The sequence below is a fragment of the Pongo pygmaeus genome, chromosome 8, assembly GCF_028885625.2.
Source record: "Pongo pygmaeus isolate AG05252 chromosome 8, NHGRI_mPonPyg2-v2.0_pri, whole genome shotgun sequence".
NCBI lineage: Eukaryota > Metazoa > Chordata > Mammalia > Primates > Hominidae > Pongo > Pongo pygmaeus.
Window position 1 is genome coordinate 111,481,322 of NC_072381.2, and position 72,089 is coordinate 111,553,410.

The window sequence follows — 72,089 nt, forward strand, 5'->3', positions numbered from 1 at the left end:
ATGACTAAATCTGAATTCTAGAGAGAAGAATAAATTTACTTTAAAAAGTACCTGGATCACAAAAAATATGTGAGAAATAAACAGAATTTATGAACTTGTTTAGTATGGAAGGCCACTTTTCATATAATAAGTACAATAAAAGGACTAATTTTCCAAAATATTCCTTAGGAATTTATTATTTTCTGGGTCTTTTAAGGAGGGTAAATCTGCTTTGTGTCTGTTAAAGAATTATGAATTAGTGTATACATTATCTTCTCACGAATCATCAATCTGTTCCACAAGCAGAATCTTTGATTTGGTGTTATGGATTGAGAAGCTGATTGGAACCACATAGAACACTGAAGACTCTATTGGTGAGGCTGCCTCTGTGGTCAACAGAGAGGACAGGGGTGCTGTTTCTCTGCTGATTGGAGCACACATTTTTAAATACTTCTTTATGCCTTTATTGATCATGAATATGATATTTGGTGATAAAGATTATGATAATGGTATTGAACTGCTCTCCTTTCAAAAAGGAAAAGATTAATTCCAGATTGATTTAAAAAAATATATTCTTGCAGGAAATCTTATCTTTGACTTAAAACACACTAAAATTGACTGTATTGCTACATTTTTTCCCAGATAAGCCTTTTGACAGAACTTTCTATAGAGAAATCAACAAGTTCATTTGGAGAAACTTTCTTAACATAGTCACAATAATACTGGTAGGTGTCATGTCAATAGGTAACAATTACTGATCATTTACTCTATTCGTCTATGCATGTGCATAAACTTATTTAGTCTTTACAAATACCATCTGAAATGTGTGCCTTTTTTAGCCTTAATTTACACTTAAGTACACTGAGGTTTAAGTGGATTCAGCGATGAACCTAAATACATACAACTAATATAGAGCAGAGCCTACAATTTGGGATACTTTTTTACTTGAGAGCTTATACTTTTAAAGTCATTTGTGTACTGTGTAGTCATAACTGGACATTCAGGTTTTGGATTAAGATTGTGTGTGTTTGAATCCCAATTTAACCTTTTACTACTTCCGTGACTTTGAACAAAGTAACTAATCTTCTTGTCATGTAAGTCTTCTTATTGGTAGAGGATAATAAAAAGGAGTAACATTCCATTAATCTCATAACTTTGGAGATGATTACATGAAATATATGTAAAATAAGTAATATACAAAAATATATGTAAAATATTAAATAATGTATGTAAAATATTAAATGAAATAATATATGTAAAGTATTTCCTGGTACTTTAGGAAATATCTGATGCACAAGAGGTTTTAATCACAACACTAGTGCTAACAATACTACTACTACATAATTTGGAAACATGCCTCAATCATCAAAAAATGAGGGTAAATCAGCAGAGACAATCATAAAAAGACATTTACAGATTTGGGAGTCAGTCAATAATATGAATTATGAAGCTCTATTTGGAACTATTTTGTATGGATGTACTCACTATTCTGCTAAAATAATTTTTAAAGTACAGAAGAGTTTCCCAAATTCAATGTTGTCACCATAGGCCTTTCTAGCTCGTAAGTGATTTCAGTCGAAACCTTTCTACAAAGATTACACTTGTCAGATGCAAAACATGTAGAGTAACAATGGCTCATTCTCTGAATACATTTTTAAGTGGACAAACATTGAAATTCTATGAAAGTAAAGTCAAGTCTCCATTCAGAACTCAGCCTTAATCCAAATTAGTCAATTTGTTTGACCATGAAACCGTATAAAATTCCAACCCATTCTTTCTCTACAACCGCAGTCTGACTAATTATTACAAATTTCCACTGTCAGCAAGCATTAAATGAGTGGAGAAAAATTCAGGTTGTCTTTTGTCCTCTCATTCCCATCAAAAGTTTGAAGGTAACTGTCATCTGTCAAATTGATTTTGACTCATATGTACAGAACAGTGAACTATTCAGCGGTAACAAGAGAGGATGAATTCTCCACAGATATTTTATCAGCTCACTATCAACTTTGGAAAGCAGAGGAGGATTAGACTTGGGGGTCAATTTCACAGGCTAGATTTCCTTATCTGAAAAAAGATGATTCAAAAAGTATATTCCTAAAGGGTCACACTAGACAAAGTGCTAAACTCTCTATAGAAGTTCCTAATAGAAATAATCATGTATTTATCTAGTGTTGATATAGCATCTATTATGCTAATCAATTGCAGTGAGTGAATTTTGAAGGTAAAAAGAGAGATAAGTTCCCACACAAAATATGAAATATAATAAAATACAATTGCCCACATTGTGAAATACTCGCACAAAGAAATTTTTAGAGGGAAACCATTAAAATGTACAAAGTAGTTTTATGGACAACAAGTTGAAAGTCTGAATATTATAGGTCCCTCTTGAAGTTTCATAATGGACATTGACAAATAAAATGTTCTTGATAGGTCCAAAATTAAAATAATCTACTTAAATTTTTTTTTTAAATACAGCCATTTCAAAATTGAGTTACCATGGAATCATTTTTTTTTCTCTCCACATGACCTAGATTAACATTCTGTGAAATGTGAATTTTATAAAATGTGTTTTAGGAAACGGGGTTGGTCAACAAAGACATTAAGGCAAAAAGATAGGGAGATACACAAATAACACCTCTGCTGCATGCATTTATTGCCATAGGAAAGTGTGAAAAGGCACTCAATGTGCCATTGAAGAAGGATTGCAATTTTGATGGGAGAAAGTGACAGGGCTGAGAGAAAGGATTTTCTTTCCGGATGAAGAGAACAGTGCAAGTTAGGAAGAGTTAGGACTGACAGAAATAAGCATAGAGAATAATATGAAAACTACCAATCTTCCATTTCGTTTTGCATGCAGAATACTCGTTCATGACTACTGAATGGTTGGGCTAGAAAGGTAGGTTGGCAGGGGAGTAGATATAAAATGAAATAGACCTTGAATGCTAACCAAAAGAGTTATAGCTAAATTATAAAATAAAATATTAATAGCAAAAATAAGTATTATTATACTTATAAAAATAAAATCTGTTCAAAGAAGTTTTTCAAAATAAAACATAAGGAAGAAAATCACTTATAAATTAATCACTGAAAGATTATTTAAAACAATGTATTGTTATTTTCTCTTTCAAAAGTTATAAAATATAGGCTGGGCATGGTGACTCATGCCTGTATTCCCAGCACTTTGAGGCGGAAGAATCGCTTGAACCTGGAAGACAGGTTGCAGTGAGCAGAGATCATGCCACTGCATTCCAGCCTGGGTGACAGAGCAAGAACATTTCTCAAAAAAAAAAAAAAAGGTATAAAATATAAAAACGTAGAGATAGAGAATTATAAAATGTCGTGCAGTCTTTACTCAGATTTACATAATTTATTCATTGTTATATTCTACAAATATTTTGAGCACTTATTAAGTACTACACATTCTTAGATATGGGTGATACAACAGTGACTAAGACAAATTTCCCAACTCTCATGGAATTTATATTCTAGTTGGAGAGAGAGGTAGTAAACAAATATGTTAACAAATAAGTATATAATGTGAAGTAGTGAAGTATATAAAATGAACAGCAAATAATCCACACAGGTATGGGATTATGGTGGGAGAGAACAACAGGAGACAAGCCAATAATACAATCTAGTGTCAGATCATAATGAGAACTATTAGAAGCAATAAAATAGGATAAGGAGATTGAAGGAGATTGGGGTTGAGGGAGAAGATTGAATTATTTTTAATATGGTGGCCATGTAAGGCCTTTCTAAAGAGGCTGCATTTTTGGTCAGAGACATGAATAAAGTGAGGAAGCAAACTGTTCACTCCTCTGTTGATGAAAATTTAGCTTAATTTTAATTTTTTGCTACTATAAAAATGATAAAGTAATTTTTGTCTCTGGTATACACATTGAAGTGTTTCTTTAGGGTGTATGATGATTAACAGGATTACAGGGCTGCCCATCTTCAAGTTTGTTAGATATTGCGTTGCATATTGACCTCCAAAATGATTGTACATCCATCCAGGAGCATATAAACTTTGAGGGAGGAAAATCTTCCACTCTAACTAGAGGATGTGTTGTCCCAAGAGAGTGGAGAAAACTCCAATTATATATTTCGTCCTCTTTGTCTTCCCACAGGCCAGAAACCCGGAGCTTCAATTGCTGTGATCTTGGCTACCCCTAATGTTGGCACAGTCGTGGGTAGTATATGGCAGCATAGAGTAACCAATGCTCCAGCTTTCTGGCCAGAGGACATCAAAAGAAAGCACTAGGGAACTGGAAAATACCTGGGAGATTTTAGGGAGAGCTCAGGAATACAAACCCATAAAGTTGTTTATAAACCAAAGGGCTCTAAATGATCTAAATATACTAACTAAAAAAGTGAGATGGACAACATAGATTTTTAAAAATGGATTCAGCCAAGTGCTATCTATGATATACTCATGCCAAATGCAATGATAGAGTTAGATTAAAGTTAAAGGGTTGGAAAAACATTTTCCATACAAATGCTAATCAAAAGAAGCTAGAATAGCTATATTAGTATCAGACAAAGTAGATTTCAGAGCAAAGAAAATTACCAGAACAGAGACATTACATAACAATAAAAGGGTAAATCCACCAAGAAGCCATAACAACCCTACATGTACATGAATATAACAAAATAGCCTCAGAACATGAAGGAAAAACTGAAAAAACTGAATGGAGAAGTAGAAAAATCCACAATTATATCTGTGGATATATCAGTCATAGATAAACTAGTAGACAGAGTATTGGAAAAGATATAAAGGGACTGAATACCACCAATAATCAATGGGTTCTAATTGATATTTACATAATTATCCACCCCAAGCAGGAAAATATTCATTATTTTCAAGTGTATACCCAACACTCACCAAATAAGGATATCCTGATTCATAAAACAAATCTTAACAACATGAAAGAATTGATATCACACAAAATATGTTCCCTGATTGCTGTGGTATTCCCACACAAACTCATGCTGAAACTTGATTCTCATTGTGATGTTGTTGGGAGTTGGGGCCTAGAGGGAGGTGTTTGAGTCTCAGAGGTGATCCTTCATGAGTAGATTCATGCCCTCCTATGGGAGTGAAATTTTGCTCTCCCAGGATTGGATTAGTTCCTAGAGAGTGAACTGTTAGAAAAGCAAGATGGACTTCCTACACTCTCTCTTCCTCCCTTACCATGTGATCTCTTTTCCCATGCCAGTTTTTGACCCAACATGTGGCCCTATGCTCTCTAGCTTCCCAGCCTGTAGAATCGTGTGCTAAATAAATGCATATAGAAAATAAACTACCCAGTCTCAGGTATTCTATTATAGACACACTAAACAGACTAACACACTGACCATAACTGAATTAAACTATAAATAAATAATAGAAAGATAGGTAAATTTCCAAACTCTTGGAAATTAAACAATACATTTTCAAATAGTCCATGGGTCAAAGAGAAGATCCTAGGAGAAATTGGAAAATATTTTCAAGAGAATAAAATGAAAATACAACATATCAAAATTTGTGAGATGCTGCGGGAGCAGTGTTTAGTGGAAAATGTGTAGGATTAAATGCTTATTTTAGAAAGAATAAAAATAATACAGTCATTTTGGAAGAGAGTTTGTCAGTTTCAAGTTAAACAGACACTCTATTGCCCAGAAATTCCACCCCACCCAAAGGAAACAAAACATGTGCATATAAAGACTGAATGCAAATGTATATAGCAGCTGTATTAATAATAGTCAAACCTGGAAACATTTACATGGTTCATTCAACAATATAAATAAAACAATATAAGCATTCAACTGGTGAATGTATAATCTAATTATGCTATATCCACACAATTAACTAGTACTCAGCAACAAAGGCAGTGAACTATTAATATTTGAAACAATGTGGATGAATCTCAAGAGCATTATGCTAAATGAAAGAAGCCAGATACAAAAATGAGATCATACATATCCTTGTCTACTTCCTAAAATCAAAGGACACTATTCAATATTTAATCATGAAGAATTATGCTATCTGATGTCTTTGTGTTGAAACTCTTTACCAGATTGAGAAGGTTTTCTTCTGCTTCAAGTATGTTGAGAATATTTATTATATGTGTTTAATTATATTAAATTTTCTTTTTTCCATTGAGAAAATCATTATTACTAATCGATTTTAAATATTAAATTAAATTCACTTACCTGGGATAAACCCCACTTGGTTATATTATATCCCCAAATCCAAATCCCTTTGCTATCTCCAAATCAAAATCTCTTTAATATTCCTCATTACAGTAATGCAGTGTTTCCAAAATTCATTGCTTCACAGAACATTTTTCTGTTAAGACATTTTTCAGACTTTGTGTTCCACAGAACAACAATTTATAAATCACTGACATAAATAAGTTAATTAAAACCTGAAGTATATATCTAGCAATCATTAATTTCTTTCATCTTTACCCATGTATTCACCAATGACTTCTAACATTTTGAAATGAAAGACACAAGAATTGCAGTTACTCTTGTGCTTACAAATGATCACTTTAAAGTGTAATTTCAAAGAACAGGCTACATATTCAAGTGGGAACAACTTGTGAATAAATCTTAAGATATTATTTGCCACATATTGATATAATAGTTGTAGAAAGTGTTTTACTCTGTGGATGGTAGACTCACTGGAAAGCTCTTGCAGCTATATATTGATTCCTTAATGCAGTCATTTCCTTGAAATATATTCACTTGTCTTGATCTGGCTCTTTACAGTAAGAATTTAGTCACAGTTTTTCCCTGGTTAACTACTTTGCAGCCCTTTAAAATTTCAAGAAGTTCTGGTTATCATCTGAAATTAAATAAGGTAACCATTGACCTTAGAGGTTATATAAAAAACTTTTTTAAATTGGAGATTGCTTTTTTCTGTAGTCAGAGTTACTATTTTCCCAGGGATGCTAAGTAACATTAGTCTATGAAGATAGGTGCCTTTTCCCTACGCACCTTCACACACACACACACACACACACACACACACACACACACACACACGCCAACAGATACTTGAATTAGAATAGATACTTTTATTTGGAGAGACGGGACTCTTGAACACCTTGGCTCAAGAAATCCATTTGCCTCAACCTCCCAAAGTGCTCAGATTATAGGAGTGAACCACTGTGCCTGGCCAAAAAAATATTTTTTAAGCAATGACTTAGGTATCAAATATAAAATGAAAAGTATTTTATAAACTGGACTAGAACATTTAGTAAACTTCTTATTTATTTATTTATGTATTTATTTGAGACATTCTCGTTCTGTTACCTGGGCTGGAATACAGTGGGAAGGTCACAGCTCAGTGCAGCCTTGAACTCCTGGGCTCAAGCAATGCTCTCGCCTCAGCTCCCAAGTAGCTGGGCTTACAGGCCTGTGTCAGCATGCCTGGCTAATTTTCTTTTTCATTTTCTTTTTTTTTAAGAGATGGAGTCTCACTTTGTTGCCCAGGCTGATCTCAAACTCCTGGCTTCAAGTGATCTTCCCAGTGTACCCTCCCAAAATGCTGGGATTACAGGCATGTGGCACCATGCCCAACCTAGTAAACTTATTTTTAAGGTAGCTCAATTTAAATGTTGAAGTGCTATAGACAGGAGAGACTAGACATTCTGCATTTGTCTGGGACTATTCAAACCTAAAACTTAGACATTATCTTATGATGTGAAGGAAGGACTAGAACAAAGTTAACAATCATAGAGAGCCCTAAACCAAGAAAGAATGTTTGCTTATGACAATGTTAAGGGAGATCACCTAGACAGCTTCTCCAGCCTGGCTGCTGGGGTAGATTCCGGAGAGGAGAGAGGAGGAGAAAGATGCCTGGGTTTTATCTTTGGTGAGTGAAGAATATTGTACTTTACTTACCATACTCTTTTTACTGAAGGGAGAGAAGAAAGGTAAAATACGGGTGGGCTTTCTCCAGTTCAAAAGCAAGAAAAAGAAGACCATGGAAGTGACGAATTTTCCCTTCTATTAGGAAGAAAGGGGAAGGCTTGGGAATAGGAGAGAGTAAGATACTAGAAATTCTTCCTTTGGAGCTCAGTACTATTTTAATACTCTCCACATCACCCCCACTTTTTTTTTGACACACAACTTATTTCAAACAAAGTAAAGTAAGCACTGAACTGTAAATCTATGAATGTGGACCTCAGTTTTCTTCACATGTAAAGTGAGAAGTTTGGGCTGGTCTCTGAGATATCTTCTATCCACATGTACCTGGAATGACCCAAGCTGCAGACACTGTTCGACACACCTCATCACTACTGGAGTGGATGGCCAGGTGAATATTCTGGCTTGCTCATCCTGCTCGCAACAGCTGGGGCTGAAACAGCTTGTGGCAAATCTCAGGCTACAGAAGGCCTGGTCAAGGACTTACTCGCTGAGCACTGCTTCCTCTCTTTCTTGCTCAGCTTGGTAACAGTATCATGGGCATACAAACTGCAAGTTACCCCAGGATCAGCAAATGCATTTTGTTCTTTAGGCTTCTCCTCCAGGTACTCTGCTGCCCTTTCTTCTCAGAAGCCCCACTGGTGCTCACACCGGGGCGTTTATCAGCTCCTTTCCGTCACTTTTGTGTCCAAGGGCTGATGCCCATGCAGAGCCTGCTGGCTATTGACTAAATGTTGGTGGTGGCCACCTCACGCCTGCAAACCACCAGGTTTGAGTATCTCGGGAGAAAGCTCTGGGACGATACCCTCCTTGATGTCAGAGTGTATGGGGTCTTGTTGAAGATTTGCCAGGCAGCCAAGAGAAAGTGTTCCACACATAGAACAGGGGGAGATTTGAATCCTAGAGAAAACAAAACAAAACCTAACAAAACAGAAACGACTCTTGATGAACCTCTTGCACTGGACTGGTGCCCTGGAAATGAATGAAACTGTTTTAAAGATTACCAAGAAGATATAAAATATCAAATGCAGCATTAATATGTGAGTATTATATTTTGTTTTATTCTTAATTGTGGCATAACACATGTAGAATTTATCATCTTAGCTCTAAGTGCACAGTTGAGTAGTGTTAAGTGTATTCACATTGTTGTACAATCAATCTCCAGAACTCTTTTCATCTTGAGAAACTGAAATTCTGCGCCCATTAAACAATAATTCCTATTCTTCCCTTTCCTGGATTCCTGGCAACCTCCCTACTACTTTTGTTTTTAATAAATGTGACTACTCTATGTATCTCATATAAATAAAATAACACAGTATTTGTGTTTTTGTGACAGGTTTATTTCACATAGATAATTTCCTCAAAGTCCATCCATGATGTAGCACATGTCACAATTTCCTTCCTTTATAAGGTTAAGTAAAATTTCCTTGTATGTATATACCACATTTTGTTTATCCATTCAACTGCTTATAGACACCTGAGGTGCTTTCACCTTTTTGCTATTGTGAATAATTATGTTATGATAAAGGGTATACAAATATCTCTTTAGGATCCTGCTTTCCATTTTTGGGGGTATACATGCAGGCATGGAATTGCTAGCTCATACAGTAACTCTATTTTTAACTTTCTGAGGAGTCACCAAAATATAAGTGCTATTGTTTGAATATGTGTGTCTCCACAAAATTCATATGTTGAAATCTTAACCACCAAGATGATGATATTAGGAGGTGGAGGCTTTGGGAGGTGATTAAGTCATGTGGGTATAGCCCTCACAAATGAGATTAGTCCCCTTATAATAAAGAACCCAAAGAATTCTCTTGATTTGGTGATTGACATCATTTCCTCCATGGAAGTGAATATAAAAAGAGACACTGTGGAGGACCCTGAGATAATACATGGCTAATGATGAGACCCTTGCAGGTGGTATAGAAGCCTCTGGTTTGTCAGGGCAGATTCATATCTAGGATCAAAAGGACGACCCTAGTTGCTTAAAAGGGAATAGGGTCGCATGAGAATGCAACAGTTTATTATCATTTATAATTATTATATTATTATAATTACAGGAATAGTTTATTTCATGTTAATTTATAATTATAATTTATAACTTATAATTTTAAAATATCTTTAATTGTACACCAAAGACATTCATATTATATATAATATATATATAATACATATATATGAATATTTCTGCAAACAAATCTTTCAAATGTAAAACCAGGAAAGAAGCTGATATTCAAACTGTCAGTTCTACTTCCTTGTCCAGCAAAGATGATATCAAGCAGAGTATATTGGAAATAACCTCATAAAAACTCAGGCACTAGTATAACATAACATATACCTAATCCTAATGTCAACAAATAAACCAGCTGCCTGATAGAAGCCCACCAAACAAGTTCCTACATAGCCGACTTTCATTTCTTTACCAGGATGATGAGGAGGAAAAGAGATATCATTAGCCCTAAGATTGATACTTTAGAAGGAACAGTTCTTTCAATGATTCTAGAAATCTTATCTGGCTTAACGTATCTTCTGACATTCACAGAGAACCTGTAAGTATCTTGCATACATTTCTTCCAGACCTATGTCTTACTTCTGCCTGCCATAAAAATCCAGAGTACCTATGATTTAGATTACTATATTATTTTCCCAGTTGCCATAATATATTCAAACAGATCAAAAATGTGAGATGTGCTCTAACTAGACTCAGAATAAAATCCTTCTAGTTCTTTATTAATCCCATTTCCTTGAAAAGCAAACAAAACCCTGTCCTGAGGTATAATACAAAACACTTGCTTTGTTATTACTATGGCTATCCTATTTCTTCTATTTCTTCTCTTTCTTCAGCAGTGCTGTTGTCAGAAATGATTCCTCTGACTTTGGTGGTTGTACCCTATATCATCATTTAGAGCTCACAGATATGAGAAAGCAATTAAGATGATACTTGTTTTACTAAAGTCAATATTAGTTAACCTGTTGTTTACCTGTGCTTCAGCCCTACATTTATAGACATGGGAATTTTGATCCGTGTCTAGCCTGTCTCTGAGCTCTGCAGGCAGAAGCAGAGATGATTTCCAGAAAAATAATCCAGACAATAAAGGATTTGCTTCAACCTTTGTAAAGTATTTTCTCAAGACTAAATCCCATTAACAATTACATCTACAAATGGATACCACATTTGTTTCTAACCACAATTTCAATGACTTCTACATAATCTTAATGATAATAACATGGGCTAGGATGTTTGTGGCTCCTGCTGGAAATCATCACAGATTTTGATAATCCCATGCATATTGTTTTACAAGGTCCTGGAGAAAATATTAAGGCCATGAGAACAGCGTCTATGAAATGAATTCAGTGGAGCTAGTGCAAAGGCTAGGGTCTAGGAAAAGTTGACTTACCCCAAATTTGCTGATTATGCCATTCAGTTGACTCTGCCCTTGCTCTTGGCTTGCTCCTTGGTCACATGTTCTTGGACTGAAGGCTTCAACATGCCTTTAGGAAAGAACTGCCAACATTTCTAGTAGGATATCCAGTACTAAGATCTGAGGCAAAATGCAGGACACTGAAGAAGCTCATAGCTTCTAACAAAGCTCAATTATGTATTTGTTGATGAGAGAAAGCCTCAAGGTGAAAGACAGAATGTTGACTTAATTTATTAAATGAGAAAACCAATGGAAATAGATTCAATCATATATATTTCTACTTACCATAGAAAATATATTATGATAGAACTACAATTTTCAGATGAGACTGAGAAACCAGCTGCCTTCAGCATCTTCTGTGACTGATTTACTCTAAACTAGGAATGAGATCTGCAAACCAACAGGTTCTACTCAACCAGCCTTTACTTCCTGCTTTCTTGTGGAACCATGCAAGCTTAGGGAGACCTGTTAGGCTTGGGCTTGTGAACTACAGTTCTCCAACAGCAAATGTGTCATGCATTCCCTGGGCAGAAGGGTCCATGATCACAGACTGTGGTATCAAACTCTCCAACAGCAAACAAAGAGTGTGTAGGATGTCTGAGAAGGACACTAAGCAAGCTAACAGCTGGACTGGGAGAAAAAAATTACTTTCCATGGCATGTTCAAAAATTATGTGGTACCCTCAGAACATGCAAATAAACAATTATATGTGGATATAAGATGGCTGCAAACATCTACACACACTGAAAATAAAATCTGCATCCATCATCAACAGAACTCTAGACTGGGTTCATATTCTTAAACATAAAATGCAACTTTTGAAGAAATTCCTAAAGTTTTATTCCTCCCTCCCAAAGAAAATCTTCACAACACTGTAATCTTTTCATAGATTTTGAAACACTTCTATGAACAAAAATTATAATTTTATTTTTAGTCAAAATATTGTCCTGGATAAATACCATAGTCCTTTAAGATGTGTTATCAGTGCAATTTCCCAAATGGCTAATTTCTAACAATAAAGTCCAACTTCCCTTCCACAGCTAACTGACATGTTTTCTCATCTACTGAAAGTCAAGCGGCTCCTCTGGCTTGCAGATTACAAGACAATGTTTAGATGAGGTGTCAGGCTGTACTTTCATATGCTTCCTCTAATGTAGTCTTATCATTATCAAAGTAGTGATTTTGAATTTTGAAATTGTGGCCTGTTTTTACACAACATAATTCACATAACTCCACATAGATACTGAGATTTATGTAGTAGGATGTATTTATCTTAGCCAAGCCCATGTAGGAATAGCATAGGAAACAATATGTCATACGTGCATGCCTGAGTTGCTGGTCCTAGGTTTGGTGAAGTTGACACTGTGGGTTAAGAATTTTCAGAACATTTTCCAGGGAGTATGGCAAGTTTTGGTATTTGGGTTGATAAAATTTAAAAGATGCTTTCAAGGACTTCTGCACTGAGACAATACAATCAAAAGGCAAAAGTCTGTAGCTTCTAGCTTTTACCTGTTTCAACCCTGAACAATGTTTAGCCTGCACTCTAGTAAGCATAACCATTTGAAATTTTAGAGTAGAGTGAAAAGGTCATACCTCAGGACCTAAAATGTTGGGAAAAAAATACGTGAGTCATTTGCACACAACATTTGCTCAAATGTTGCACAGAGATTGATCATAGAATATTTGAAAACCATTCTATGAATATTTGTAGCCAATGGCTTTTGTTCAGATGAGTTCTAAATTTAGTAAGAAACATAGACTAGATTTTTTTGATATTATTGAAATATTCAGTAACCACTACTCTTTTGAATGTTAATAACATTAAAATTGTATTTGTATTTTGCCAAGGCACTCTCCATTACCTTACCCATGTTGATATAACTTTGCTTCTCGTAATATATACAAATGACCCTTAAATCTGTAGTAACTATGGTCCAAGAATGTAAATAGCTGAATATATATGAATGAACACATGAATGGATGGACAGATGGATGAATTAAAAATAAAAATAAATAAATGCAGAAACAAATGAATGAATAAAGCCAGCAGAAAGCGAGTATAGTTAGTACCTGGGGAGAGGGGTATTAAACTTATGATAGGGAAGTCAGAGAAAGGGTCTCTGACAAGATAACATGAGTAAAGTAAGCTCTGACCAAAGGAGCTGAGAATGTAAGCCTTGTGCATTCTTTGAAGAAGAATGTTTCAGATAGAGGAAAGAGAATAAAGATCTAGAGGCAGAAACACATATGACATGATTGAAGAACAAAGAGGCCAGTGTGGTGAGAGTAGAATGAATGAAGGGGGGAGATGTAGGATATGGGTTATAATTCCAGGGGAGCCAGGTTGTATGGGCCTTTAGAGGCCCCTATAAATATCTTGGCATTTATACCCAATAAATACAAATGTTTACTTAAAAAATTATAATGGGAAATGAAATTTAAGTTCAGCTTTTCTGCATCATTCATAATATATCAGGTATTATTTTTCTAGTAGTGGATGAGTGTTGAACTATACTATTTCTCATCCTTTTTGTTGTCAATAGTCTTACTTATTGAGATGTGGGGCTTGTAGCTGTGGAATAAAAGAAAATTAACTGTAATTGTTACTGATTTAGTACCAAACACTAACATCCTTCGTTAATGTATTTCTTCAATGAGGATCTCTAAGCAATTTCTATATGCTCAGTACTGTGCTAGGAAATAATTGCAAACTCCAGGAGGATTGGGACATGCTTGCTTCAAAGTGCTCCTTTTCAGGATTAGCATAGCTCAATAGCACATGCTCAATAATGTGTCCACAATAAAGAAGTTACTAATAAATGAGGAAATGAGGATACAACAGTGAAGAGTATATAGTTGGTGTCTGATATCACAGAACATACAGTCAAATGAAAGAGTGATTTTAAAATAAGCAACTGTAGTACAGTTATGCACAAAACAATGTTTTGGTGAAGAACAGACCACATATATGATGGTGGTTCCATAAGATTTATTATGGAGCTGAAAAATTTTTATCACCTGATGATATCTTAATCGTCTTGATCCTTTGTAGGTCTAGGCTAATACGTGTGTTTGTGTCTTAATTTTTAACAAAAAGTTTTAAAGTAAAACAAATAAATTTGCAATAGAAAAAAGCTTATAGAATAATGATATAATGAAAGAAAATATTTTTGTACAGCTATACAGTGTGTTTGTGTTTTGAACTGAAAGTTATTACAAGAATCAAAAAGTTAAAAAATTAAAAGCTTATAAAGTAAAAAATTACAGGTAAGGTTAATTTATTATTAAAAAATATTTGTTTATAAATGTACTGTAGCCTGATTATATAGTGTTTGCGAAGTCTCCAGTAGTGTTCAGCAATGTCCTAGGCCTTCACATTCACTCACTACTCACTCACTCACTCACTCACTCACCCAGAGCAACATTTAGTCCTGTACACTTCAGTCACAGGAAGTACCTTACATAGGTGTACCTTAGTGTTTTTTAAATCTTTTACATTCTATAATGTTTGCACAATGACAAAATCACCTAAGGAATACTTTTTCGAACATATTCCCACTGTTAAGCGACTCATGACTATGATGAAGGAAGGATAGTTTCAAAGTGATGGTGATTAATCATTGCAGAATTCAGTAAAAAAGTAACTACTGCCTAAAATATCAACACTAAGAAAAGTCATTGAAGTACTGACCAGTGTTGTTGGAGAAAATTGGAAGAAAAAGACTAAGCATACAAATTGCAGATATTTATTTCTGGTTTAGAATATGATTAGGCTGAATGGTGAAATGCACCTAACAAAATTAAGTCGACTTTATAAACGGTGCCAGGTTGTTTATTAGATTTGCTTGAAAATTTCTCAAAAAATTATCCAAGACTTTGGCAATTTACTACAAAGCCAATTCTATGAATATAATCACTAAAAAAAAAAATCTATTGCCTCAGCATCTTCACTAAGAACAAGAGTAGGCACAAAACTCAAGAGTAATTTCAAAGCATGTTGATTTCTCCCATATTCTTCTTATGGATAATTCATTAAGGCCTTGCAAATGTCAATTCACAAATCAAAGACACATTTTTGTATCTTCAGGTTCTTACGTGTAAAAAGAGAAACCATCCATGTTTATGTAAGAGATGTCATTTCAATTTATAATTACCAGTCACCTTTCAGGAAAATGAATATTCAAGAACACAGGAAGAATCACCGTACAACAAAAAGGAAAACATCATTGATTATTCTGGAAGTCATTAACTAAATTGTCTATTTACAAACCTTAGCATGACTCTAAAATTACCGAATGCTTTTCTTGTAGAAAATAAAAAAGAAATAGTATTTAACAAACAGAATCTTGATTATTAGACAGGATTTTTATAGTTTCCAAAGCAGCAGTTGGCAAAACTTTTCTATAAAGGGTCAGACTAAATATTTCAAGCTGTGCAGGCTAAACATTCTCTGTCACTGCTACTCAACTCTGCCGCTGTAGTTGAAAGCAGGCTTTGTGAACAAATGAGCATGGTTGATAAAACTATTTACAAAAGCAGGCAGCATACCAGGTGTGGGCTCAGGGGCTACAGTTTGAAGACCCCCATTCTAGAAGATTTTCAGATTAAAGAAGCTCTGGGGGTGCTTAGTATTTATCTGACCACAACCAGATAACATTCCACAGTCATGAGAGCTATAGTATCTCAGGTGATATCAAGCCTGGAGAATAAATCCTATTTATGTAAGTCAACTGAAAAACCAAATGGAAAACTTTACCTGAACTTGCCTGCAGTTGATATATTCTGGGAGAAATGAAAAATACATTTTTTAATGACAGAAATTAACCCATAAAAAGATGTTTGAGCAAGAGGGATTTGTGAATCAGGTGTGTTCAATCTTTTTCAGCAGAACTACCTGAAATTTACAAAAGCAGAAACCAGATTAAACTAGATGTCAAGATGTCTGGATTCTATTATGGGCTTTGCTACTAAGAGCTCATATGACCTCTACACTTCAATTTCCCTAACTTTAAAAAAAAAGTATGTGAACTTGATGAACTTTGAAATTATTTCAGACTAGAAAAGTTGATGGTATTATGAATGAAATGAACGTTTTGATAATATTCCCAGTGGAAAGAAATCATGGCTGAGAGAGCCAATGGTGACTAAGAGGACAGGTGCCCCACCAGGCAGACCTGCTATGAGCTTTCAACATCTGAGTTGCCAGGGACTTTTTAATGACAATGAAATCAAGATGATGGAATGCCTCATAGAATACATGCCATAAGTTCCAGGCAGAGTCTGTTCAGCATCCAGATAACCGGTAGACAAATGTACAGTGTGGAAAAGGTAGAGAGAGACTAGCTGCCAATAAGCCAAAGCATTCATTGCTTGCAAAGTAGAAGCAAATGTTGCTCACATCAGAGCATATGAAGCAAGGACTCCTATTTCAGTGTGTGTCGGTATCCATACATTTCTTTAAAGAAAAGATCAATTTATACTTGGTTGTATTTGATTATTAAAGACTAAGATGCTGCATTTGACTGTGAGTCTGGAAAACCCTCAATCCAAGAAATTCTCAGGAAAGGTAATCTCAGATTCCTAGGAGCTCAGGTTTCAAAATTCATCAGAAAGAAAGTACTGGTGGAGGACTGCTTGGAGAATATGCTACCTCTTGATGACACTGGGTTCTCTAAAATCTATCCTTCCATTGAGTCAAACTATCTGAGAAACAAACTTGTCCAATCTATCCCTCCTACCTGCTCACCATAGAATTGCTTTTACGGAATCAGAGTTTGCTGCAATGCTATAAACATACACTGATGATACTTACATACAGCATAGCCACATGTTCTGGGGTGTCTGGGACAATCCTAGTTTATGCCTATGGTCCCAACATAATGACTGATGATAAATGCTTTTCCAAGAACCATTTTTCTCTTAATGAAGGCAACTTAAACAATTCAACCATTTTTTTTAAAAAAAATCATAGGGAAAAGGAAACAAACAAACACGATTTAGTGGACCCTCTTATTTTTCCTAAATCAAGTGGGAAGAAAGAGAAGCATTCTCAACCAATGGATTTTCACCATTCTAGAGCAGGTATGGCAAATATTCACACTGAAAAAGGAAAAGTAATTAACATCTTTCTGCTTTTTGGTCACCAAGGAAAGTGGATCTTGACTTGAATCACAAGTGGCACAGTGTTTCTGTGATCAGGGTTCAGCAAGTAGATGGCAGTTGCATGACCTGATACGTGCCTGCTCTCTTGCCTCAGGTTGCCCGGGAGAAATGACCAAAGGGCCATAGGTCCCTCACTTTTTGAGGACCACGTTTCATTACAAGCAGCCAAGAATCTAGCACCCAGAAAGATTAGATAAAAACAACTCACCAATCCTTTGCAAATATATCACTTCCCTTTAAAGTACAGCTATTTGTTCCTGGATTCAATTAGCTACACAATATTCTAGTTATAGCAGTTCACTATATTTTTAATATACCCCAATTTTAACTAACTTATGGGGCACCAAAACGATCAAGTGGAGAGTACAACATTTGTTTTGGAGGAACCAGACTCTAAAATATTATCATCTACATCCTTTTATTTTCTCTAGTTTACATTTATTATAGCTTGTTATTTTAAATCATGGTTGGAACAAGGCAGTTTATAAATAAAGAATAGAAAAGTATGAATGAAATAGTGAGATGGCATGATATTTCCCAGGGTTCCTCAAATCATACTGAGACTTTCCAAGGGAAGAATGATCCTTGTTTATTTAACAATCAACAAATAGCAATGTTCACTACGTTAGGAAAGATAACACTGTATCACCCCCTGAATATTCTATGCAGATTTAGGTGGTCTTACTTATTTCCTTTCCTTCTCTAGTAGTAGAGCACAGTTGCACACAATGAGCATCTCTCCGATGTGCAGCTCTTTTAATGAACAGCTCATATATTTGCTCAAAAGATAGGCCTGGGGAAATATAAGGCAATGGAAGATTTTGTTCTGCCCACTAATTTATTTAAAAAACCTTTGGATTGAGTGGAAAGACAGTTTTAATGGTCTTTTTACATTCTACAAGAAATATAATAATCACCAGCTAACCCAAACATAACTTTTGAAGGAATCATAGCTAAAAAAGAAAATGGGAAGGTAGTGCTGTGGGTTAACTTGTGTCCTCCGTAAAGATAAACTGAAGTCCTAAACCCCAGTACCTATCAATGTAACCGTGTTTAGAAATAGGGCCTTTACAGTCATAAGTAGTTAAGATAACATCATACTACGTACAGTGAGCCCTATATCCAATGACTGACACCTTTATGGAAGGCCATGTGAAGACACAGAGACACAAAGACACAGAGGAAAGATGGCCACATAACAACTGAATTAGATATTAGGATGATAAAGCTACAGTTCAAAGACCAGCAAGAACTGCCAGTAATCACCAGAAGCTGGAAAAGACACAAAAGCATTCTTAAATAGAGTCCTTAGAGGGAGCAGGAGCCTGCTGACACCTTTATTTCAGGTTTCTAGCCTCCAGAACTGTGAGAGGATACATTTCTCTCCTTTTAAGCTATACATTTAACAGCACTTGGTTACAGCAGCCCTAGGAGACTACAGCAAGGGACAAACTCCCTTTGTTAGGATCCCCTTATCACTTCCTTTCCAACTTCTTAATCTCCAGGGTAATATGCATTTTAATGAGATTCTATATTTTAAGTTAAAAGATGACAGTATAGTTTGCTAGTGAACAGCATGAACTTTGGAGAAAGAAAGATCTGAATTTAAATCTGGCTTTACCATTTGTTAATGAAGCATCTTGGCCAAGTCACTTGATCTCTCTGATATTCAGTTTCATTGTAATTAAAGTGGGAATAATTACAATGTCTACTTAGAAATGTGATCATGTAAGTAAACAATGAGCATTGACCTTACACAGGGGATAAAAGGCACAGAAATCAAAGACATTAAAGTCATAAAAAAGAAGTTAAATTGTTTGCAGATGCCATGATATTACATATAGAAAACACTAAAGACCACCAAAAAACTGTTGGAACTAAGAAAGGAATTCAATAACATTTCAGGATACAAAATCAACATATAAAAATCAGTTGTTTTCTATACACTAACAACAAACTATCTGAAATCTATAAGATATTGAATAAAGAAATTGAAGAAGACATAAATAAATGAAAAACTATTCTGTGGATTGGATTGGAAGAATATTGTTAAAATGTTCATACTACCCAAAGAGGTCTATATGCTTAATGCAATCCTTAGTAAAATTCCAGTGACATTTTTCACAGAAATAGAAAAAACAGTCTAAATTTGGATGGAACCATTACATAGCCCAAATAACCAAAGCAATTCTTAAGAAAGAACAAAAAATCTGGAGGTATCACAGTCCCTGATTTTAAAATATATTACAAAGCTATTGTAATCAAAACATCACAGTATTGGCACAAACAGACACATGCATTCATGGACAGGAATAGAGAGCCCAGAAATGAACCCATACATATATGATTAATTATACTTTGACAAGACTGCCAAGAATACACAACGGGGAAAAGATGGTCTCTTCAAAAGAGGGTGATGGTAAAACTGGATATCCATGTGTAAAAGAATGAAATTGGACCCTTCTTATATACCATATTAAAAAATTAACTCGACATAGATTAAAGATTTAAATGTAAGACCAGAAGCCATAAAAATCCTAGAAGAAAATAGGGGAAAACTCCATGATATTGGTCTTGGCAATCACTTTTTGGATATGACACCGAAAGCATAGACAATAAAAGCAAACATAAACAAGTGGGACTACATCAAATTAAAAAGAAAAAAACTTCTGCATAGAAAAGAAAAAGAAAACAATCATCTGGGCATGATGTCAAATGCCTGTAATTCCAGCATTTTGGGAGGCTGAGGCAGGAAGATGCCTTGAGCCCAGTAGTTTGAGACCAGCCTCAGCAACATAGTAAGACCCCATCTCTGCATTTTTTTTAATTAGCTGGGCATGGTGATGCATGCCTGTAGTCAGTTACTTGTGAGGCTGAGGGAGGAGGATTGCTCGAGCCTGGGAGGTTCAGGCTGCAGTGAACTGTATTCATGCCAGTGCACTGCAGCCTGGGTGACAGAGCAAGGCCCTATCTCAACAAAAAAGAAAAAGAAATCAACAAAATGAAAAGGCAACCTACAGAGTGGGAAAAATATTTGCAAACCATATATCTGACAAGGTATATGGAAATATATAAGGAATCCAAATAACTCAATATATATGGCAATATAAAAATACAAATAAACCCGATTTAAAAATGAACAAAAAACCTGAATAGACATTTTTCTAAAGAAGACATACAAATGACCAACAGGTATATGAAAAAGGTGTTCAACATCGCAAATCATCAAGGAAATTCAAATCAAAACCATAGTGAGATATTGCCTCACTCTTGTTAGGATGGCTATTATCAAAAAGACAAGAGATAACAAGTGTTGGCCAGGGTATGGAGAAAGGAAACCCTTGTACACTATTAGGGGGAATGTAAGTTGGCACAACCATTATGGAAAATAGTATAGAGGTTCCTCAAGAAATTAAAAATAGAATGATTATATTTTCCAGCAATATATACTTCTGGGGATATATCTCGATAACTTGAAATCAGTATATTGAAGAGATATCTGCACCACATGTTGATTGCATCATTATTCAGAATAGTCAACAGCTATGCATAATCGAAGTGTCCATTAATGGATGCCACATGTATCAAGGAATATTTATCAGCCATAAAAATAAGGACATCCTGCCATTTGTTACATCAAGGATAAATCTGGAGGACATTATGCTAAGTGAAATAAACCAGACAGAGAAAGAAAAATACTATATAATCTCGCTTATGTATGGAATCTAATAAAGTAAAACTCATAGAAGCAGAGAGTAGAACAATAGTTGTCAGGGGCTGAAGGGTGGAGGAAGTGGAGAGATATTGTTCATAGGGTACAAACTTTTTAAAATTATTGTTCAGTTTTGTTAAGGTATAATTGACAAATATAAATCATATATATGTATGAACAATGTAATTTTTTGATATATGTGAAATGTTTAAATCAAGCTAATTAGCATATTCATCACTTCACCTACTTATTTATTTGTGTCGAGAACATTTAAGATCTACTTGTTTAGCATGTTTCAGGTATATGATACATTACTATTAACTGTAGTCACCATCCGATCAGACTAAAACTTTGTAAAAAGTTTTTGTTGTAAGATGAATATATTGTGAGGACTAATGGATAGCATGGTGACTATAGTTAATAATACTGTATGGTAACAGTGCATTTTAAATGTCTTCAGCCCTCTACACACACAAATGATAACTATGGCTAGTGATGGATGTGTTAATTTGATTGTGATAAGATTACACAGTCTACACATGTATCCAACCATTGCATTGTCCATCTTAAATATATACGATGTTGTCAATTCAATATTTAAAATAAGAAAAATAAAAACCATTGTGTTGATTAGGCATCCACTAGTTCTCCAGTTTAGGATTTAGGTTCATGCCAGCCAGGAGTATGATTGCAACAGATATGGGGTAGAACTGAAATGGATAGCATATGGAAGTCTTTTCTAACTATGGGGTCTGACAACCCACTTAATAGGGCAGTCGTGGCTATATGGATTCCTGCAGATCTGGCAGGAAACTCAGCAGGACATTGAGACTCTGCTAGAAGCAAGAAGCCCTGTTTTTCTTTCCACCCCCACCAATCTGTCAAGATTTAAGGTTTGGATTAGAAATTAAGACAAAGATGGTAGCAAAAAAGCACAATGTTATTTTTCATCAAAGGGCTTCGGCTAAACTGCTCTTAAAGATTCAAGCTGGAATATATCACCCAAACTCTCATTCTGTTCTATTTTTAATTTCTCAGCCATTGCAGATGTTGGGGTGTGAGTGTGTTTGTGTGTGTGTGTGAACTAATTAACTTTATTTTGCATTATGACACTGCAGCTCTTGTTTTGGCTATATTTCTCCTGTAAGTCAAGAAAGAGTAAGTAGAAAACAAAACTGCAAAATCACACGTATAGCTACCACTCTAATATTTATCTAAATCAATATTTAGATAAAGGTGTAAAAAGCAAAGCGTAAACCAGAAACTGTGGTGTTTCTGAACCTTTCATGTTGCATAATACTCAATTACTACTTCTTACGTCTTCTGGTACCTGCTAGAGTTTAGAGTTGTGGTCATGGATTTGAGAAAGCAAGGGACATATCTACACATGCAAAAATGACAATGAAGTTCAAATCCATGAGTTATTATCTTCCGCAGTTATTTAGCTGACCATGGAGAAAAAAAAAAAGAAGTCTTAGCTAGATGAATAGGGGCAAAGAGGAAGCGGAAAATAATTTTGCATTAAGGCTCTACAGTGTATGCTCCCCACATTATTTCTCTTTTAAACATGAAATTCAAAGCACATAAATCATTAGGATATAGCAAAATCCCATGCTTTACTGGAATTTAGGGAATATAAATGTTTAAATACCAAGCATTAGTATTCTTCTTTCAGGTGATTTATATTTTGAAGTAATCAAAGTAGTAAACTTGCATTCCTCCTCTCCTAGGAATAATTTTCCAAATAACCCTGTCATATTGATTTCTACTGTCTCACACAAATATATATATACACACACACACGCACACACACACAAAACACAAGTAATCACAGAAGTTGATGTCACAGAAATGTGTTATATATTTTGTTCTCTAATGACCATCTGCCATAACTTATTAAAAATTGTATATATTCAAGGTGTACAACATGATTTGATATATGTACACAGATAGTTCCCAACTTATGCTGGTTCAATTTACATTTTTTCAACTATAGAATGGTGCAAAAGTGATATGTATTTATACAGTACTCATAAAACTATTATGTTTTTCACTTTCAGTAAATCACATGAGATATTCAACACTTTATTATAAAATAGGCTTTGTGTTAGATGATTTTCCAACGACATTATTTTCAAATTGCAATGGATTTATTGGGATGTAGCCCCACCACAAGCCAAAGAACATCTGTGCATTGTGTAATGATTATCAAAATCAAATTAACACTTCAAATACCACCCATGCTGTACATTAGATTGCCGGAACTTGTTCATTTTATAACTGAAAGTTTGTACCATTTGATCAGCATGTCCCCATTTTCCCCAGTCCCCAGTTCCCGGGTGACCACAGTTCTACTCTCCATTCCTATGAGTTAGACTTTTTAGATTTCACATATAAGAGAGACCATACAATATTTTTATTTCATTTCACTTAGCATAATATCCTCCAGGTGCCATGACTCCTTAAGTAAACTGTGTGTTTCTTGGTGGCAGATGTTCTTTCCTTCTTTTATGTCCCCAATAGTTTCTAAACCAAGACTGCACAGAAGTGCTGCAGGAGTGCTACAGGGGATAGAGGCCATAGTTCCAGTTTCTGGTATTTATTTATTGTGTGTACCACAAAATGTAGATCAAGGATTTGTAAAAGAAAATATTAATATTTGACTTTTAGTGGCTAGTTTTCATCTGACCCCATATATTGAAGGAAACCGTAAATCTAGGATGGAGTAGAGTCTCACAGCATGATAGAATCTCAGCAAGGCTATGGGCTCTTCTGAAACTAAACATACAGGCAGCAGTCAAACATTTACAGTGATGATTTGGGGATGTTAGGATTCAGGACATTTTATAGTCTGATTCTGTAATCTAGGCAAAATGCTAAAAATACATTTTGATTGTTTGGAGAAACAGAATGAATAGAAAGGGCAAGCATCATGAAAACTGAAAGTTTTTAAAAGCTTTCTTCAAACGCAGGAAGGACTGTCACATGGAAGTGGACATGCTATTTCATGTGGAGCCAGAAAATACAAAACAGCAATAGAAGTAACCATGAAATGTATTATAATAACTAAATAACTTTCTTAATAAAAGTATTCTCAAAAAGAAAAGGTGGCCTTCAGATACAGGTTACATTTACTAGAATCAGTGAAATAAAATCTTGATTGAGCACTGGCCAAGGACACACAGGGATTTCAAGTGTGTGTGTGTGTGTGTGTGTGTCCTAAGTTACCTTCCAATTCTATGATTTTATGAAATGTAGCCACCCATTGCAATTAAAGGAAAATTTTAAGTGACTTAACAAAGATTAGGCACAGGCTCATGGACCATTAAGATATCATCATAAATCTCCAAAGAAAGGAGATAAGTTAGAATCAAAAAGATGCTTTGATTTTTGACCCTGTGTCACTTTAAAATTGCAGAGATCCTAAAAGAAACCAAGGAAGATCAAAATTCAGGCTATAGACTCTTTCTCGGTGACTACTTACATCTAGACAGTGAAATGTTTCCTGATAAAACACAGTGATTTATGTTTGTGTTTTAATTTTGAAAAATGAAGACAACCATGGATTTAATTCTGGAAAATCAGTATACACTTGGTCATGCCCAGGTACCCACATCTGTATACTATTCATGCTCTGCCATGTTTTACAGTGCTCAAGCCCAACTGGTTTATGGTAACGGGGCCTAGCACTTCATGGTACCCTGGAAAAAGATGAAGTGAGACCATTAAACATGGAGAAGAACACTTACTAAGAAATCAAAAATTTATTATAATACAAGTGTGTTAAAGGCTATCCCCCTCATTGTGGCCCAACATGACTGTCTTGTTTCATCTGATACTATACATACTTTTGTCTAAGAAATTTATGCTGGCCATAATGACATTGAAGGGAAGAAAAACAGAAAACTAAGCTTTTCTCCTCAAGTCTTCTTTCATAGCCAGAGATTCTAGACTGTGGATTAAGTTGCTCTACATTTTTTCTCTGTTCTAGATTATTGGCCTAAGAAACTTCTAAAGAAGTGTGGGGAATAGGGAAGCTTCTTCAAGATTCTAGGCAAAAATTTTCCCCATGTAGCTCCCAGATCCTAAGAACCAAGGTCATAACATTCTACTCTCCACCAATGCTCAGATGATAGATAAAACCAGAATGATTAAACTTCAGATCCTTTAATATTACCATGACATAAACTCTATGAGGCCAGTGATTGTTGTCTAATTTTTCTATAACTGTTTTTTAGGGCGTGGGACAGCGCCCGTCACACAGAAAGCATTCAATAAGTGTTTGATGAATAAATGAATGAATAACAAATCAATGTGTCATTGAATTAAGTTTGATAATGGCATCAAATTATAGAGAAAGTATTTGCAATTTCCTGCACTCAAGAAAAGAAAACATTTTATGCATTAACATGATCATAGAGAAATTGATGTTTTAAAATGAGGCTCCTGCAGAGTTCCATTTTACTTCAATTTATATATATATATATATATATATATATATATATATATATATCTCCAGAAAATCAAACATTATCATTGTTTATATGTTATTGATTTAGCTCTCTGGACTACATTTCAGAGCTGATCCTGCACCATCTCACATTCAGCGCTCTTTGCAGGGTGCAGGTGCAGGTGCAGGAACTGCTCCAACAACTCGAGACAAAAGTTCTTCTTTGAAGCAGGTTTCAATGCTCGCATTGAGAATGTGGGAACTTGTCAGATCATTCCCTCCCACTGTGTTTCATTTGTTTATTTGTCTTTAACTTGCAAAAGTGAGAAACTCTTTATAGGTCAATTGTTATGAGGTTGGCCCCTGGAGTCAGACTGCCTGGGTTTACCATTCACACCACTTAAAATCTGTGTTATTTCACCTTTCTGAAGCTTAATTTCTCCATCTGTATAATGGACTCAGAGTAATACCTAACTCACAGATTTATTTTGAAGATTGAGTTTGGAGGTGGAAGTTCACAGCACAGTGCCTGGTATATAGTAAGTGTTTAATGATTGATAGATTAATAGGTAGTAAGCATGGTAATAACTGTATCCCACCCTTCCTTTTCACGTTCCCTGCTATGTACCATTCTTCTACCCCTACCCTGCCGCCTTACAGAAGAATCCCCTGAAAACATGCTGATATTTGAAAATCCTGCATTCCCATGAAGGGTGTGCTCATGGAGGATCCTGATGGTACCTGACTGCGTGCAGATGCAGCAGCCCAAACTCTGACTCTAACCCTACTTCTGTATCTTAAGCCCAGTGGATCCCTTGCAACTATATGATTCCTCTGTTATCAGTTGGTGATAATGGTGCCAGAGAGGGCAGAATTGTTTCGGAATTCAGAGAGAGGATGGCATGTTAAAACTGGAAGAAATATTCTAGATCAAGACCCTTATTCAGTAGATGAGGACAATGAAAGCAGAGGAACAGTGTGCCCGACCCAGGTCTGGCTTACTGAAATTCCTGGCTGATGTCTCTGTGCCCCCATTCCTGTCCACCCTTCCCACCTCCCGAGAATGTTTAGTCATGACAACCAGAAGAGATTCGTTAATCAGGGGACCCACTTTGGTGAAAGGAGGTGATTCTGTATCATTAACTGATTAAATAAAACAAATTCCAATACAACATTTACTTTTCCGCCTGCCACCCCTTGGAGGAAAATTTCAAGAAGAAACAAAACTGACGAACAAACTACATGTTAAGCATTCCAATATTGTTTTTAACAAAATATTTTAGCATTTTAAGAAAAAGAATATGAGGACTTTAAAATGGGGTTCCAGTTTTTGTTATTTAATTTTAACTTTTGATGAGCCACATTGTTCTAGCTATATTAATTTGAATCCATCTGGCTCACACAGAGACACATTTCAAATGCTTTCCATAATAGTGGGAAGGAATGATCTCATGAGGAAAGGATTTTTTTCATGCTGCTGGATTCTTGGAGGCTTTTGCTGAGAATCATCATGTAGGGTGGGGTGGAGCATCATGCATTTATTTAACAAATATGTATTGAGTAGGTGACGTGCCAGGTACCATGTCAGCTACTAGGTTTACGAAAATGAGATTCAGACCTTATTCTCAAGGAGCATAGAATCTAGTAGGAAATACTAGTATGTTAATTAATTACTAATAAAAGTCACAGTAAATGTAATGCTAGTGTATATTCAGTGTGCTCTATTAGTCTCAGAAGTGGCCTCTAGATCATGCTGGGACTACAATGAAAGATCTCTGAGGAGCTGACTCTTGATGGACAAACTGGGAAAGAAAAACTCTTTGAATTAAATAACAGGAGTCTAAAAGCTTTGATTTTAACTTAGCAGATAACTGGCAAAATCTAATCCAGCCTTACCTCACTTTCCATTGAAAAATTTATTAAAATCATACAAATGATTACACTCTGGGAATACTCATTAAACACCTGCAAGATTCTATGGGAAATTTTCATTAATCAAAACCCAGATGTGACCCCATGGCCAAGTATTTAGAGACTATTGGAAGAAGGCTGATTTTTCTTTATATCAGTTACCTGCTCCTATCCAGTAACAAGATTTCTGTCTGTGAGGGAAAAGCAAGAACACTGGATATGTTTGTGGCTCTGAGTGGACCTTTCTAACAGTGCTGGCTTTCATCCTATCCTCTGCCCAGGTTGTGACCTTAGTAACTAGCAAATTAACCAGCCTCTGCACGTGAGCTCACCTTTCCTCTTTATGGGTTTGTTAAAATAATAATCTAACTGCCTGACACTTAAACAATGGGATATTTTTTAATCTGAAGGGCAGTTGTTTCATTAGAAAGAGCATAAATCTCAGCAAAGTTAAGGTTTTAAGCAGTGGTGAGTTTCACAAATAGTTGTAGTTCCACAGAGCACCCTCGTTCTTGCCATTACTTCACATTCATGTCAGGTTTAGAACATTCTCTGGGTTTCAGTTAGGAAAGGGGACTCAGGGGCTAGAGCTCTGATTGGAAATTAATATGTGGAATGTCAGACTTTGATTACAAATGTCACAATTATTTCCTTGGCTAGATCAGTTTTACAGCTTCATGTCATTGTTCAACAATTTTATTAAATATCCACTTTATGCCACGCACTATTCTATATGCTAGAACATACCAGTAAATAAAAAGCTAGGGGTACCTACACACTGTGATTTCTGTAGAACTGGGAAACTGTCCATCATGATGGCACCAGAGCACTTACATGTCAGTCCAATTGCTTGTCAGTTCTATCACTGCTTGAAAGTGATAGTAAATTCAACTTTTCTTTGATTCTCAAGAAATAGAAAACAGTTTAAATTGGTAATTTTATTACAACAATGACTGGTGTAACAAGTAGCCAATAGAAGAAGAAAGTTAACATAACCAGAAGATGTAAATCTTAAATATAGGGCATACTTGTTTATAAATATTCAGTATAAGTAGCTTTCCTACCTATACTTAAAACTTCTCTCTCTCTCTCCATATATATATATATATATATATATATCTCATACAATAAGTGTACAGATCATAAGTGCACATTCCTTGATTAACACATCATTTTAATTTTTTTAACATTTAATTTTTGGATTACAAAATAATATAAATTCCCAATATTTGTAAGACTCAGCTGATGTGTACGTCCCCAGCTTCATATATAGAAATTGATAAATATCAGTTTAAGATAATGAATTTTAGACTAAAATATGAAAGGCAAATGGCACAAAAATTCCAGAGCCTAAAATAGTGATTTCTGAAAAAAAGTGATAATGCTTTACAATCCAGTTTAGGATGTAGGTAGTGGTCAATTCTATATATGCTGCTGTGTTTCTAAAATCTTGACCTTATTTGGTAGAAAAACTAGAAGGGAAATTGCCCACATGAATGCGTGTGTGCACATACACACACACACACACACACACACACACATACATATCAACCCTCCTCAATTCAAAAGTGAATAGAGAAAATTCTGCTCATCTGGTATCCCTCCAGAACCTGAGATGTAAAACTAAAATAAAATATCCCCCATAGAATCCAAAATTGGGATCCAAATTTATACCACACATGATGCATAAATTATGTGATGAGAACTTATTGTTAAAATAGGTCTAGGCTTATTAAGTTTTCCAAGATCTTGGCAGAAATAAAACTCCAGATTTAATCAATAAAACAGAAACTACTATAACCCAACATGAGCAAAACTCTCATGGACAAATAATTCTTGCCAACGATAACCTCTTATCAAAAGTCACCCAATACATGAAGAAATGATTCTATGTAATAGGCAGTCTATCGGCACAACACAAAATAACATCACAGAATTTGATATAATGGTACAATCTGAAATAGGTTCTTAAATAAGTATAAAAAATGAGATAAATGAGATTAAAAGGATCGAAGATAAAATATAGAAAATAACCCAAAAAATAATAAGAAGCCATGAATAAACAGAAGAGATTTTAAAAAAACAGAATTTCTATAAATGAAGACTAGTCATTGAAATTTAAAAGGTAGAAGATGATAACTAGCAAATCAGACATGGCTAATCTGTAAACTGAGGATAAATTTGAAGAAATCATCTGAAGCCAGCACAGAGATATAAGAACTAGAGCAGTAAATCTCAAAGTGTAGTCCTCACATCAGAATTTCAGCATCACTGAAAACTCGGTAGAAATGAAATTCTTAAGCTCTATCCTAGATTTGTGGAATCAGAGACTCGAAGGATACAGATCAGTAATCTGTCTTTTAAGAAGCTCTCTAGATGATTCTGATACATGCAAAATTGAGAACTGTACTACAGAATATAAAAGAGAGGTTAAGAGATATAGAAACATAGAAATTGTACAACGTACTTTAAATATTCTAGGGGAAATCAAATAGGATACATTTAAAAAGAAGCAATGTTATAAACTATATGGCTGAGAATACTACCAAAATGAAAAAGGAGAGAGCTTTCAGATTGAGAAATAAAATGAGCCACCAACATAATAAGCGAAAGCAAGTCCAATTATATATATTATAGTAAGCCTGCTGAGTATCAAAGGCAATGATGTTATTTTAAGGGCAAGCAGAGGAATTTGCTATCAAAATAGTGCTGTAAAGAGTATAGTGAACCACCTTCCCAGTAGAAAATAAAAATCATTTAGTGAGTGAGTATGTTTTTAAAACTAACCATGCAAAGTCTTTGGAAATTGTCATCTGGGTATATAGTAAATGAACAACCATTTATTCAAGAAAATCTACTAAATGTATGTAAGAACAGCAAAAATTTGTGGCACTTAAGCCAAAACTCACTACCATTTCTATCCTGCCCCTCCTAGATCTGTGTGATGAAAACTCTAGTTCAGTTATTTGAAGACATGGGGCTTCCTCCCTACCTCGCTCTCAGTCGAGGGTTACAGTTTTACTCCAGGAACAGCATGAACATGTCATTCCACTCCAGCTCTGAATCGCAGAATCTCTATTCTGGGTAGCCATGAGTGGGAACACTGATCTCCTTTACCTTCCCCAACACCCACTCCAATGGGAGAAGTTATGCCCCAAGCACAACAGATGGAGAAAATTGGAATCTATAACAGCCCTGCCCAACTTGCTTAGGGTAGAGGTTCAATGTCAACAAGGACGAGTTCAAAAGTTCAGGATCTATTCCCCTGCCCAGAGTACCACTTGTTGAGTAGAGGTGTCACCCTGAAAGAAGTGGGCCACTGCCTTCACCATCAGCCCAGCTAAAGTGGCTCAGAAGTTCTATCCAGAGGAGAGGCAGAAAATAAGAAAGAGCTCAGATCTCTTCCTAAATGAGTTTACTTAATTTGGAAGAAACCGTTGAGTTCATGACTGAGGGCATTGTTGAACACAATGGAGATCACCAAATGAGCAATTAAGAAGAGACTTGTAGCTCTCTGACACCCATAACAAAAAGCAAAATTGTAGATGAGATAGATATTTAATAGAGAGAACCAGAGAATAAGATAAGAGCCTTCATGGGTTCAGAGCAGCCTTCAAGACTGGAAAGATCCTCCCCCAGCAAAAGGGACTTACTTTTAACTGGATCAAACTGTGGAACAATTTATGCCTCAAAGCGTTGTTTCAAAAAAATAGAACAATTAGAAAGCAATTTGTGGATGCTAAAAGCTAGGCATGATATTAATAGAAGCAGAATTTCCCAGGTGCTCAGAGAGATTATGCATGCCAAGTATGCCCATTCTGAGAAGAAACATCAGAAGCTATACACTACTGGGGAAATAGAATTCACTGAAGTAGTCCAGTCATCTCACGTTACTAAACAAATAGACACACAAACAAGAAGTGCCAAAAGGGGTGAGAAAGATAAGAATTCAGAGTTGCTACAGTATATGAAGTAAAATATCCAGTTTTCAATTCAAAATCATGAGACATGCAAAGAAACAGGAAAGTGTGAGCCATATACAGGAATATTGTCTGCTTTGTAGAGGCAGACGATAAAATCTGCCTCTAAGAAGGACCAGATGTCAGATTTAACAGAATAAAAAGAAATGAGTCAAAGTATCCCTTATAAATATATCAAAAAACTAAAGGGAACCATGCTTAAATATGTTAAAAGAAGCTATGATGACAACGTTTTAGCTGAGAAGATTATAAACATAGCCACATGTAAGTTCTGGAGTGAAAAGTTCTATCATCAAAATATAAAATCCACTAGAGAGGCTCAACATTATATTTGATACAGTTAGCACATTTGAAGATAAATTGACAGAGATTATGTGACCCAAAAAACAGAGAGAAAATCAAATTTTAAAAAATGTATATAATCTCAGAGAAATGTGGACACCATTAAGCATACCAACATATACATAAAGGGTGTACCTGAAAAAGAGAAGAGAAAGGAGCAGAAAAAAATATTTTAAGAATAATGAGTGACTGCATAAATGTCTTCTTTTGAGAAGTGTCTGTTCATGTCCTTCGCCCGCTTTTCGATGGGGTTGTTTGTTTTTTTCTTGTAAATTTGTTGGAGTTCATTGTAGATTCTGGATATTAGCCCTTTGTCAGATGAGTAGGTTGCGAAAATTTTCTCCCATTTTGTAGGTTGCCTGTTCACTCTGATGGTAGTTTCTTTTGCTGTGCAGAAGCTGTTTAGTTTAATTAGATCCCATTTGTCAATTTTGGCTTTTGTTGCCATTGCTTTCAGTGTTTTAGACATGAAGTCCTTGCCCATGCCTATGTCCCAAAAAACACATGAAAAAGTGCTCACCATCACTGGCCATCAGAGAAATGCAAATCAAAACCACAATGAGATACCATCTCACACCAGTTAGAATGGCAATCATTAAAAAGTCAGGAAACAACAGGTGCTGGAGAGGATGTGGAGAAATAGGAACACTTTTACACTGTTGGTGAGACTGTAAACTAGTTCAACCATTGTGGAAGTCAGTGTGGCGATTCCTCAGGGATCTAGAACTAGAAATACCATTTGACCCAGCCATCCCATTACTGGGTATATACCCAAAGGACTATAAATCATGCTGCTATAAAGACACATGCACACGTATGTTTATTGTGGCACTATTCACAATAGCAAAGACTTGGAACCAACCCAAATGTCCAACAATGATAGACTGGATTAAGAAAATATGGCACATATACACCATGGAATACTATGCAGCCATAAAAAATCATGAGTTCATATCCTTTGTAGGGACATGGATGAAATTGGAAATCATCATTCTCAGTAAACTATCGCAAGGTCAAAAAACCAAACACCGCATGTTCTCACTCATAGGTGGGAATTGAACAGTGAGAACACATGGACAGAGGAAGGGGAACATCACACTCTGGGGACTGTTGTGGGGTGGGGGGAGGGGAGAGGGGTAGCATTAGGAGATATACCTAATGCTAAATGACGAGTTAATGGGTGCAGCACACCAGCATGGTGCATGTGTACATATGTAACTAACCTGCACATTGTGCACATGTACCCTAAAACTTAAAGTACAATAACAATAAAATAAAATAAAAAGAATAATGAGTGAAAACTAAAAATTGATGAAAAAATGATCTGCACATCAAAGAAGCCCATTGAACCCCAAGTAGGATGAATGCAAAAAGATCTACCCAGGCATATCAGAGTAAGAATGTTGAAATCTAAAGACAGAAAATACTGCAAGCAGCAAGTGGAAAATGACTTTGCTTGGACACAGGAACCTTAGTGAGATTAAGATCTTCTCATCAGAAATAATGGCGACAGGAAAGAGTGGAGTGACATATTCAAAGTACTGAAAGAAGAAATAATAAACAAAACAACTGTCAACCAAGAATCATACATCCAGCAAAACTATCTGTAAAAATGAAGATGAAATAAATATATTCTCAGATAACAGAAGCACTGAGAAAATATACTGGTAGCAGACTCATCTTACAAAAATACTTGGAAATTTCGTCAGGCTGAAAGTAAGTGATCCCAGATAGTAGTTCAAATCTGCATGAGAAAAGAATGATTACTGGTAATGGTAATTGTGTAATTTAAAAAGATAGTATAAATGCATGTTTTGTCTCTTTTCTACTCTCAACACATTGATTAAATATTGTCTAACACAATTTGTATATAATTGTACTTTTTATATTGGGCATATACCATGCAGAAATCTAGTATACAGACAGTTCCTACCTTTTGATGGTTTGACTTATGATTTTTAGACTTTATGATGGGTTTACTTGGACAAAACCCCATCCTAAGTTGGGGAGCATCTGGACTTATGATGGTTCAATTTATAAATTTTTAATTTTATAATGAGCTTATAAGGGTATTAAATGCATGTTTGTCTTACAATGGGTTTATGGTACAACCCATTGTAAGCGGAGGAACATATGTATTTGACAGTAACAGCACAGAGGGGTCAGGTGGGAACAAAGCTGTATTGAAGTATAAAATGACATCAGTTGTCATTTGAATCCATAGGAACAAAAGAAGACAACCAGAAACAGAAAATAAGAATAATATATCAAACTTTATAAATATATACTTGATCTTCTTTCTTTCCTGTTTTTTATAAATATAAAAATATATAAAATATCATTTATAATAATGTGTTTTTATAGTATAACATATAAATGTAATATGTAAAACGATAATAGCATGAAAAGGAAGAAGATGGAATTGAGATATATAGGAATAAATTTTTTATATTTCATTATAATTAAGTTATTATAAATCTGAACTAGATTCTGATAACAAACATATGGCAAGCCCTAGACCAATGACTAAGAGAATAAAAAAAGTGAAAACAAATGTAAAGTAATTAAAACATTACACCAGAAAACCTTGGTTTAACACAAAAAAAGTCAGTAAAAGAGGAATAAAATAGGAGGAAAACACATGAGACATACAAAACACAAAAAGAAAAATGGCAGACCTAAACCCAACTATATCGATAACAACATTACATGCAAATGCATTAAGGGCAGGGTTTTTTAGACTTCATGTGTTAAAAAAAATTTTCTGACAATATTCTGTTCTCAGGATGGAAAGATGCTTTGTATCTTTAGATTCAAATATAGAAACAGGTTGACTGTAAGAGGAAGAAGACAAATATAGCAGGCACACAGCAATCATAAAAAAACTGACCTATACTAATACCAGGCAAAATATATTTTGAAACAAAAATATCAATAGAAGGATATTTTATAATGGTAACAGCAACAATCAATCCAGAAGGAATAACAATTACAAATAAATATACACATAATAACAACACAGCCCCAAAACTCATAAAGTCTATAAGAGTTGAAGGGAGAAAGGGACAATTCAACAATAGTTAGATATTTTAATATTTGCTTTAATAATGGATAGAACTGGAGAGAATAACAAAGATATAGATGACCTGAACAACACACAACCAACTAAATCTAACAAATATCTATACAGCACTTCACTCAGCAGAAGAATACACATTCTTCTCTGGTACTATGTAACATTTTCAAAATAGACAATATGCTAGACTATAAATCAAGCTTCAGTAAATTTAAACACATTAAAATCATATAAACCATGTTTCCTGACCACAATGATATTAAATTAGAAATCAATAACAAAAATAAATTTGGGAAATTCACAAATTTATGGAAATTAAATGTCACACTCCTAAATAACCAGAGTCAAGGAAGAAATCACAAGATAAACTAGAAAATTCTGAGATAAATGGAAACAAAAATACAACATACTAAAACTTAAACTTATAAGATGAAACTAAAATAGTCCTGACAGAGACATTTACAGCTTTAAACATCTGTATTGAAAAAAAAAGAAATCAAATTGATAATCTATTGCCATAAGAAATTGGGAAAGGAAGAGCAAGCTAAACACAAAGCAAGCACAAGACAGGGAATAATTAAAATAAGTGTGTGAACAAATGAAATAAACATAGAGAAAATCAACAAAACAAACACTGGTTCTTTTAAAATATTACTTGACAAAAATTTAGGATGATTAAGAAAAAATGATAAAAGATTCAAATTTCTAAATCTAAAGGCTGAAATGTGTTTGGAACTGAAGCTCTGACTGGCATACAGTTGCAATACTCTTTCCTTTTTATTCCTTTATTTCTGTGTGTTTGGTACTGACATTCTCTTATCAGTACCAAACACACATAATTTGAAAGAAATTAACAAATAAAGTATATTTTATGCTTTATACAAATAAAAAGTAAATATAAAAAGTAAGGAGATTAAATTAATAATTTCAATACTTTTCACAAAGAAGAGCTTAAGATTCAGAGAGCCTTTTTGGTAATTTCTACCAAACATTTGAAGAACAGCTAATACTAGATCTTCACAAACTCTTTTTAAAAAGGAAGAAATTGTCTATGAGGTCAGTATTACCTTGATATTAAAACCAAAGTCATCACAAGAAAAGACCTCTACAGGCCAATACTTGTTATGAATATAGACACAAAGACACAAAAAATATTGAAAAAATATTAGCAAACCAAATCCAATTAACACATAAAATGATTACACTCTATAACCAAGTGGGCTTTATCCCAGCGTTGTAAAGCTGGTTGAATATCCAAATATCAATAAATATAAAACACCATAATATAATAAAGGGAAAAAACTATGCAATCATCTCACTAGATGCATAAAGGTATTTGAAAAGAAATCCAATCTCATTTCATGGTTAGAAAAAAAAACACTCAACAAGATAGAGAAAAAAGAGAACTTGCTCAACCTGATAAGGACATCTATCAAAACTCACAGTTAATCTCATATGTGAAGGTGAAAGATTGGATGCTTTCTCCTAAGATCAGGAATAATACAAAAAGTCAACTGAGATTATAACAAATGAGAACAAGGACACAGACATTACTTCAAAATGGTATGATTGTCCCGAGAAATAAAAGAAAATTAACTTTAAAACTTTAAAACAATGAAGATATAATAATGAGAATATAATATATATAAAGCTCTTAGCTTTTTATATTCCAGAACTCTTCATCATAAAACAAAGTCTAGAACCAAAATCAGGAAACTATAGAAATTCATCGTAAAACATGTAAAAAGTTCAAATAAATGGAGGAATAGATCATTCATCTGGTGGGAATAAATATATCTAATATTTTCAAAATTCTGCAAATAATATACATGTAGCAAACATAATTGAAATCCTGATGACATTTTTTACAAAGTTATCTTACAGTTTACCTTAAAAATTTCACCTATGAACTTTAGAAGATTTGAAAAGGAACACTGAGGGAGTGTTTGCTTTAAATATTAACACTAATATTAACACTATTGTCTATCTTTTCCGACATTATGCCTAACAGAAAGATGTATCACTAAACTGTATGTTGGCATCTTTATTTATTCAGTGAATAGAGCCAAACATTTCAGAGTACACACTGAGACTGACAAGTCACCTTGAATTCACTTATCATCTTCCTTGGGAGGCTAATTGCAAGGGGTTAGTCCTCACTGTCTGGAGAGATGTGTATAAGATGTCCCATGTTTGGGGGATTAAGTGGTTCAGGTAGAGTAGGGAGTGGTTCTTGGCCTGTAGCAGGCTTGGTGCCAAATCCATAAGGTCACCGCAACGTCAAGGCTGGTTTGCACCTAAGAAGTGGCTGTGTAACGGCGAAGATATCTGAAAGTATGGATCTGGTGCCTAAGCAAGATACTGAAATATCTTATTCCTTTAAAGAACCACTCTGAAGGACTCCCGTCAGTAACAAAGGTAGCAGGCACAAAAAAAAAAAAAGACCTGTACTTTGCCACACTGCTGTAACCTCAGCTTTCAAGACTGTTTTCCTGGCAAGGTCACAGTTTATCCCCTTCTAGCTCAAGTCTTCTATGAATAAGATTTCTCTTCATACATGGAGAGAACATGCATGCTATCTCCATGTTTCTCTCCATGCATCTCTTCATGTTTGGGAAGTTCTTGTTTTCTACCAGGAACTCAAATGTACTACATTTTACACTTCCCCATGCTGAGTGGGCTATGCCTTGATGTCCAACAGAACACCATAGCCAGAACTCTACCATCTTGTTCCCATGAGATAACAGAGATTCTGCCATTCTGTCAAAAAAAAAAAAAAAAAAAAAAAAAAAAACTGCACTAAGTGTCAATTAACCCATTGAAGCTTTCACTTAAAGAAGCCTGGCCTTTATGGCTGGGAACCTTAGCTGCTGAGGGAGATGATACCATTTTAGCATCCATAGCTGGGACATGGCCAGAACTTGATTCATCAACTGTACTTCGAACAGGATGTGCCAAGCCGTTTTTTAATCTCAACCACAATTCAAGGCAGAGAAAACTTGAACACTCCCATTCCAAGAACTCGCAGACACTGCAGAACACCTGACTAAATAACCAAAGATTGAAATCTGGGGGTGGATGATTTTCTGAACTGTAGACTATTACTACCAAGTTAGAGGTCTTTAGAATTTGTACACTTCTAGCATGCACATATAAAAGTATGTCTTCTGAGTTTTCCATGAAAAGATAGGGAACCAGTGTTTATATGACATACCTTTAGTATGTATATTCTCATTTAATCTCATAATATTTCTATATTGACAACTTAAGTTTTAACTTTCTCTTTTGGTTATATTAGACTTTCAGGTTTAGGAATGCTATTCTTAAATGCTATTTTGCATCCGCATCAATTTCAGTCCTAATATACACATTTCTCATTTTAGAAAAAATATCTATTTTCAAAGATTACTCAAAGCCAATAACTTTGTCCTGCAATTCATAAATTCTGAGAACTTCAGTTAAATTTCCTTGTTTGCAGATCTCCATATAAAATGTTTGTCAAATGCTCCAGAAATTCCTTCCTCACTTCCAAAGTCCCAAAGAAATAAAAAGAATATTGGCAATAAAAATTTAAAAAAAGATTTCCCCCAGAGCTTTTGCATCCTCACCTAGTTATTTAGTTCAGCCCTGAGGTGGATGCTCAACATCTCTGGGGGTAGAGGTCTCTGACCACATTCATTGTAAAGGACCTGATTAGACCTTCTACTTTTGAACTGTTTTCAGTGGTAGCAAGTTTTCCTTTCTCTTGTGTTGAAATTAACTTCCTTGTTCTTCTTTGTATGAATGTGTCCTCTGGAGTGCCATCGAATGAACTGATGCAGTTTCTTGCCTCTGAGTTGCTGTAATTGGCTTCTATCCCAATCTTGCATATTATATGTCTTTTGTATAGTGACATTTTGAATCTTTCCCTGCAATATTTCTCCCATACCATTGGCGTAGATTTGGTCATGCTACTACACCCTATCTGTGGCATCAGATGATAGGATACAACTCATAAAACCAGGTGATGCTTTGGGGGTTTTTGTAAATATACCATCAAGTCATAGACATTGCCAATAACCAATTCAAGCTATTTCCCTCTTCACCTTTCCTGTGTACTTAATCGACTACTATAGCCTGAAATATTCATGACTTCTTACTCATAGACTCATCCATCACGTGTGATTTCCTGCAAAAACAAGCAGGTTTAAAGCAGCAGCTTTGTGCCAAAAGTTTGCAGAGTAAAGACTATTTTTTTTCAGTCATTTCACAATGCCCTGAGTTATTGCTGTGGCTTATTAATTCTAACTCTGTTTGACTTCATGTTTCCGTATAAGTTACTATGAGTCGGTTTCTGCAAGGTAGTGATATGTTCTCAACTGCTAGTTATTTTCCAGGAATGTCTCTTCTTGTCATGTATTCAATTAGTCATTTTAAAAAACACATTTATCACTACAGAGCAAGGCTAGAATTAATGCTGATCTGCTTCTTTTTCCTGGATTAGTGCATTTTCCAACTGTTTGTGCCTCAGCATATGGCCCCTATGTTCTTTTATTAAGAAAAAAAGAAAAACATTTACACTGGCCATCTTCACTGCATTTTGTTAAATGTCATCGAAAAATTCTATTTGTGCTCAGACCATCACTTGTTCATATTTGAAGTGCCCATCGTATTATTTACTAAGACAATTACCTCAGCATTTGGGATCCTTTTGATCTAAACACCATCACATATTTTAAAATGTGTTTCATCTTTTTAATTTAGTTGGTTCTGGGACTCAGGTTTTGGAATGCTATCCTTAAATAAATCATAGTTGATGACAAGAAGTCAAAGTTACTTCCTGAATTTGTTTCAGAGCTTTGGAATGTGGAAAGCAGAATGCATGCTATATTTAGGGTAGATATAACGTTTTCTGTGGATTCAAGTTATTTCTTTCCTCTTGTGAGGAACAAAATTGAACAGTCTCATAGATGGCAGAACGGCCCATGTGTGGTGTGGTTCTGTTGCTACAAAAAAAAACAAAAAACAAAAAACTGCTTGAGTCTATACTAACAATATCCTATTCACTTTAACCTTATGTGCAATGGCTGAGAGATAACAGCTGTTTCAGTGAATATCAAATCTTGCCCAGAGGAACACATGCATTGCTCTTTCTGTCTGTATAGAAATTTATCAGCGCTTTTCTGCCCATGCACATCTGCTGGTGTGCCATGGCTCAAAAGGCAGCAACCACTCTCGCTGAGCACCAAGGAGAAGTGAAGTTGGTCTTGGGACTATTTTGCATAGAGTCCTTGGTCTGGGTTAAAGACAAATGGATAGACCTCCTGAGATGCTCCTGCCAAGGAAAATCAGATGATAATAACCAGATATTTGTATATCACCTTATAGCTATACTATACAGAGAATATTCACAAATATCATTTCCTTTTTGTTTCACTGCAATCATGTGAAGTCAAGTAGACTTTTTTTTTTCTTTTTTCTTGAGATGGAGTTTCGCTCTTGTCGCCTAGGCTGGAGTGCAATGGTGCTATCTCGGCTCACTGCAACCTCCACCTACCAGGTTCAAGTCATTCTCCTGCCTCAGCCTCCCGAGCAGCTGAGATTACAGGAATGCAACACCATGCCTGGCTAATTTTTGTATTTTTAGTAGAGACTGGGTTTCACCATGTTGGCCAGGCTGGTCTTGAACACCTGATCTCAAGTGATGCATCTGCCTTGGCCTGCCAAAGTGCTGGGATTACAGGCCTGAGACACCACACCCAGCCGACATTTTTTATTACCTGCTCACCACCTTCCCAGGTGTTTACCCTTCCCGACAGCTTCAACTTCTGCTTGGGAATCTCTATAGGTTCAAAGAAGCTGCTTCCTTCACCCACTCTAGGCTGAAACCCATAAATGAATCTAAGACAATCCACAGGTTTAATTTCCCTGGTCACAGTGATTGGTACAGGCACGGACATGGAACATACGCTGATCCAGTCAGGGTGAATCTCAGGAAATTTTCTAAGCACCCTGGAATGAAGACATCACGTCGTTCACATCACACATAAATGGCAATGCATCTTACTGTGGAAGCTTCTGGAACACATCTTGGGACCATGAGGAATAGCAACCATAGGATAAAGCCGGTATATTAGAAGTCTAAGCAAGGTGTTGGAGAGAAATCAAATCTTTGTAATACTGACACTTTAGTAAAAGTGCAGGAATAAATATTTTCTCTGGGACTTTGAATTGTGTGAATCAAACAAATTTCTTTATCATAACAATCCATTTAAATTTGGTTTTAATTTACTTAGCTCTGAAAGTGAATTCATATAAAGGGCTGTCTTTGATGAACTCTCCTATAGACAGAGCCTGAGTCAAAGGTTTGGGTGCACATAGCTAATTTAAGGTAAAATTTAACAAGATGGTAAGAGTGGAGAAAGAAATTCAGAGCAGGAAAAAAGCCAGTAAAGGAGGTGTTAGGGTAAGGAATCACAGTAGGAGTGCTACAGTAGGCAGAGCAGGAATGATTAACATTTTTCATTTCAATGTATTTTAGAGAGGTTAAATAGATATCTTCAAATTCAAAGACTATAAGCAGTGATTATGTCACAACAGTGCTAAATTTAACCTGAGATTTACTGTATATTTACTATAAGAGGATTATGCTAAGTTCTTATCATGCACTATCTCATTTAATCTTTAAAATAATCTCTGGGGATAGTTATTATAATGCTTAATTTATTTAAAAAAAATGAAATTCTGGTTAGAGAAAATTGCGTAATTTGCTCAAAGCCACATGTCAAGCATGTCAGAGTTATATCCCAAACTCAGGTCATTCTGACCCCAACACTCCATGCAACACTGCCTCCTACCCAGCCACAACAGGTAAGCCAGCAAGGGAAGGAGCCGTCACCAACATAAGGAAACACTACTTTATTGAAAGAAACACATCTCTAAATTTCCTAGGTGAATTTATAATCTTATTTAATTTTAAAACAAAGATGTCCTACTTTCTCAAAGATTCAATTTTATCTTTCAGTAAGATGAAAGCGTTCAACCATAGTATCTCTAAGAGCCCTAATAATTCTTAGATTATATAATGGTTTGATACAAGCTTTTCAAATGCAAATATAGTGAGTTTTAAAACATTGTCCATATGTAAGTGCATCTGAGAATACATTTTATTTAATACGTAAAATTGCAATGTGTATTTGGGTATTTTCAAGACTTGAGGGAAAACAAGGGCTATGTGTGGAACAATCAGATATAAACACAGATTAATACAATTCAGTCTTTCAAGGAGATTTATTGAGTATCCTCTTTAGGTCAGGTACTACGCAGCCATTGAAATATCAGTCCCTGGAAGCAAATAAAAACAAAAAGACACCTAAGAGTCATTGGCAACCAATTTCACGCTACCCAACGAAGTTTCTTTTCTTGAAGAGGATGAAGGTTGTGCAGGCCGAGAACAGAAAAGATAAAACAAATAATCTAATTCTGATTTGCACTTCAGTTTTTGCCAAATTATAAAGCTGGTTAGAGACTTATTTAGGATATAAAAATTTGTGTGAAAGCCTCTGAGCATGGGCGCACGCGCACACACACACACACACACACACACACACACACACAGGCATCTATAATATGGCAGCATCTCAATATGGTTCTCTCTAAGGAGGCTGCATTAGCTGGTGGAAAGAACAATGATTTGGGAATTAGGCAGATTTGGAAATGAACCTTCCCTCAACCATTTTCTAGCTGAGGAATATCACTTTACCTTTCTGAGTGTTTCTGTCTTTTGAATGACTTAACTACAAATTTGTCAACTAGGGTTGATGTATACATAGTTCCTGACCTAGGTACTCAAATAGATTAATAATAATAAGAAGAAATAGTTACTATTCATTGAGATATTTTTAAAATCATTTACAGTATGGGTTTTGAGAAACTGTTTCCTTGAAAAATAAAATCCCCACAGCCTAAATCACAAAGGAAATTAACAGTTTTAAATGTCACAAATGATTGTACATAATTAATGACCACTGGCAAGATTTAAAAAGAAAATCTAATGTGAGTTAGTGATTCTTCCTGGGATCCAAAAATTAATTTTAAAAATATTGGTATGCAAGCTAAATTAACTTAAGTATAGAGACCGTTTTTCTATTTTAGCATCTTTTTTCCTTTGCTTTAATCAAATAAACATATAAAAATAAAGGACTTAGCATATTTTTCTGAGTTATCAAACATTGCTGTTATAGTTTTAAATTGCTGAGCTCAAAGGCTGAAGCTTACATTTTGGAAAACCATAAATACTAAAGCAAAGTCTCAATATGCCTGTATAATTTTACCTTAGGTTGTGTTAATTCTTATTATCAGAGTTCAAACAGTTGCATAAAAGTGTGTCCAAGAAATTGATATGATATTATCTATTTTTTCCTTTTAATGTTGATGATAAACTCCATTTACAGTTATGTGATTTGTCTCTCTGTAACTCTTCATGAATTATATTGTAAAAATTTTGTTGTGTTGTTAATGCTCGTATTAAACCTAACTTTTTAATGTATTTATATCTTTTCTCCTCAGTAAGATTATAATATTATAGGTAAAAGATTCTGTGTCATGCTGTTCTCCTTTGTAGCCTCTGAGGTCAGGTAGCATATATTCTTTGTGTACAGCAGGAGCCCAATGTATAACATATTTAGTGCTGGGCTGATATTTCGCTCATCTCTATATTCATATTCATCTCTTTATGCTGATTTGTTTCTGCTTTATAACTCCTGTTCTTCCATTTGACTCCTTTATCATAGTCTCTGTTTTATCAAATTCCCTCCTCATTTTAAATCAAATCAAATCCTTCTGTTTACTTTCCACTTACATTACTCCCTGCAAGTGTCTATCAGGTATACTTATACCTAGATTATTTATGCTAGGGCTGTAATGCTTTTCACAATACCATATGCATCAAAGATGTTTCCCAAAGCAAAACTCCCATTTTATTGCATCTACTCAATTTTGCAAGCCCATAACTCCTCCCAGTTGTCATTTTCACAATAATACAAGGGAGGACGTTGTTTGTATGAAAATTTTACACAATGCCTCTCTCTGTCTAGTCCATTTTTTAGTTAATCAAATTTTTATTTTATTTTGCTGGTTCCTGGTAATCATTACCCACTTCACATTCTTCTGTATTTGAAATTTCTACAGGCTCCACCTCCTTTCATTTAAATTGAATTCATTTTATACATGAGCTTTCCCTCATGGACATTTTAATCAGCTGCTCCATGTACCAAGAAAATGCTTTGAAACATAAGCAGACTGCATCTCTAGTAGAATCATTAGTAGAATGTAGAATTTGTTGCTGATTTATCTCTACCTAGACAAAAGGCGGAGATGTGGATTGTAACAAATCTGTTACCCTACTCTAACCTGTCTTAGTGACAACCGGTTACAGTATGACTTGCTTTTCTTTTATATACGTAAGGGGGTCGGTGAGGGGCGAGATCTCTAATATTCTTATTTGTAGGCACTACCCAGTGTGTACCTAGCAGTTGCATGATATAGAAAATACATCATTTTCTCTACTGAAAAACTCTTTATTTTATAATTATTCAATGGTAAGAAAAGAGGCTTTATAAAATTCTGACTGAAAAACTAGAATGTAGATCTATGGAACTATTTTTGGAGGATGCGCTTTCTGATTTTTAAGAGTTCAATTTCAAAGGAAGTGTCTCAAGCAAAGGGCATATCTCTTTCCTGAGATAGCTTCTAAGAAAGGCAGTGAAAGCTGACAGGGAGGACTTGATCCTAGGATCTAGCTGCCAGAGCCTTATCTGTGCATCCACCAGCCCATGAATAGGACATCTCCCAGGGCCAATATTGAACTTAAAAAAGGACTGAACATCTGTTGTCATGTTGCTAACAGACTCCATGTACACTTGGTTGAGAAGGAGATCAAGACTGTCTTTAATATTAACTATTTTTGAATTTAAAAATTTGGGGCCGGCACAGTGGCTCATGCCTGTAATCTCAGCATTTTGGGAGGCCGTGGCGGGTGGATCACAGGTCAGGAGATCAAGACCATCCTCACCAACATGGTGAAACTCTGTCTCTATTAAAAAGACAAAAATCAGCCAGGCATGGTGGTGGGCGCCTGGAGTCCCAGCTACTCTGGAGGTAGAGGCGGAGAATTGCTTGAACCCGGGAGGTGGAGTTTGCAGTGAGCCGAGATTGCGCCACTGCATTCCAGCCTGGGCAACACAGCAAGACTCTGTCTGAAAAAAAAAAAAAAAAAAGGAAGAAAGGAAGATATTCTCTAGAAATATGAATATCCAGATGTGGTTATAAGAATAGCCCATTTAAAATTATTTTTGTCCAAAAAAACTGGGGACATGTGGTCACTGCAATCACAGCACACCAGTTCTCTCCATAAACCCCATCCTCTGGGCTGCCACTGTGTACTTCCTAAGAAGAAATACTGAATAGAGGTGCCTCAAGACTAATCAGATTTAGTAGGGACAATCCGCTTTGCTGTTCGTACTGAGAACAAAATCAGACCTAAATTGACTGATCCAGAATTAAGGACTTTACAGATTTACAATATAAACAGTGACATCTTGTTAGGGATCTATGTGATACATTTAACCATACTAGTTTTCCAAACTGCATTTGTGAATTTACTTTGTTTTTTGGGAAGGCTGTTAACAATGAAGGTTGGTTGAGGAAGATTTCTATTTTGATGTATCTTTATTAAAAAGGCTTGAATTTAGACATATCTAGAGAGTGCCACCTTGTGGGTAAAAGGCAGTAAAGTCAGATGGAGAAAAACATATCACGTGTAAATTTTCACTATTTCTGATTGTTCTCTTTATATGTAACTAAGCCTGACAACCCAAATATTTCTTCAATCATACAGAGAGAAAATCATATAAAAGAAAGTGATGCAAATTAATCTAAAGATTTCAGAGAAATATTCTTTCTGTTTCAATATTATTATACGAGAAAAGTATAGTGTGTTGCAAAAATACATGTATATACACTATCATATACGTGTGTGTATATGTGTATATGCATACTTTTGCTTGTGGTGTTCATAAAATATCAATACAAAAAAACAGCAAACCATTTGAAGATAGAAATATTAAATCTACCTTCACATTTTGATTTTTTAGCTTATCCTCAATTCTACACAATTATTAATTCTCAGATTCATGGACTAAAAAACTCGGCATAAAAATTTATTTCTTGATATTGAAGAAAAACAAGGTTATGGACAAAATACAGTACTGCAGCGGGTTTTCATTGATGGCAACCTCTTGTTCCATGCACCGTGTTAACATCATGCAGCTTTAATGCGGAAATGGAATACATCTCACTTCTGAGGATACCTGGTTTGAGCCAGGCTTTTGGTTTTGTTTGTTTGTTTTTTGAGACGGAGTCTCGCTCTCACCCAGGCTGGAGTGCAGTGGTGCCATCTCGGCTCACTGCAAGCTCCACCTCCTGGGTTCACGCCATTCTCCTGCCTCAGCCTCCCGAGTAGCTGGGACTACAGGCTCCCGCCACCACGCCCGGCTAATTTTTTTGTATTTTTAGTAGAGACGGGGTTTCACCGTGTTAGCCAGGATGGTCTCGATCTCCTGACCTCGTGATCCGCCCGTCTCGGCCTCCCAAAGTGCTGGGATTACAGGCGAGAGCCATCGCGCCAGGCCAAGCCAGGTTTTTATAATGTGCAAATCATGTATTGTCACTGATTCTAGAATGATAAGCCAAAAATAGATCAAAGACTAATAATTTCAAATAAATATCAGCATTAATGTTTATGTCTATAGTTGTTTAAAATTTGTCTTATTTGAATAGCTAGAGTTCAATTCCTTGACTGCTTTGAATTGTTCAGAGGAAATAAGATTTGGATACAAGGACCTTTTAGTAATTATTATAAAGGAATCAATTTCTTCCTGGTTTACCAACTTTTTTTGAATCTTGATGAAAGAGACAGTGAATATGTCAGCTGAACTCTATTTCTAACTTCAGATGAAACGAACTGTTCATATATAAAGCTGATTTGTCCTATAAAACTGCTGGTTTAGTTCTTTATTTTCAAAATGTCTATGTTCATGTCCTTTCCTGCCTCATCCCCTGACTCTGAGCCATTGCACATTCATGTCTCCATCTGTCCCAGACAAGTCTCAGAGGTATACGTCACAAGGGAAAAAGTCAGAGCAGGTGGTTTAGTTAGGAAACACCTTCCAGTCCTATTGCTATTTCTCTTTTGCTTCTTTCCATCTCTTCCATGAAGCCATTCTTGACTTTTTCATGCTCTCCAATCTCCCTCCACTTAAGTCTCCTGTAAATCTTCACCACACAATTAAACCCTTAATTATATAATATGATATTTGTCCTCTAATTGTTTTATAAGTGTTAGTCTTGTTTTTGCACTATATTGTGAGCAACTTGGGAACAGGAACTATGTATTTTACTTTTTCAAAATCCTGCACAGCATTCATCAGAGTGCAGTCTTCCATAAATATTTTAAAATGAAATTAATTTGGAGGATGACAGGGCCTTGGCCTTCTCCTGTTTAATATTTGGGGAAATGACTTAGAGGGCTTAAAAGAAATGCTTTTTGAATTTGCAGATATCCCGAGGTTGGGAGCGAGAACTCAGGCTCTAGTGGGAAAGACAGATATGCATTCATTTAGATTACCATGCATTATCAAATATTAGACTAAATATTGTCAGAAAAATTAAATGGAACTTCCTGGAGGAGTCAATAGATACTGAGAAGCAGCATTTCAGCTACTGAGAGGGTATTCTGGACAAAGATGGCATGAGCAAAACAACAGACTAGAGAATGATGTGGAATTGCTTGAAGAATGATGTACTCATGGAGGCAGAAATGCATGTGGGTAGGTGAGACTTGTAATCCATTATTGCATGAGTTACAAATTAAGTACAGGTTGTAAAGAACATTATGTACCTTGCAAAACGGCTATGACTTAGATACATGGATTTTGTGCATTTCGGTATTTCTCTCCTTTCTATTCCCGATGCTTCAAATCTAGTTTCTCCTTCTATCTTTAAGGAAATAATATAATAACCCCGTAATTAGTATCCACATCCCTAAATTCTTTCTAAATAAATCAGGCTTCCACACAGTTGAGTAATGTCATAACTTTACATGAAAACCACTTGTAATTTTCCAGTTCCTACCAAATTGAAAATAACCTCCCTGTAACAAACTAACCTTTGCAATAGGACCTTGACTTAAGTACCCTGCATTCTCTATATTATTCCTTATGACACAGTAAGATATAAATTATCTTGGCTTCCAGAGACATACCCATCTTTGGAAATTATCCACACTTTCCAGTTACTCATGCTTTGCATTTTGCTTCAAGTACCCTATTATCGGCCTACCAAATTCTATCTCCTTCAAGTCCCAACATGAGGGACAAATCCTTCATCAGTCATCCTCGGAACCCCGCTAAACCATATGATTTCAATCTCCTTTGAATCTCTCAAGTCTTTGCTTATACTATGAGAACCTGACACGTCTTCTGTCCTATAACTATATAATAGTTATTTGTGTTCTTGTCACACATAATCACCATATCTATCTCACCTTGTTCTCTCCTTGACAAAAAAAGATGTGGAATATAGTAATCTTTGCAGATCCCAAAGCAGTTGGCATTAAGAAGACCTTGCTCATACCAATTTTTAGCACTGTTTGCTCTTTGGTGACCTGCTGACACTAAGAATGTATTGCAGAATCTGACACTCTATGTCCTCTACAGAGCCCACAATCTAGAGGGAGAGAGCTTACTAGGTACATACATCATAAAACAAGGTGGAAAAATGAATTGGGGAATATAATGGAATTCCTAAGTATGAATTCAGTATGGGAGTGGCAAGATTCCACCATTCAAATTGAAACAATGTGGTCAGGTATAGACTTTGAATCTTATCTCAAAGTCTAAGTGGTAAGTGGACTAAAGTAACTTCCTGGGCAATCACATGTAGAAGAATAAATTTCATGAAAAGGGATAAGGGCATCCTAGATTTCCAGGGATGGGTGGGTCCAGTGACATTCCTTACCAGGATCCATAGGCTGCAAAAAAGAACTGCTGAAGCCCTCTTTAACAGCAGAGCAGTTATTGTTTTTACGTCTATAAAGAAACATATATTTCTTATAGAATATTTGGAAAGTAGAATTTTGAATAGTTGCCTTTTAAAAAATTTTACATAAGCATATTATTTGAGATTATATTACATCATGTTTGAATCCTGACTTTTTTTTTCCACCAAACAATATATTTGAAAGATTTCTCCCATGTCATTATAGAGTCTTTAAAAAGAACAGCTGCCGGTGCTACACTATATCTTTGCATCACAATTTATTTCAATAGTTGAGTGGGACCACTTTTAAATACATCTAGGTGTGTGTCAAAGGGTAAACAACTAGCTAGGATTGAATGGACAGCAGCTGTTGGCGAAAAATACCACTATCACAACTACTTAGTTCCATCATCTATTGACCTCAAGTTGTTTTAATGTCATTTCTGCCTAATGTTCCTCCCCTTGTATTCTGGAACATCACAAAACAAAACACATAATGGGGACCTAGGTTGATAGAATGTGTCCTCTTCTGTAGTGAGACAACTGTATTAATTCATTTACTTTCAAAGATGAATAACTCAGTGCAGAGATTTCCCTGAAAAGAGATAAGCCCTCTTTTCAGTACAAAAGGGCCAGCTGCTTTATCAAGGTGTACTTCAGATAGGAAAGCAAAGGAGCAATTCCCAAGGAAGTCACCAGGAAAGTGTCCGTTTGTTCTTAATGACATCAACCCCTCTGGTTCTGAGCTTTTCTTCTCCAGAAGGAAGCAGAGAAAAGGGGCATGGAGTGGACTCTGAGTCACACAGGACTGGGGTCTGCTTCGTGAGCAGATTCTTTCATCTCTATCTAGATCTCATTTTCCAGATGCAGCTGTTATTAATTTTGAATAATGTGGGATTTGAAAATAAATAATAACAACAAAAACAACAATAAATCACCCTTAAAATTGATGAGGAAACAATATTCTTGCACAAAGACTGCAAGAGGCAGATGTATTTTATAGAATGAAATGCCAGTTCTATCTACATGTGGATGCTTAGGGAGCCTATTGATAGATGGAAGGGGGTCAAGGAAAGGCTACTGATAGACACAACCTCAAACCTACCTTAATCATGGATTTTATGATTCCTTTAAAGTCCTTAGATATAATCTCATAAATGTCAGATAAAGATATATAAATTTAGGTGTAGAGGTGTATATATATACACATAAGGACATATACACACACATAAAAAATTTAGTACTTAGCCATGAACCATAAGTGCTTTATGTACATTGTTATTTAATTTAGTAACTCAAAAAAACTATTATATCCCTCATTCTCTGATGAAGAAAATGAGTCTCAGATTTGCCATTGATCTTATACCTAGCCTTTTAAAGCTAAAGACTGTATTCTCACCATACTACCAGCGCTACAGCTGCTACTATTTTTTTTTTTTTTTTTTGAGACCGAGCCTCGCACTGTTGCCCAGGCTGGAGTTCAGTGGTGTGATCTCGGCTCGGCTCACTTTCCGCAAACCCCACCTTCCAGGTTCAAGGGATTCTCCTTGCCTCAGCCTCCCTAGTAGCTGGGATTACAGGTGCCTGCTACCACACCCAGCAGCTGCTACTTTTAATAGCACTGATATTATATTTCTCCTATGCCACTTTATTGTCATTCATTCCATTATTAACATCTATTTATTGAGTGTTTGAACTACATACTAAGCTAAGCAATTGATATATGTTATCTCCTTTAAACTCTGTGGTACCCTGTGATTAATGTCTAGTGGATAAGTAGATATCTTGATTATTGTTGTTTACTTGTTTTCCTTTTCTTCAGGAAATTCCTCTTCTCTATTCTTTTGGGGCTGCCAATAAAACAGACTTGCTCTCCTAGATATAGGGACAGACAGAACAAATTAGCGCAACCAGATTCTCTGTCCCAAAAATATGAATCTTAATAAAATACAAAGGAATGGCCAAGCATGGTGGCTCACACCTACAATCCCAGCACTTTGGGAGGCTGAGTCGGCCAGATCACTTGTGGTTAGGAGTTCAAGACCAGCCTGGCCAAGATGGTGAAACCCCATCCCTATTAAAAACACAAAAATTAGTCAGGCGTGGTGGTGCACATCTGTAATCCCTGTTACTCGAGAGAGTGAAGTAGGAAAATCACTTGAACCCTGGAGGCAGAGGTTGCAGTGAGCTTAGATTGTGCCACTGTACTGTAGCCTGGGTGAGAGAGAGAGACTCTGTCTCCAAGACATAAAATAAAATAAAATATAAAGGGAAATGGAACATAGTTGAAGCCCGGCCATCTGTCCAGAAACACCCAGCTCTGCTGTGGTTTTTACTCTTCCCAACAATGCTCCATTGCTCAATTCTTCCTTTGACTCTGTGAACTACAGTAAATTATTTTTCATTGCATCCTTAAAAAATGGTTTTTCAAATATCAGTCACTTTGATTCCTCTTGCTTGCATTCCAATTACTACCCTCTGATTCACAGATCAGGCTACTGAAGTTCAGAGACAAAATATGATAGCAATGTTTGGAGAAGACAACTGCAGAAACTCATCCAACTGGCAAGTAAAATTTAAATGCATTTCAGGCTGACCCCCAAGCCTGTATTGTGCTGTGCAGCTTTGTCTCCTAACAGTGCTTCTAGTTCTTCTCATGGAATCTAAGTTATTCCCAAAGTGAGGGAAGACTGGATGGCACTATAAAGATGAACCCCCTTTTTATTAGAAGCAGGAGTGCTATTCCTAATCTTCTAAACTTGGCCAGGCAGTCACAACTGTTGTCATCTACAGTGTTGAAATAGAGGTTGACAGACCACCTGTGGGGCCAGATATAAACCTGGATCCTGAAAATCAAGGGTTCTCTGAGCCAAGGTGGCCAGGGAAGCTGGGGAATCTAGGGGGCTCAGGGCATGGCTATTTATCAGCTGGTATGGAAATATTTCTGTTGCTTTTTTAATAAAAGACCAGACATAGCCATTCTAGTACACATGGTCTGAATATCAGACCTGGATGGAAGGTGATCTTTGAAGGGATATATGTGAAGAGAGTCGTAGTAAAACACATCGGCATGAAAAACAGCAAAATTGGCTCATACATGCGGCTTCCAGTGTCTATAGGCAGATCTGAAGATTTATTTACCTTGTCCCCCAATACTGTCTGGACCCAGACGAGAGGAAACCTGGTGGGTTTTCCCCAGTGTTCTGAACATCATATTTTCACTCTATTTCTACACCTCAACTGGAATGGTATGGAATATTTGTAATTATTTGAAGAAAAATTTGAAAGCCATTTACATAGTAAAACAAATGAGGGAAAAATTAGAAAAAAAGAAAGAAAATGTTCCAGAGATTGGCAGTGACTAATTAGAAAGCATAACTAACCTACTGGCTGGCATGTCTGTGTTCCTGCTGGCCTGCAGCCAAGGTCTCTGCTGTCCAAGAGGTAGGGAACCAGGAAAGCCATTGCCTCCAGACAGAAGAGATGCAAGGGAGCCTGCCTTAAGACTTCTGCCTCTCAGGCTGAGCTTGTAGAAAGGAAGAGGCTGTTGAAGGTGTGCAGAAGCTCAAACTATCCACCCTAGAGGCAATTTCCTGCCTAAGGCTTTGTCTTACAAAGAAACAGTGCTTTGTGTCCTGTTTGAGAAAAATATTTCTATAGGAATACACATACCCTTTATGCTACGCTGATCTCTGGCAAAATAAACTGTCTCTATATGTTTACATTTATGTATATATTTTTTAATACAAAGTGCCTTCCAATGTCCACATAGAGGGCTCATGTTGCCTAGGCTGAAACTCCCCACGCCTCATCAGGCCTATTTAAAATACACAGTTCTTGCATGAAACAGAGAAAGCAGACTTAAGCCCTGTTTTCCTCATTCATTGCTCTCTTGGAAATAGCAAATAGCTTGTTCCTGTGTGCGACTCTGCATGAATTCCCACTATTCTATGTGATTTTCCTACATAAAACTGTTAACTGGAGTCAGAAACTAAAGCAGATGAATTGGACGAGGGGATAGCACACAATGTGTTGTGCTCCCAGACAACTTCATTACTTTAATTACCAAAAAAGTATAAATAGTTTGGCAGGGTACGAATCTCATTTCTCAGCCTAAACGATAATAGTTAGCTGGGAGAGATCGTCCCAAATGCTGCTGCTTATAGATTGCCCTATTTTTTTTTTTTTTTCTGAAAGCAGATCCATTGACCTTTATGGGTATGCAGTCTACGCCCTTGAAAGTGGCTGAGGGACTGACTTTTGGACACACAGGGAGTTGAGAATGGATATTTACTAAAGCCCTATTTTGTGCCATTCTTCTATTCAATGAATAATTATGATGTAGCTCCATACCATGTACTGTTCTGGGCACAAGCAATACAACAGTGAAAGGTAGTTGAAGTTCTTGCTCTTATGAAGTTTATATTCTAGCTAAAGTAGGAGGAGCAGGGGAAAATAATCAGAAACAAATACATGGATACACTATTTCTAGATGTCAAAAAGAGGAAAAGGTGAAGATCAGGAGGCAGAACATTCCAAGGATATAAAAGCAAATGTGAAAATGCCCCAAAGTGGACATCGGCTTGGCATGTTGAAGGCTGAAAAGTAAGTCTGGGCTGAGTAGATGGGGCTGGCATCATATTTGATAATTTAGCTCCGCCACTTAGTTTTCATTTTCTACTTAAAAGAGTTACTCTCATTTCTCATCTTAGGTTTCCACATCATTACATGTGGCTTACAATGCTTCCATTACAAGGTTTTCCAAGAATAAATTACAGAATGTATACTGACCACTTAGTGCTTGGCAAATATTAAAATGAAAATAAATATTAGTTGTCACTGATATTGTTATTAATTTGTAATATCTTCCCTGTCTTCCAGAGTATACCATACTCCAAACTGAACCATTATTCTAACTATTATTATTATTAGCAGTATTAGTATTATTAGTATTATTTTGTAGAGAGGGGTTCTTGCTTTGTTTCCCAGGCTTGTCTTTAACTCCTGGGCTCAACTGAACCTCTGACCTCAGCCTTCCAAAGTGCTGGGATTGCAGGCTTGAGCCATCATGCCAAGCCTAAATGATTCATTATTCTATAAATGTGATGCTTCATTTTTCAGAAATGCGACCCCTCATCCTGAACTCCATGCACTGAAACATTCATCACCACCCTCGCCATCTTTTCTATCAGCCCGTTCAAAAGTTCCATCATTCCAGATGGCTCTTGAATGACTCTGTCTTCACATTTGACCATTTGTTAATTGATTCAATATATGCCTGTATTACAGATCCAAGCCAAGTCTATGTTGCCTTCACCAGTGTTCAGATACACCTGGGTAGGTATTTTGTAGGGTTGGGACTCCTGAGGTCTATTTGCACGGGCCTATATTAGGAAAGTGAAACCCATTCCAGGTAGCCAACTAGTAAGGTTTTAAAATAGAAAACTAGCTACAAACATGTGGGAGGAGCTTAAATACCAAACAGTTGATAAAAAGGTAACCCCCAAATTAGCAAAAGCAGAAAGTTGCTATCACCCTTAGGCTATAGGAATAAGGGAGGGAATGGAATTTCCAGAGTCTGAGAAACTGGTTACCTTGGTGGGGTAGAAATGGTAGGAGGTGAGGTCAAGGGGAGATGTCCAGCAAGAACAGGAACCATAGGAGACATGCAGTCCTCTCTAACAACACTGCCAAAAACAGAGAAAATGAGAACTAACCCAGGTTTTTCCTTTCTCCCTCTGTTGAAGCTCTTGTGAGTGTTCACCGTTGGCCAGACCTAGCTGGAAGCCAGAAGGAGAGGGAGTCCTGGGAAACAGTGTTTGCAGGGGTCAATCCCCTATGATATGAAGCCAAGCAGGGGAAATGCAGGAAATGCACCTGAGCAGACAAGTGAAACACACAGCACAGGAACAGACACCAGGACCGCCATACCACACACTGCACATCCCCACCTGAACGCTCTGCTGTGATATTTGTGCAGCACACACAGGCAACTTGGGAGTGATCAGACACCTAGGAAACAATTTGTCTTTGAATAAGAGTCAAATATTCATATTTTCCTGAGAAAGGGGACAATGTGTGATAAGCACACATTGCCAGTCACTTAACTTCTCCCTCCAGTCTGAGCTCAAGGACAGTCTGCAAACCAAACCTGAACGAGCTATTTAATGAATACATTCAAGTATAAGGGGTCCCAGGCACAACTGCCTTGAGTTGTGGGCAACAGAGTGTGATACAAAGGTATAGCCAAAGATCTCCCACATTAGCAGAAATTACACTGACTTTTGTCATAATAAGCTCAAATCGCTCTTGTAGTAATAGGCCTTAATGCTGTCCATAGTTACCTTGATGTACCAGATCTTGACGGCTAGACACCCCAGTTCAGGTATCAGCAGACAGCAACAACAACAACAGCACAGCAAGAAGTCTTGTTGGGTCCCAGCTATAAAGCCCACATCATGATACCTGGACCTAAACATTGACTCACCACACTGAACCGGATCAAGAAGGAATAAAAGGATAGAAATATTAACATTGCTGACGTGATTGTCCATGAGCCCATGATAATACATATCATTTATTGTTATATAAATATGTGCTTTATATAATTCTCTCTTTCATATAATTCTCTCTTTCATCACGTTTGAGACACTGTAGATTCTAAATCACATCCCAATTTCAAAGATGCTGAAATAGAAAAAAATGCACTTCAGAGCCAATGAAATACATGATACATAAAACTAGACACATATTTATAATAAATAACAATGGATCACTTATTTTACATCAGGCACTGTACCAAACATTTTTATTCTCATTAATCTTTATAACAAATATGTGGAGGGAGGTACTTTGTTTATCTTTATTTTACAAATGGTGAAACTGTGATTAGGAAACTTGTCTGTGGTCTCAGAACTATTAAGCTGTGTAGTCTGGATTCAAATTCCAAGCTCATGCTGACATCCATTTTTTTACACTGCTTCTATGTGGATCACTTCTTGAGAACTTTCAAAAAAGTAATATCTTAGGAAAGATACTGAAAAGAGGATATAGAATATATCTGACAATGTTAAGTAGGAGGCAGGATAATTTAGGATTTTTGTTTTGTTATCGTGAATCAATAACTACATCCATTGCATACACACACATACACGCACACACAAAAACACACATCACACACATATATACACAGTGGTGTGACCTAAGAAAAGCTGGATTACATGTAGGTGCTTAATCATAATGATATCTGGGTTTTGTGGGTGGACCAGGACTATGTATCTCTTATCACTATATACCCCATGGCATCTGTTTCAGTGATTTTCGTTTGAATACTCAACACGTGTTTTCTTAGTGAGTAAATAAATTAATACATTAAGCATTGTGTGTATACAGGGAATATGGGTACAATGATACTGAGTAAAGAGGGTCTAAGAGACTGTTCCTAGCTCAATTAGGGCTTAGCTAATCAATGTCATCTAGGTATAAGCAGAAAAATATGCCAATTGAAAGGTTAGATCTCTTTTAATTATACTGGGGCACTTGCAAAAAAGGGGCTGTCTCATAAATTTTTCACTAGCTAAAATGATAAAATATTGATTCAGAACTCACAATTAATCCATATAAGTAGATGAGGCTTTTAATAATTCAGTCATGTCTCTTCATGGTCTTGTTTGTTCCATCCCCATGGCTGGGTAGAAGCTGCTTTCTGAAAAGATGGAGACCATTTTTACCCAACAGCATCAGCTCAGATTCCTGTGATTATAACACAGCGTGGTAAATATTAACTAACTCTTAAGTGCTTAGCCTCATTCCCCAAACGCTTTCTAAAGCAGAAACACAGGTAATTCTCCTTCCATGTGTGCCTACTTGAAATCTGTTTTCTTTTAGATGTTCAATTGGATACTTTCTTCTTTTGACTTTCGATTAACTCTGACACTCTGAGTTATAAAACACACTACAGTTTTGAGAATGTAGATATAAAATGACACATGGACAGTCTCTCAAAGGGTTGCATACAGGGTCACTAGAGACTTGAAGCCCTGGCTCTGTCATCAAGCTGCTTTGAGAAAGCATGGCACCCTACCAGACATCAGTTTTCTTATTTGGAAAATGTTGGTCCCCTCAAGGCCTCTTTTGACTTAACTTTCTTGAGCCGAAGTACTACTATTCTACGAGTACAGGTACTTTTGGTTCAAATAAATCCTGTAGAGTACACTTAGTAAGACGGGCAATTTTTTTTTCTTTTTTTTTTTTTTTTTGAGTTGGAGTCTCACTCTGTTGCCCAGGCTGGAGTGCAGTGGTGTGATCTCAGCTCACAGCAACCTCTGCCTCCCGGATTAAAGTGATTCTCCTTCATCAGCCTCCTGAGTAGCTGGGACTACAGGCGCGTGCCACCATGCCCAGCTAATTTTTTGTATTTTTAGTAGAGAGAAGGTTTCGCTGTGTTAGCCAGGCTGGTCTCGATCACCTGACCTCGTGATCCACCCGCCTCGGCCTCCCAAAGTGCTGGGATTACAGGCGTGAACCACTGCACCCAGCCAAGGCGGGCAACATCTTAGTCAAAAAAAAGAATTTCCTGTTTTAGTAGAAAAGATGCCAGATGTGAGGCTCTTCTATTCCTGATGGTTTAAGGGTTTCTATGATGTTGTTTTTGGTCCATCTCCAAAGTAAACAAATTCCCATTTAAACCAAGTGCTCTGATGTTGTAATCCAGATGTTATTTTTTCTTTTGTTTCTATATTCGGCAAATCTCTTAGTTGGCAGACATATCTTAGATCCACAGGGGAAGAACAAATACTATAATATCATTTTTGTGATTATAATTCATATCAAAGTAGGGAACTGCATAGATACAGTGTTGGAGAGAAGAAGAGATATACATTTCAAGTAAGGTCTCTAGATCCAGGAGTTTAAAATGTGTAGTTTTGATCAAACAGAATCCTCTGGCTGTGTTTCCTAAGTTTCTCTAAACTTCTGCAGTTTCTTCTCTTATTTCCCCTAAAAATATAATTTATTCCTGTTCTTTGCTTTTTGTTTTCTACTTTGAAAACAAACTTTCAATTCCAAGTGACAAGGCAAAGTCACTAAGTGAAGACACTTAAATTTGAGACTCTTTAGCTATAAAGAAGTTTAGAAGCAAGTTGAGGTTCAACTATTTAATTGCTATATATTACTTATTATCTTCTAGAAGTCTGCATTCTTTTCTTGTGGCTTGATCCACTAAATTCACCAATGAGTCTGATATTTTTTGCTTTCTTTTCTTATATACATATAAAATCAATCTTGCTATAGATTGCTTCTTCATCCCTTCTGCCATGTGAGGACACAGTGAGAAGATGGACAGCTATGAACCAGGAAGTGAGCCCTCACCAGACACTAAGTCTGACTGTGCCTTGATCTTGAACTTTCTGGCCTCCAGAAATGTAAAAAAAAAAAAATATGTGTGTTGTTTACAAGCACCTAGTCTGTAGTATTCTGTTATTGCAGCCCAAATAGACTAAGACACTAGGTTTTTAACTGTTGATCTTGTATTCTTTTTCTCATTCAGCCCTTTATAAATTGTGTTCCACTGGAGATAATATTCTGTAATATATTGATCATGTTCCCTATTGTATCTCTCCTTGCAAAAGTAATACAAGAGATAAACTTGCTAAAAATTATATAACTCGACATTGTCATAAATCCTATCCAACTCCTTCCCATGTAGGAACTCCACCACCACCACCCCACCACAAACACACACACACACACACACACACACACACACACACGAAGAACACTCAGTAACAACAGGAATGTTAGAGTTCTAAGAATACAGTTGGAGGAAGTCATGTTGACCATGGTCAGAACACCATGAATTATAGTAGTTGTAGTACCCACCATTTTCTGGAGTGCTGACCTGCCTGCCGGTCCTTGATTCAAAAGTCATACTTCTATTATATACATCTGGTCAACTCATTCTGGTATATTACTTAAAATCAAAGCCTGCTTCTTTGTTAGTAAAATGAGTATAATAAAAACCTTATGTGGTTGTTTTGAAAATTAAATGGAAGAATACATATAAAAAGCCTGACATAGAGTAATAAACTCTATTGGTCATTGTTGTTATTGCTACAACTATCATTATTGCCATCTGCTACTGGCCTCTGACACAGTGCCATGCAGATGTAGGTATTGCTGCCCTCTGCTGGAATTGTTTCAGCCTGTTTTGCCTCCTCAGACAAATGAAGGTCATTGATCTTTTCACAAAACCTCCCAAATTCTTGTCAGCCCTTCACCCAGTACTGACCTTCTTAGCGGTTGATGCACCGACCTTGCAAATGCTAAAAGGTAGATAATTAGCCATGCTGTTAACTCATACAGATCGTCATACCAGTCACTTTAATGTGGGGTGATAAAATTTGTATTTTTTATGAGGCTTACCCTGCAGAGCTAAACTATAAAATATGCCATGGAAAGGTAGTGGATAGCTGGGGGAAGTGCTACCTGAGGTTTAAAATATGACCCTAACAAATTCATCTCAATTCCACCAACCAGGCTTCAGAATTAAAGAGAATGGGTACCTGCAACGAAAAAAGCATCCACAGAAAGATGTCTCTTCTTCCTCTTCATTTTTATTTGTGGTTTAAGACACTTCTAAAAGAAGTTTCATATAAGCAATTACAAATGCCATTTAGATATATCACTTCACATTGGGCCAAAGACAGTGCATATTTAATGAGTTATTTGCTGAAGCCATTCTCTCCCATTAATAATGGACAGATGGACCACTAGCTCAAATCAGTTTTAATGAGTGTGGGCTAAGGCTTAGGCCTAAAATATCCAGATTCCTGTATTTACATTTTTCTGAAATTTTCACCCTTGACATTATAGAACTTTTTCTTTTTCATTTTTCTCCCAAAGTGGATTTTTTTTTCACCTGTCTGCTCACAATTAAATTGTAAACACTCACCAGCTTAATCTGTCCTATTTCCTCTCTTCATATCACCTGAGGATTTAAACATGCCTTATTGATTCTCAATCATGCAAATCTTTCCTATAAACAAATCTACTCATTCAGCTCTGATCAGCAGCTATTAGTAAGCAAGACACATTGGTAAGGTAAACTAAACACTGCAGATGAGTTAGGAAAAAAATCACTGATGTGCTTATCCAAATTCTGTGTGGCATGTGAAAATGTTTTTTCCTTACTTTTTTTCCATGATGACAGCTGTGTAAGTGCCTGAGTTTCTAAGGAAAGATTAAGATGCTGGTGACTTAAAACAGGATGACTTGGAGCCCAGTAACGGAAGATTTTTATGATTTCAGGTTCCTTTTGAGTTGACAAAACAAAAGAAATATTTATATTTAAGTTGATTTTTCAACTATAAATTGACTCTGAAGCTAAGTTCTGTTTTTTGTGGCCTAACACAAAGGAACCCAAGACAATTCTTGGAAACTAAAAGTTACAACATACCTTAAAGATCACCCAACCAATCCAATTACCCACTGTCTGGCAAAGGGACTGTCTTTCCAGAAGAAACCCACTCCTCCTCTTTCTCTTGCATTGAGTTTTAATTCCTGGGTCCTGATGTCATCAGAAAATGATTCTCAGCTACATCTACCCACTGGCAACACCTGGCCCTTCCTCAGATTAATTCAACCAGAATGTTGTCGAGTTTTTGTTGTTCAAAGTCAGTACCTCAAATCGGAAGCATCAGTATCATCTGAGAGCTTATTAACAATTCAGAATCTCAAGCCATCTCCAGACTTACTGAATCAGAATCTGCATTTTAACAGGATTTCCAGGCGATCTGTATGCACATTTAAAAAATACAGATGCTTGGGTTCCCTCCTCAGAGATTCCCATTTAATTATTTTGAGATGAGGCCTAGGCAGTGGTTCATCATCATCATCACCTGGGGAGGTGTTAAATGCAAATTTTATGTGAAGGAATGCACATGTTAATTACTCAGTTTAGCTATTCTATAATGTATACATGTTTCAAAATGTCATGTTGCATACAATAAACATATGCAATAAAAGAAAAATATATAAATCATTGGATCTCACACCAGCTGAATCAGAAACTCTGGATGTGGGGCCCAGGAATCTGTGTTTTAACAAGCAATACAGGTGATTCTTACGATGCCAAAGTTTGAAAACTCTTACTCAGGGGAATACGCTAAATTTATCAATATATTCACAATCTATTTCTGAGAGTTTTGGGTCAGGGATGGGCTTATAATGCAGACCTCCACCATTATAACTATCAAGGATAGATATGAAACTCAATGTGGTAAATTTATTGAAACAAACATTTCTTTTGTCTAAATATGAACCAAGATGCATGTAACTCAAGAGCAATGCCAACCTACAGTCAACATGAGGAAAGCCAGCCTGAGAAATGAAACTATACCTCTGGTGTCAAGGATAGATAACCCTCTGGGTCTTAACTATTCCTGAAGCTTGCCCTATCTCCTGACTTCTATTTACATAAGCTAATGAATTCCCTTGTAAATTAAGCTGGTTTGAGTAGGCTTGGAACATAGAAAATACTGGTGTTAAAGAATTTCACATATCCAATGGAAAAACTGGGAGAGAATAATGCCTCTGATGAGAGGTTGCATAGCATGTTTTAAAACCTTCAGTGTTTAGAAATTCACCTATTTCAATGACAATCCATTCCAACGTAGATGATTATGAAAAATTACTTATCTCAAGCTGAATCCTGAAAAAGTTATATTTTATGATCACTCAAAATGCGTATTTCCTCCACTGCACAAATATTTTCTTCTTTACATATCCGGATTTCTTTTTCATTATAAAATGATTTTTTGCCTTCACCATCCTAATTGCTTGACCCTGAGTAACAGGCGCTTTATCAATTTATCTTAATTAGTGTCTTACAAATAAATGATGTATTAAAAGTAGAGAACAGACCATGAAGAGAACAGACCAAACATTCTCTTTCTTGGAATATTAAATTGAAGTGGGCATGATAGAAGTCCCACCTCCATGTTGCTGTCAACAAATATTTGTGAAACAGTGATTCTCAAATGGGTAAGTAGAGAGGTTACCAAAATCTCAAATTTTATCCTGCCCCCTCCAAATTGCATACAGCTCTCCCGCCTCTCATGATTACTATTTTTTATAGAAAATCAAGGAAGTTTCCCTCTGTCTTATAACTCCATCTGACACTATCACTCTTTTGGATAAATTGTTTCATTGACTATTCTCTTTTTGGTTATTTGCAACTTCATAGCAAATAACCGATATAAACTTCTCTACTTATTTTTAGCTATCCTACTTCCCTAAGGCTTAGGTTTTGCATTTATAATGTGTGGATAAAAGCACCTATATCTTAGGGATAGTGCAAGGATTGAAATTGGGTAGTTTCAGTGTCTGTCACCTGTTCAGTGCTCAATAAATCTTCGCCTAAAAATAATGACATGCAAGGCTTCCATTAACTGACTTTTATGTGCTTTACCTCTCTCATGAGCCTTCCTTCAGTTTTGTATCATGAACTCCAACCATTCTCAATAGGTATCATTTCTATAACATGCAGATTTGATTTCCAATGACGTAGTTTAGAGCCAAATAGAACACTGGCCTTTTCACATGTAACTCTATGCTACAGTATCTCTCTATTATGCATTTGGGCTCTAGTTTCTGTGAACCAAAAGATAATACAATTATCAAAATTTCACCTCATCAGACAAAGTCCAGGATTTCAGTATTTTCTAATGTTTTTTAACTCTCTCATTTAATATATTAATGATGTGTTTTTCCACCATCGATATTTAACCCCTAAGTAGAAGATTAATGGAATAAAGCAGGAGTGTCCAATCTTTTGCCTTTCCTGGGTCACATTGGAAGAAGAATTGTCTTGGGCCACACATAAAATACATGGACACTAATGATAGCTGATGAGCTAGAAAAAAATGCAAAAAAAACAAAAAAAAACAACTCATGATGTTTTAAGAAAGTTCACAAATTTGTGTTGGGCTGCATTAAAAGCCATGCTGGGCTACACATGGCCCTTCAGCTGCAGGTTAGACAAGCTTGAAACAAAGTTTCTGATATTAAGAAGCTTATATTCCAAGTAAAAAAGACAATCCCATTCAAGAATAACGGCAAAATAACATATTAGCAAGTTAGAACATATACATGATAAGAAAACTATACAACAATGGTTAGATATGTACTAAACAGAAATCTAGGTAAAGAAATTTTCAGAGTAGGAAAATCTTGAACGGTAACTTGGAGGAAACTAGTTTTGAGATAGAACTTAAAGTAACCACTGAATATAAACTCATAAAAAGGAGCTGAGAAGAGGAAAGTTTTGCATGGAAGCGTGTGAGTAAATGGTCAGAAGTAGGGATAAGCAAGGTTTATATGACAGAAGGAAAGTTCATACCAGCTTTCCAAGCTTTATTTCCCTAAGGTAAGTAAATATTTTCATTTAGGTTCTCTACTTATGTTTATCTAAAATCCTCAGTGAGTTTGAATACATACCACAAATTTACAGGTAAACCTTCAGCTTATGTTTACCATTTTAGAGATGTCTGGCCTGAATAATTATAGGATTGGTCCACACTAGGAATTTGCATTCCAAAGAAAAATACTGCCAATGTGGAAAAATATTTTATCCAAATCTTTGGAGGTGGAGAAAGGAGAGTATTAAACTAATGATTTAAAAAGACACTTACATGTTTTGCTCTTTTGATTAATCTTCTCTGTATTGTATGAATAACCACAATATGCAATGTACCATCTGGAAAACCAAACATTGGAAAGCTGGAGGTCTAGTGTTTTATAAATCTCCTGATTCCAATATTCTCTGGTCTCTAAAGTATTATAAAATAGATATAGAACCAGTGAACTGCCTTTTGTTTTCCCACTTTCTAACTCATGAACTAGTTTCTGTTATGAAACTTGGGCTGTACCTGCAATTCTCCAAAACATCCATATTGAAATCTTTTAAGGAATTACTTTAACATGGTGTAAAAAGGATAAAAGATCCTTTGATATTCAATATTTTTCTTATGAAAAAAGATGTCATGTGCAAAGTTCGACTAACTGGAAGTTTATAATGTATTAAGAATCCTAAAACTCATGACACTTATCAAAATTATATGGCAGTATTAGATAAAATAAATTTAATTTCCAATCACTGTAATTAAGAAAATCATTAGGGAAAATGTGGAATTTAAACAAGGACTGGGTAGAAAAAAATATTTGGTATGGTTAGAATTGGGTAGGACTTGCCAGGAAGTGAAAATTGCAGGACTAAAAAGACATATTGTTACCTACAAAGATTTTTCATAGATTCCTAGCAAAATAAATTTATGTTAAGTTTTGTAGTCTCCCAGATAACAGCCACTCAGAATTGCCAACTATAGACTTGTTTTATTAGGATTTTGGATTTAGAGCATGTGATGGTTAAAGTTATGTATCAACTTGCCTGGGCTAAGGAATGCCCAGATAGCTGTACCTGGTAAAATATTATTTCTAGATGTATCTGTGAGGATATTTCCTGGAGATACTAGTATTTGAATCAGTAGGCTGAGAAGGTCCAGCCTCATCAGTGTGAGTGGGCATCATCCAATCTATTGAGAGCCCAAATAAAACAAAGAGAGAAAAGGTGACTTCCTCTTTTTTTCTCTCTCTCTCTCTTTTTGAGCTAGATCATCTATTTTCTCCCATCCTTAGACATCAGAACTCTTATTCTTGGGGCTTTGGCCTGTGGGACTTACACCACTGCCACTCACCCCTTGTTTTCATAACTTTGGAATAAGAATGGTAGTTATAGTATTGGCTTTTCTGGTCCTCAGGCCTTCAGACTTGGACTGAATGACACCACTGTCTTTGCTAGTTCCTCAGTTTGCATAATAGCATAGTATCTCTCGATAGATAGATAGATAGATAGATAGATAGATAGATAGATAGATATAGATAGATAGATAAATATAGATAGACAGATAGATAGATAGATAGATAGATAGATAGATAGGTAGGTAGATAGATAGATAGATAGATATTGGAGGTATCTATCTATATACATAGACAGAGAGGAGGAGAAAGAGAAGGAGAGAGAGAGAGGAGAGATAGAGAGCGAGCAAGAGCAAGAGAGAGAGCCCTAACAAACACAGAGGGTAAATTTTGTTTGGCAGCACATTTTGATTGTTTGTATTTGTTTATTTGCTTTTGGTTATATTCAAGAACTTTAATTTTTTTTTCATCTTGAGTTCCAAATGGAGGCATCTCTTTTTTCCCCAAGCTTTACTAAGGTATAATTGACAAATAAAAATTGTATTATTTACTGTGTACAATGTGATATTTTGATATGTATAAACATCGTGATTACCACAATCAAGCTAATCAACATATCTGCCAGCTCACATAGCTATCATTTTTTTTTTGTGGTAGGAATATTTAAGATCTACTTTCCTAACAAATATCATGAATACACTACTTTACTATTTGCTATTGTCACCATGCTATACTTTAGGTCTCCAGAACTTACTCCTCTTAAAGCTGAAAGCTTGTACTTTTAACTAACATCTTTCCATTTCTTAGGCCTCACCTGGTCCTCAATCCCTGGTAACATTTTTCTTTCTCTGTGTCTCTGAGTACATTCCATATGTAAGTGAGACTATTAAGTAATTATCTTTCTGCCTGTGGTTTATTTCACTTAGCATGATGTCTTCTAGACTCTTCCATGTTGTCACAAATGTCAGGTTTCCTTATTTTTAAAAAATGAATAATATTCCAGTGTGTGTGGCTATCACATTTTAAAAATCCATTTAACAATGAACAAGTACTTAAGTTATTTTCATATCTTGGCTATTTTGGATAATGCTCCAATAAACATAGGGATAAGGATAACTTTTCCGAATAGTGATCTCACTTTCTTTGAAAATATACCCAGAAGTAGGATTGCTGAATCATGCAATAGTTCTATTTTTAATTTTTTTGAGGAACATACTGTTTTCCATAATTGCTGTATTAATTTGTATTTCCACAAATGATGTACAAAGATCCCCTTTTCTTCAAATCCTCCCAACACTTTTCTCTTGTCCTTTTGATATAGCCATCCTAAGAGGTGAGAGAGATCTCATTATGGTCTTGATTTGTATTTTCCTGATGACTAATGCTGTTGAGCACTTTTTCATGTACCTGTTGGCCATTTTCCAACAGACATTTATTTTAGAATAGCAGGAATTTGTAGTTTTCTTTCTTGCCCTCATAAACTCTCTATACCAATAATACTATAAAATCAGATTAAGTACAGATATCTGCAGAGAAAACAAATTAACAAAGAAATTATCATTTAAAATAAAATAGTAAAATCTTTACTAAAGAATAGCAAAGAACAAGAATAGGGATTACTAAGTATTAAAAATTCTAATAACACATGACATAGATTTCATTCAACTTCCTCAGGTGCTACAAAACCATTTTAGGTTAAGTTGTATAAAATTGACTATGTACCCCTAATATAGAAAAAAATGTTGATATAGAAACTGACACTTCCCAATTCAGACTTTTTTTTCCTGAATTAAACTTGGACAGATCTATTGCCAAAACTGTCAAATATGTTGTTCAAATAATTATATTAATATTAGTTAATGAATTCATAAATACACAATGATCATAAGGAGCTAAATTGGTAAGTGATCTCTATGCACGGAAGGTCTGACAGTAGGTCAGTCTTATAGGAATCTGGATTTGTATGAGTGGAAACCTTCTCTTTTTGCAACGTTCAGGTACCCAGATTGAAGCCAGAATCTGACTTTAGGATGTTAACAGAACATTGTTGTTATATTTTTTAAAGATTAAATAATATTTTGTATAGTTTTCCTTTGTTGTTCTTTATTCTTATTTCAAAGTATTTGCTCTTTATAACGAACAACTATGTATTTTTCTCTACGTAACTGTAATACTGTGACTTCTCCCTCTTCAATTCCAACTTATTGATATAATTGTTTAATATTATACCTATTCATTCATAAGTTTTCTATATACATATAAATGCATGTGTTTTTCCTTTATTATTTTCTTTTTTTGATAAGATTAACTTATACGTTTACTTCATTATGGCGAGTAATCATGGGGTTTACTATCCAAGAAGGATAGTAAATGGTTGTTTAAATTTACACTCACATCAGTAGTCTATGAGAATGCAGCTATTCCTAAGGTTTTTTTTTTTTTTTTTTTTTTTTTTTAGCACCAACTGAAAATAATCCTTTCCATTTTGCCAATAGGAAAAAAAAGTCATATTATTGTTTTAATTTGCAATTATCTATCTACTAGTGAAGTTGGATGTCTTTTCATGGGCTTGTTTGATGTTTGCATTTAATTTCTTGTGAATTTCCTACTCAAATTTATTGTCCGTTTTCCTTCTGTTCTTTTCAAAAACAATTTATAGATCTTTTTATATTAAAGAAATTAACATTTTGCCCATTTTTTGTGATGTCAATACTTTCTTCTGTCTTTTTTTTTCCTTTTGACTATTTTTGATAATTTTTTTTTTTTTCTTTTTTTGAGACAGAGTCTCTCTCTGTTGCCCAGGCTGGAGTGCAGTGGCGCAATCTCGGTTCACTCCAAGCTCCACCTCCCGAGTTCACGCCATTCTCCTGCCTCAGCCTCCTGAGTAGCTGGAACTGCAGGCACCCACCACCACGCCCAGCTAATTTTTTGTTTGTTTGTTTTTTGTATTTTTAGTAGAGACACGGTTTCACCATGTTAGCAAGGATGCTCTTGATCTCCTGACCTCGTGATCCGCCCGCCTCAGCCTCCCAAAGTGCTGGAATTACAAGCATGAGCCCAAATTTAGCCATACAAAAATTTTAAGTACGATGTCATCTAATCTGTCGGGGTTGTTTGTTTTACTTATTACTTTATGGCTTCCTGGCTTTTTTGCTCCTCTCCACAAAATTATACAAATATTTTCTTCAAAAGTTTTGTCTTTTATATATTATATTTAAAGCTATAACTCATCTAGTGTGTGTGTGTGTGTGTGTGTGTGTGTTGCACGTGATATGAGATGAGGTATACTTTTATATTCTTCTAATGGAATAGTTACATCAACCAGGATCCTGGTATGAAAAATACCAAACAGGGTAAAAGTAGACAACTTAATAAAAGGATAATTTATAAGGGAGAGGGCTAGGTTGAGGGAAACCAAGAAACAGTGAAGCATTCTTCTCCTTCATTAGACTTGGAGAGGTAAGAGGAGGAGAGATGTGTTATCAGGACCTTGCAGGAGAAGCCCGCTTAAATGAATTTATTGCCCCAGGAGAGCAATGAAACAAACTCACAGTCCAACAGAGAGGTACATGGAGGAATATATACACAACATCACTCTCCTTTTACTCTCGAAGTCCCTCTCTTTGTTGTCTGTCTTAGGCTGAATTCAATAAGAAACCAGATAACAAGGGGACTGATCAAGGTAGTCCACACCTTTGGTCTCAGTGAATGGTGAGGGTTAGAGACAGGATCCAATACGGCAGGCATTAGTTACAGGCAGCTACTGAGTATTTGAAATGTGGCCAGTCTGGAGATGTTCTGTATGTATGAAATAAGTACTGGATTTCAAAGAATAGTAGGAAAAACAAAGAAAATGAATATGCAATACTCATTTATAATTGTTTATAATCATTGCATTGAAATGATAATAAATTACTTTTTTTTTTTTTTTTTTTAGATGGAGTCTCACTCTGTTGCCAGGCTGGAGTGCAGTGGCACGATCTTGGCTCACTGTAACCTCTTCCTCCTGGGTTCAAGCGATTATCCTGCCTCAGCCTCCCGAGTAGCTGGGACTACAGGTGCCCACCACCACGCCCAGCTAATTTTTGTATTTTTTTTTAGTAGAGATGGGGTTTCACCATGATGGCCAGATGGTCTGGATCTCTTGACCTCATGATCCACCGGCCTCAGCCTCCCAAAGTGCTGGGATTACAGGCATCAGCCACCATGCCCGGCCTCTTTTTACTTTTTAATTGTGGCTACCAGTTTGAAATTACATATGTGACTTATAAAAGCAATATAGAGGGATAAATGGAAAGTATCTAGTTATTCTAGATTAAATAATCGATCCCTTTTCCACTAAATTTAATGGCCATCTTTTACATATATTAAATTACTTTATTAAATAAAAATGTTTCCTGAACTTTCTGTTTTCTTCTGCTTATCCACTTCCCTGTCCTTATTCTAATCACACACCATTAACATGAAAGGAACTTTCTAATGTGAGGTAGATACAAATGCTTTATCACTATTGACCACATTTTTGTTTCTTAATTATTTCCATATATTTATTCTTCTATATGAAATTACATGTGGGCCTACATTTTCTTTTCTTTCCAAAAAATGTCAGCTGGTGATATGATTCAAAGTATATTTTTAAAAGTATAATAATCTGATGTTAATATATTTGGTAGGAAACATCATTTTCATGTTAATTGATATCATGTAGTAAAATGATCTGTTACTCTACTTATCAAGATCTTATTTTATGCTCTTCTATAACTTTTTTAGATTTCTTTATATTAGGTGCCATATATATGTATATCTATCTTATTAAATTCATTTTTAAGTATTTTATATTTTTGTGGTCATTATTATAAATACTCTTTTTCATTTTCATTCTTGACATTACTTTTGAATAAAGAAAACTTTTGGAATTTCTAGATTTATAATCAAACATCTAATTAACTTATTAATTCCTATATATTGGATTCACTTGGATTTTTCTAAAATACAAGCATGTAATCAATTCTTCAAAGTTAATTGTATTTTTTTCATGTTATGAAATATTTTGAATTATATTAATTGGATAAACATCTGTTAAAGTACTGATTAATAGTGGCGATATCGAGCATATCTGTTTGGATCCAGATTTCAGTGAAAATGACTTCAACATTTAGCTTTTTAAGATGATGCTTGCTATTAGTTTGGGGTTGATAAATAGGATATATATAGGTAGTTTCCTACTATTTGTATTTTACTTTCATTGAATTTTACTTAGATTGTATTTTTGTTCTTTTACATTAATATATGTCTCATTTAATATTTTGTGGATGTTACTTTTTACTTTAATTTAAAGACAGTGTTCACATTTTGATAGATCAACACTGAATATTTTTGGCACTCCTAGAATAACCCCAACTTGCTGAGAAGTATCTTATTCTGACATACGATTTATTGATATTTTATCTTGGATTTTCACACCTATATTTATAAATGAGTTTTGTCTATGGTGTTTGCACTATTTTAGGTTTGGTTAAGAAAATTTCTGCTAACCCGTAAAATTAATTGGACTTTTCTTTGGTACGGACCTATAAGAATTATAAATCAGCTTTAACTAAATTTTTATGTAACTCCTGTGGAACTAGCAAACTCATCTGAATTTTGAACTTTTTTTTTTTTTTTTTTTTGAAACAGAGCTTCACTCTTTTCATCCAGGTTGGAGTGCAATTGCATGATCTCGGCTCACTGCAACCTCCAGCTCCCAAGTTCCAGCAATTCTCCTGCCTCAGCCTCCCCAGTAGCTGGGATTACAGGCACCCGCCACCACGGCTGGCTAATTTTTGTATTTTATGAGGCATGAGAATTGCTTGAACCCAGGAAGCAGAGGTTGCAATGAGTCAAGATCCCACTATTGCACTCCAGCCTGGGTAACAGAGTTACAGTCTGTCTCAAAATAAATAAATAAAATTAAGTTACATTTATTTAACAAATTTCTAAAACTTTGATTATTTTTCTGTTAGGGCTTTGTAACTTTCTCAAAGTATTATTTATATTTTGTTACAAAATTGTCTATTTTTCATAGTTTAAATATATTTTCAAAGAGTTCTACACAATGGTATTTTGTAACTTTCTATAATTTTTACAGAAATCAGGTTAATACTTTTCATTCTTAATTTTGGATGTATTTATTTCTTTTCTTTAATCAAACCAACCAATGTTTTGAAAAGTAGCTATTTATTGGATTAGATGTAATTTCTCCACTTTCTTATTTCATTGATTTCAGTTTTTATCTTTATTAAAACATTCCTCTCAATATTTTGGTTCATTTTTAGTTTTACTTTACTAGGTTCTTGAAATAAATAATTTATTCACAAGTTTATTTTTTAAATTTAAAAATATTTAAAGGTACAAATGTTTCTCTGAGTGTAGCTTTAGCTTAAACTCATATTTTTCTATGATTTATTACTTTGATTCACATCTAGATAATTTATAATTCTAGGTATAACATCACTTGAATTAGGAAATATTTATAATATTGTTTCTTACCTTTGAAGGGGTAAAATTTTGTTTTCTTGTTATATGTTTGTTTCTTTGTTGTTATGTAATCTGATTTGACTATGATAAAAGAATTCATCCTATAAAGTACCAAATATTTGAAAGTTTAGATTTTCTGTTACTAATTACATTAGTGGGCTTTTCAGTGAATATTTCATCAATTTAAGAAAAGAATATGTATACATGTGATGATCTCTGTGAAAATACTTGATTGTATTTCAAATTTTGACTTTTGACTACTGGATGTACTACATTCTGTAAAATACCTTCATGTATTTCCCTGCTTTGAGGTTTGGTACAAGAAGGTAATGACTAGTCTATTACTATAGGTTGTATACATTGGAAAAGAAAACTATTCCTTTATTATTAAATAATGGAGTTAGCATTGAATGAAACATTGTTATTAATAAAGCCAGTTTCTATTTTTGCATTTACATAATGTATTACCATATTTATAGTAAATACAAAATATATATTATAAATGAATGTGTGCATATACATTTCCTTTATTTTAAATACACGTTTAATTAAAACATAACATTCTTAAGGGATAAAAATAAAATCATAGTTAGCTAAACTATTATGAAGTGACCGTCCTGCTGTAACCACCGCCAAAAGAAATGCCATATATTCAGTTTCAAAAAAACCTTACTTGTGCCCCATTTCAGTAATTTCCCACTGTACAACTTTGTATACATACAAGGCAGACAGACTTTTAGGGGCTTCCCCCAAAGCCCTACTAATATGGTTTGGCTGTGTCCCCACTAAAATC

At 35.5% G+C, this 72,089-nt stretch overlaps 1 long non-coding RNA gene across 1 annotated transcript; it reads left to right on the forward strand.

Moving 5' to 3' along the window:
• Positions 1–8,772: 8,772 nt before the first annotated feature.
• On the forward strand, positions 8,773–58,482 carry LOC129006858 (uncharacterized). Its single transcript, XR_008492101.1, has 5 exons — positions 8,773–8,933; positions 53,520–53,632; positions 54,317–54,364; positions 56,723–56,800; positions 58,319–58,482. It is a non-coding gene; the product is annotated as an uncharacterized LOC129006858 (long non-coding RNA).
• The last annotated feature ends 13,607 nt before the right edge of the window (positions 58,483–72,089 follow it).